Source organism: Ascaphus truei, chromosome 2 (genome assembly GCF_040206685.1).
Source record: "Ascaphus truei isolate aAscTru1 chromosome 2, aAscTru1.hap1, whole genome shotgun sequence".
In the NCBI taxonomy this organism is placed as follows: Eukaryota; Metazoa; Chordata; class Amphibia; order Anura; family Ascaphidae; genus Ascaphus; species Ascaphus truei.
Window position 1 is genome coordinate 131158525 of NC_134484.1, and position 72089 is coordinate 131230613.

Genomic DNA, 72089 nt, shown 5'->3' on the forward strand with positions numbered 1-72089 from the left:
ACCATATACTTGATTAAAAATGAGAATGGCATACAAAAGATCCTAGAAATCACTGTCCCACATGACCCAGTATATATATTGTTAGGCAAGCCAATAGCCAATATTCCCCGAAAAAAAGCTAGAGTACTAACCCAAATGTTAAATGCTACACGGTGTACAATTGCCAAAAATTGGAAACAACCTGCCCCCCCCCCATCCTTAAAACAAATAAACAATAAAATCTGGCATATAGTTTATATGGAAAAACTCTCATCCTATCTGAATGGCTCGACCTCACAATTCTCTGAGATTTGGGCTCCTTGGTTTCGCCATGCAGGTATATCCCCATATATAGATTAGAATACTTGGAACAGAGTGATAAATGTGACAGTTGAATTGTTGTGTACAATGCTATATTTTTACAAATGCTATCCCTTCCCCCCCACTCCCCTATCCCCCCTTTTATATGTTATATGTTTTGTTAATTTTTCTTTTGTATGAAAAATATGTTTAATAAAAATTTAAGTAAAAAAAAAAAAAAAAAATGAGAATGGCAGATGTCAACTTCCAAATTCTGAGAAAGATCAAGGAAGGATTCGGACAAATAGATGTCTGAGGAAAGCAGAGGAGACCAGAGAACCAAGGAGACGTGTCCACAGGAATCACCTAGACCAGCGTACTGGCATCCAGGCATTCGTTCAATCTACCAGGGGTCAAGGTACCCAACTGGTGGATCCAGAACGTTTCCCACATGCAGAGGACTTTGAAGCAATCGCCTCCCAAAGCACAAGGACAAATGCTCTCAAGTCCCATGATAGTCATGGACTTGGGATCCTGATTGTGTCTGGATTTAAAATGCCGAGAGACACAGTGGGAATTTAAACCTTTTATAACATTTCTCCTGTGCTCCAGGAAGCGAGTGCTGAGGGACCTGGTGGTGCGGCCAACATATTGCTGACCGCATCCACACTGTATGAGGTAAATTATATAAGTGTTTTGGTAATTAATAAAGCTGGTGATTAAATGTGTAGTCCCTCTGCTGGGGGAACAAAATTGGGATTTGATGAGGAGGTGTCTACAAGTTATACACCGACTACGTCCACATTAATGATTGCCCAAAAGACCCCCACGTTCCGGGGGTAGGATGATTTGACTGACCTGAGTTTAGTAGGAGCCAGAATGCTCTTGATGTTTCTGGCCTTCCTATAAACTATGGATGCTCTCTCTGGCAGGATGGACCCCAGATGGGGATCACACTTGAGGATGCTCCAATGGTTGTTGAGAATCCTATTGATAGATCTAAAAGACTGGTTATATGTTGTTATGAATCTCACAGTTGATGAATCACTCTTGGTGGATTCTCTTGGAGCATCATAACTCAAGCGTACACCTTTATCAGATTTAGATTTGTTCAATAGAACCGACCTGTCTAGAGAGCTAGCTTTGCTGAGGGAGTCGGAAACCAGATCATAACCCTTGGACAAGAATTTCTCTCCAAGTATATCAGACTTGCTTCGAAAATCAACATCCCGGGTACAGTTTCTACGTAATCTGTGAAACTGGCCTAGAGGAATGTTGTTGACCCATTGTTTGTGGTGGTTACTGGATGCATGAACGTAGCTATTCACAGACACAGACTTAAAATGCGTAGTTTTAATAATATTTGAGTCTGAATCTGAAGTAAGGACTAAGTCAAGAAAGACTGTAGACACAGCATCAATTTCAAAAGTAAATTTAAGTCCAAATTGATTACTGTTGAAGGAACTTAGAATACTAGAAAAAACCGACTCTTCACCATCCCAAATGATAATATCATCTATGAAGCGGCCATAGTATATATACTGTGTATATATATATATATATGTATGTATGTATGTATAGAAAAATATAAGAAAAAAAAAAAGCGCCAAATCCTAGTGCATTACTGTGCAAAATAGATATATTTAATTCCCAAAAATCTCAATAAAAATGAACTCACAAACATAAAACAATTAAAAGCATTGTATGAGTAATACTCATGCTCCTAGGACCAGGAAACGCTGCTTTGCTGCTGTAGTCCCTCCGTGACTCCACTGGAACAGATTGCTGCCTCCGTTGTTCACTGCCTGCAGGAACTGACGTATCAGGCACTCCACGATGGTCTCTCCCCCGGTATACACCAAACAGTTGATCTTTAGTTCCCACCGGGGACGGTTGAAGTCGCGGACCAGCGGGTAACGTCACGGGAACAGTTCTAATTACCGGACCGGTACAGATACTCAGCAGTTCAATGGCAAGCGTTGCAAAGTCCACTGCACACCTTCCCTACGCGTTTCATCTGATTTACAGACTTCTTCAGGGGATGAACTCTGGGTGTGTGGTGTCTCATATTATATACCTCCCAAATCCAATTAGCTTAATTAGTTAAAAGGCAAAAAACAATGTGTTGGCAATTTAAATTGTACGTGGAACCGATTGAATACACATGTGAACACCTAATGTTGCATCCACATCACTAAATACTTGCCAGCACAAAGAAATATATATACAATACTGATGAATACCAGTTATACTATAGAATTATTAAAACAAATATATAGTTGATGTCCTTGTCTATGTTATTTTGTTGTAATTATACGGACTACAAGGGTGTATCTAGAGATATCAAGAGAATATACTGTAGTTGCCAACACCTCAATATAAATGATATTTAGCAACAGTTTATACATTTTATATGTTAAACAAAAAATTAATATTATTATTCTTATAAAACAAAAATTATTTCATAATCAATGTCCTTATTTGTTTTAGTTAAACATATTGTAAGGGTACATCTCAAGATATCCTAAATGCCCCAATGAACAGAAGAGTTAGATATTTATTCAATACAATATAAAAGTGGCTTAAAGAGGGTAGATCAATTAATGAACAAAAAAGAGCATAATAGTCTCTTATATACCAATTGATTTTTATCTTGGTACATTATTTATATTTTACTTAGTATTATCATGGATAAAGATTGAAACCATAATCCCTTATGAGTGGTTTTACTCTTAATATTGCAGAACCATTTGTGATATTAATTGAGTGTTAGTCAGTGTCCCATAAAGATGGAGGTTAAAGTATCTTTGTGTTTATGTATATAAATCCAATTTGGACTATAAAATAGAACCAGCGTGGAAAAGAGCAGCATTAAACTCCATAAAGAATATAATATGGAGTTAAGAAATATAATAGGAAGTTTAGACCGGGCATGTATCCTAGGTCACTTGAATCGTCAGCCCAGTAAGTTTGCATGGTTCAGCTTACTCCCAACACTCCTCGATGGGAGGGGGGGGGGGGTGGGGGTGGGGGGGGGGGGGAAGGGGGGGGGGGAGTGGGGGAATAGAGGGGGGAGAGGGGGAAAAATGTGATGGTGAAAAAATAGAAATCTATGTGTATGTGATACGTGAAATAACAAATATAAATAAATATTAATAAAGTGTCCTAGTATGGCACTGTGTTATATGTATATGTATGTGCTATCAATAATATAAACCCTTAACTAAATATTTATGTGCTATCATAAATTCTTAACACCATAACGGGTGAATTTATATTAATAATCACCTATGTCAGGCGATCACGAAGGGAACATGTGACCATGTTCAACCCAGACCTCCGTGGTCACCAGACTTGTATTGGTACCTATCCTACAGTAACAAGGAGCAAAAAGAAAAAAGGCAAAGAAAAAGGCAAAGAAAAAACAGGAGAAAAATCCGTCCCAAAAAAATAGACAGAGGTCAGATTAGATGACTGTGCTGACATCAATACAATCATTTAGGCCTTCTGGACTCAATGTATTTAATTCGTAGATCCAGTATGTTTCTCTCAGATTGAGCAGTTTGTGCCTGTCTCCACTCAGAAGTGTAGAATTTATAGCCTCAACCCCCATGATTACTAATGAGGACGGATCTTTATTGTGCTTTAATTCGTAATGTCTGGATAAACTATGTGTTTTTAACCCATGAATTATATTACGTCGGTGTCTGGGTTGAACATGGTCACATGTTCCCTTCGTGATCGTCTGACATAGGTGATTATTAATATAAATTCACCCATTATGGTGTTAAGAATTTATGATAGCACATAAATATTTAGTTAAGGGTTTATATTATTGATAGCACATACATATACATATAACACAGTGCCATACTAGGACACTTTATTAATATTTATTTATATTTGTTATTTCACGTATCACATACACATAGATTTCTATTTTTTCACCATCACATTTTTCCCCCTCTCCCCCCTCTATTCCCCCACTCCCCCCCCCCCTTCCCCCCCCCCCCACCCCCACCCACCCCCCTCCCATCGAGGAGTGTTGGGAGTAAGCTGAACCATGCAAACTTACTGGGCTGACGATTCAAGTGACCTAGGATACATGCCCGGTCTAAACTTCCTATTATATTTCTTAACTCCATATTATATTCTTTATGGAGTTTAATGCTGCTCTTTTCCACGCTGGTTCTATTTTATAGTCCAAATTGGATTTATATACATAAACACAAAGATACTTTAACCTCCATCTTTATGGGACACTGACTAACACTCAATTAATATCACAAATGGTTCTGCAATATTAAGAGTAAAACCACTCATAAGGGATTATGGTTTCAATCTTTATCCATGATAATACTAAGTAAAATATAAATAATGTACCAAGATAAAAATCAATTGGTATATAAGAGACTATTATGCTCTTTTTTGTTCATTAATTGATCTACCCTCTTTAAGCCACTTTTATATTGTATTGAATAAATATCTAACTCTTCTGTTCATTGGGGCATTTAGGATATCTTGAGATGTACCCTTACAATATGTTTAACTAAAACAAATAAGGACATTGATTATGAAATAATTTTTGTTTTATAAGAATAATAATATTAATTTTTTGTTTAACATATAAAATGTATAAACTGTTGCTAAATATCATTTATATTGAGGTGTTGGCAACTACAGTATATTCTCTTGATATCTCTAGATACACCCTTGTAGTCCGTATAATTACAACAAAATAACATAGACAAGGACATCAACTATATATTTGTTTTAATAATTCTATAGTATAACTGGTATTCATCAGTATTGTATATATATTTCTTTGTGCTGGCAAGTATTTAGTGATGTGGATGCAACATTAGGTGTTCACATGTGTATTCAATCGGTTCCACGTACAATTTAAATTGCCAACACATTGTTTTTTGCCTTTTAACTAATTAAGCTAATTGGATTTGGGAGGTATATAATATGAGACACCACACACCCAGAGTTCATCCCCTGAAGAAGTCTGTAAATCAGATGAAACGCGTAGGGAAGGTGTGCAGTGGACTTTGCAACGCTTGCCATTGAACTGCTGAGTATCTGTACCGGTCCGGTAATTAGAACTGTTCCCGTGACGTTACCCGCTGGTCCGCGACTTCAACCGTCCCCGGTGGGAACTAAAGATCAACTGTTTGGTGTATACCGGGGGAGAGACCATCGTGGAGTGCCTGATACGTCAGTTCCTGCAGGCAGTGAACAACGGAGGCAGCAATCTGTTCCAGTGGAGTCACGGAGGGACTACAGCAGCAAAGCAGCGTTTCCTGGTCCTAGGAGCATGAGTATTACTCATACAATGCTTTTAATTGTTTTATGTTTGTGAGTTCATTTTTATTGAGATTTTTGGGAATTAAATATATCTATTTTGCACAGTAATGCACTAGGATTTGGCGCTTTTTTTTTCTTATATTTTTCTATGCAGGTGGAGAGGGAGGTCGTTGTGCCCTTTTAAGAAGCTGCCTGTTGGTCCTAATAGTGCCACTGTCACTCCCCAATTATTGGACTTATTTGTTGGACTCTAGAGGACTATCTGCATTGAGCAGATTAAGGCAAAGTTCACAGCACCACACACAAAAAATAATTTTTTTTGTATAATTGTATGTTTTTAGCTTTTTATTTTCTTATATTGGACATTCACAGTGCATTTTTGGTATATTAATTAATCTCATTATTTAGGATATATTGCATTGGTATATCATTATATTAATTCATTAATATTATGTTGATGTATCTATGATTTATTACCGGTTTAATTGATTTTATATATCCTATACTTCTGGCGTTCCACACACGAGCGCAGACCCCTATTGTATATGTATGTATGTATGTATGTATGTATGAACACAAAAAGGAAAAAAAGAGGGTTTGTTGAAAAATATGTGAAAGTACTAAATGGATTTTATTAGCAATACAAAACACAAAAATAATAATAAAATATACCTAAACACATACTAAATGAATACTGCTGAACCAAAGAATACACAATAAAAATGTAGAGACCCAAAATATGTAACATGCAAAATACATGGGTATGATAATGCAAATCCAGGGGAAAATAATTTCCCCTGGAAATGCAATGGAGATCGGCCGATCAGCAACACATGATAATACAAATGACTGAAAAAAAACCTATATCTACACAAACTCAAGTAAACACAGAAAAAAAGAGCACAATGAAAATATAATGAATGAATACCCTAGATGCTGTGTAGCCAGAAGGTGGTGGCTAACCCTGGCAGTTATAATAAAGAGCCAGAGAAAGATAGAAAATAAATGTCTAAAATATGCAGAGGTGGGATCCCCTCAAAGACTAAAATGTAAACAATGAGTCAGCAGAGAAAACAGGGGAGAAAAACATGAGAAAATAACTCCCTAATGCCACAGCTAGGTGTAACTGATATAAGCTGTGGCAGACAAAAATAATAGTGTCCCAAAGGCTACCGTGGAGCAAGGAAATGTCCAGATACTTGCTATGACGCTGCACAAGACATCCAGAGGAGAAGGGGAGTCCAAGGCAGAGGTAAGTAAAAGGCAATGCAAGCCTCCGGCATCCCGCTCACTGTTAGCATCAGGCAGCAATCATACAGCAGTCACAGAGACCGGACAAAACAGCATCAGCAGTAAAGCTCCAAACAAGGAGATGGTCAGCACGGTGCAACAGTGGGACACAGGAAACTGGGTGGTATAGATACACCAACGGCCGTTTCACCGTAAGGCTTCTTCCGGGAGCGAAACGGCCGTTGGAGTATCTATACCACTCACTCCCCTTCTCCTCTGGATGTCTGCCACAGCTTATATGGTTACCTGTGGATTGGTTCCAGTGCTACCGGGTCGCCTGGATTTCGGTGGGTGGGCATCTAATGGTGAGTAAACAAAAGAAAAGTTTATTATGTTTACTTTTACAGGTTTTTTGGATTTTTGATTCATGTCTTTTATTTTTTCTGTCCCATTTAATGCCCGTGAATGTATCTATGTATATACATACATTCACGGACACTGAATGGGTATATTCTATGTGATTTTTGTATGTAAATGCATTGTATTTTATGCTCTATTATTGCCCATTTATGTTATGTTTATCTATCTATATGGATGGACATACAGGGATAATAATTGATTGGTTTGCTAATGTTTATGTTCTTTTCATGTATGGCTAATGTATTTATCAGCTTTATTTTGTCATTGTTGTGAATAATGTAATTTGTATTTAGTCACAGGTTATTTGTAATGGCTTATTTCTGGTAGTTAGATTAGAATGAAGGTGGTTACTTTAAATTAGAATTCTTTTGGCAATGGTTTGGCTTTAGGAATTGAATATGGAATTGTATAATTGATTTGTATTGTATTGTAATTGTTTGAGGAAATGGATTAATTGATTGATGCTAATTGTATTGATGTTGCTTAGTTTCTATTTGATTTTCAGGATGGCATTGGTGTTTAGAGGACATTGTTCATGGTGTATTTTATTGTTACATATATTTTGCATAGTGTTACATGATGCACAGATTAATTGCATCATGTACACACTCAATGCAATTGTGTGACATTTCATATACATTTGTGTAGCTGCTGGTTTGTTGGTTTATATTTACAATTGCTGCAGGATTTATTTTAACATGTAATGTGGTGATTTTAAGATTAAGAATTCATGTTTTGATTTATGCATGTTTTATATGTTTCATAATGGGCAAATAATCTATTATCCATATCTGGATAATAGTTATTTTGCACATTATTGTTCTGTATGTGTTGGGGGGGGCACGAGGGTGGATGTATGTATTTAATGTATAGGTCTGGTTTATTTTTTTTACATACAAGGTTTGTTCCTTTGGGCTGCGAGAGACCTCTGGAGACCACATGAGGCATCCTCGGGTATCTCACGGGTACCAGGCTGCGTGGAAGAACCAGTGGTCCCACATCTGTGGGGGCACCGCGGACCCGTAGTGTGCGGGTAAGAATCAGTGGCCCCACATCTGTGAGGGCACAGCAGACCCGTAGTGCCCACCCGTGGGTCCCCAGACCCCCGTGGAAACCACCCGTGGCCCCTCAGACACCTGTGGGTCTGACCTGGGGCCCCCAGACATCCGCGGGCCTACCGTGTGGACCCAATTGTGGCCCACAGTGACCCGCGGAGATCACCTGGTGGGCCATGGTGCCTGGTGGGACCCACCAACAGGCTTCTAGAACCTGTATGAAACAAGTTGCTGGTAACCTGTAGGTCTGTGAGGTGACCCGTCAGGCCCACCGGGGACTCACGTGGGCCTGGGGTATGAACCCTCTATGTAAAAGAATAAATCATGTATTTATGGGGGGGCCTAGGGGGTGGGTTATGTATTTAATAAATAGAATGATGTTTATTGTGGGTCAGTGTATTGTTTTTATTCTGGGTACTGGGGGTGGGGGGAGGGGGTATCGGCCACAAGGGTATGTGGGTAGGCCTCCCGGCTGGGTAGTGGGTGAGGGTGGTTAGGCCTCACGGGTGGGGGGGTTAGTGGGGGAGGGTATGTAGGCCTCCCGAGTGGTGGGTGAGGGTGGGTTAACCCCTTAATGATTGTAGCGGTTAATAACCGCTATGGTGATTAAGGGGTTAGGGGACATTACATTGGCTATTGTGATTGTTGTGCATGTTTTGCAGCACCGGAGGGGCATGGGCAGGATGAAGATGAGGATAAAGACGGCCTTCATCATGGGTGCATGTAAAAGGTAAGTGTAATATGTTTTTACTGTATTTATTGTAATTTATATGTATTTAAAATGGGCAAATACAATATTATCCATATGTGGATAATAGTAATTTTGCCCATTACTGTATAGTATGTGTTAGGGGGTGTATTTAGTTATAAATATTTTTTATTATTTTTGGAGGCGCAACATTGGTACCGCAGGCCCGTGGGGACCCCCGGACTCCTGTGGGGACCCCTGCACTCCTGCGGGGATCCCCACTTGGTGAACCAGGGACCCCCACCCCCAGACCCCCGTGGGGTCAGCCGGTGACACCCACGCGACCCCCGAGCTTCTTCGGGGACCTCCGCGGGGTCAGCCGGGGACACCCGCCGGCCTGTTGTATGGGTTTTGCGCATGCAAAAATGAAAAGCAATAATTTTTTCTAAGTCCAGCTTTTTTTGCGTCTACTTTTACCTGACGTGTTCTGATCAACACACCTTTCACGTATGCTAAGGTTGCGTTGCTTAGTGCATCTCGCTTAAGGGCAGAATTTAACGCAAAAAGGGTTACTAACGAGCAAAGTTGGACTTAGAAAAAATTCCAGAAATAAGTCAGTTTTAGAGCGCAAAGTGCCTGTTTGCGTTGCTTAGTGCATCGGGTTGAGCTCAAAATTGACTTATCGGAGCTTAGTGTATGACCCCCTGTGAATGCCACAGACAATTCCCGCCAAAAAATGGGATTGCAACATGCAAGTTGTGCGCAAAGGTTTGCAAGACTGCTATCTGTTGTCATGAAAGCTTTGACCATGCTTTTTCCTGGACTGCCTCAGCCTTTCCGTTTCACTGAGGGGAGGAGCCAAACAAGTTAATTGCCATCACGTGTGGGATTGCGGAAGCAGCAACTGCACCCAATCTGAGGAACGTTCTTAGTGCAAACAACTCAGCACTAAGGCCAGTACTGTTGGTTACTCTGGTATTTCTCTCAAATTATGGCGCGGATATCTGCTCAATGATATGCTTTGCCAGAAGGACTCTTGGTGTTAAATATGCGTGGAGTGTAATTCCTACAATTAAGCTGTCCTCTGTGTGGGAAGACAGGAGATGAGATGCTGCCCACAGCTCGCTGTGATAAGTGCAATGCGACCTATTTCGGGATTGCAGTGGAGGCAAATTCGTCTGCCACTGAATCAGAGGAGTTAAAGGAGGTTGCTACCTTCCTTCAAGAAGTCAAGAAAACTGTGCTTCAATTTCCAAGGGCTGCCGCAGAGCCAATTGTGGAAGTTGTTCCAGAAACCGTTTTAACTGAAACTTCTGAGGTTCCAGTGACCTGTGAACCATTGTTATGCCTCTCCATGGACGTGGGGGGAGGATGCTTTTGCTGCCGTGGCCTAGGACAGTCATATGGACCCAGAGCTACAAAGTATTCAGGACTTACCTAATGTTATCATGAAGGAGGAGTATGAAGGGATAATTCCACCACCGGAGTGATTCATTTACTCTCTGCGGAATCTGCCTCCGATCCAGGGTTGCTCTTTCAAAGAACATGAAACAAACCTGCTGCAAACTCTAGGATTCAACTGATTGTGTAATATATATATGATTGATTCAAAACTAATGCAGCAACAAGGAGTGTTATAGGGTAGAAGGCACTATATATAAGAGGTGGTATTGGGGTAACTAACAGGGTATGTGCCCGCAAGTACCTGACAAAGGAAGCCTGAGATGAGAATTATAGTCTCCCCGACAAGTCAGCTGCAGTTCCCACTGGTAACCCGTGTCCAGTTAGTATGGTCGGTGTAGAGTATGCAATAATACTCATTAGAATTCACCGTTCCCGTTCCTCATGGCCACACAAATACACTGAAGATATGCTACGTCCCTTGACAGCATCTCTCCGATCCACGTAGACTCCATTTCAGAACAAGATCAGAAGAACAGCAATTCCTTGAAGAGGCAGAACTCACCAGCCAAAAATTGGATTAAAAAACTTTTATTTAAACTACAGTACATGAAAGAGTTTGACATCCACAGACAAAAGAGCTCCTGTGGATGTTAAACTCTTTCATGTAGTTTAAATAAAAGTTTTTTTATTCAATTTTTGGCTGGTGAGTTCTGCCTCTTCAAGGAATTGCTGTTCTTCTGATCTTTTTCTGAATTGCTCTTTCAAAGCTCGAATGATTCAGATCTTCGAGGATTCAGAGGACATATTTCCTGCTGAGCTGTCTCTCTTCTCCTTGGATGTGGAGTATTCTGTGTCTGCCGAGAGAAGTTAGGGTTTTCTGAGGACATTGATAAGCCCAGTATTACATTAGTGGGATAGAATTTTCCACGGGTATGTACCTCAACTCAATATGACCTATATGACCTATATGATTAGTGTGCGGGCAACCAAGTGGAACATTGGTGGGAGTCGGGAAAGCATATTGAGGAGCAAGAAAATATTATATTGCACAAAAGGCTGGACAATGTGGATGACCATATCTATTACACTCCAGGTGTAGTGTAGGACATTTCGGACTTAACAACTCCCATTGAGGAACCTTTATGCTGGGTTCTTCTGGGTGCAGCATACACACATAGCCTAATTACTGCTGCGGCTAAGCTTATTCTACAGCTTACCCGCAATGGTTTGGGGCTTTTTTTTTCAGCCGCCGAACTCAGCCGCATCTCGGCTGCGCGCCAGCCCATTCCCGTTCAGCGCTAATGGCGCTGAACAATGAAGCAGGCGTGCTGAACAATGGAGCAGGCGCGCTGAACAATGGAGCGCCTGCGGCGCCGAAACTAGCACCGACAGTAAGAAAAAAAAAACGCGTCTGCCCACACATTTGAAATACTCGCGGTGGCAGCCGCAGGAGAATAAAGGCGTCCGCCACTGTAGTTCTAGTAGAGCTGACCATGTCTTACTAACCAGGTTTAGAAAGACACATGGGTACGACTACCCTTATTGGTCTGAATCACTGAAGCATGTGGCTGAGTTGAATCGAAAAAAATGGCTGTATCAGGCACTTTTATGGTTACATTTTGAGCGGGTATACCTGCGTATGCTGAGGAGCATAGAGAGCACCTGATGCGTGAATGGCAAATAGGTAGGAATGGTTATATGGATCGACTGGAATATATCCCCGGCAGCTGTATCCTGTCAGGATCCGTGACCTCCAGACCTGCCACTGCCTTAGGAGCAGACATGCAATGTTCCAAGCAATAGGAACTCCAACGTAGAGGCGTGGACTCTGTCCAGTCAACGACTGGATTGTGGATCCGGAGCCACGGGAGTCCCAGAATAACGTCCGTGGAGGGAGTGTGGATAATATCCAGTGTTATGGTCTCGGAGTGGAAGTCACCGGTCGAGATCTTAAGGGGCACAGTTTGCAAGGAAATGAACGCGGGCTGCAAGGGTCATCCGTCGATGGCTTCAAGGGCTACCGGTCGATCTTTGGGTACCAACGGTATCCTATTCTTGATTGCGAACTCTTGGTCATCGAAGATTCCCCCTGACCCAGAATCCAGAAAGGCCCGTGTCTGTACTGTGAAGGTCTCACCGAATATGGAGATGGGTAGGTAAATCCTAGTAGAGGGTTGAGGAGGGGGAAAGGTTGCAGTACCCAGCGTGATCCTCCTTATACTCACTGGGCTTTGGCGTTTCCCGGTTTAAGCGGACAGTTGATCACCAGGTGTCCGTTATTGCCACAGTAGAGGCACAGCTCGATCGTCTTCTCCGTTGCCTCTCGATAGGCGAAAGACTAGTCCCTCCCAGCTGCATGGGTTCATCTAGAACGGGAGTTGTGGAGAGTAGAGGGCCTATGGTGGAAAAGGAGGACGATTGTATACCTCGAGGGTGTTTGTTTCTCTCCATCATTCTCTCTTGGAGACGCTGATCCATACGGATGTACAGGTTTATCAGATTTTCCAATCCAGCGGGGCGATCAAGAGAGGCCAGTTCGTCCTTCAGACGTTCGGACAGGCCCTGCCAGAAGACTGCAGATAGGGCCTCATCGTTCCAGATGGTCTCCGTAGCACCCGTCCGAAAATCCAGGGCATAGCGAGCCACAGTACGGTCTCCCTGGGAAATATTAAGCAGAGTAGATGCGGCGCTAACCTTACGTCCTGGGGTGTCAAACACCCTTCTGAACTCGGCGATGAAGAGGGCGAGGTTTGAAGTCAGACTGGGACGTTGCTCCCAGATAGGAGATGCCCAGGCTAGAGCGGCGTCAGTCAGCAAGGAGAGTATGTATGCGACCTTTGATCGTGAAGAAGGGAAGTGAGAGGGAAGCAGCTCAAATTGTATGGAGCACTGGTTCAGAAACCCCCGACAACCGTTGGGATCCCCTGCATACCGGTTGGGCGTTGGTAGTCTTGGCTCAGAGGTATGCGTCGTGAGTGCGGGAGTGGTTGCAAGTGGGGCGGTGTTGGTTGTAGATAAGGTCAGGCGTCTAACTTGCTCAGTAAGGGTATCCACGTCTTGTTTGAGTTGGAAGACTAGTTGTTCCTTAAGTGTGAACGATCCGGTAAGTTGCCGGAAGCATTCCTCATGTGTGTCTAGGCGTCGGGCCACCTCAGCGGCATCCATGTTTGTTGGGCTGAGCATATTGTCACGCTGCGCTCACCACAAACAGGATGGAAGACCGCGGGGCTGAGGTGGGGATAGAAAGACACCGACCCACAACCACGCAGTCCTGTCCGGAATGCGTAGTCCAAGTCGTACCGCGTCGTGGGGTTGGAGAGGTCAGGGTAGTCAGGGTACTTGCCGTGTTCCGGGGTTGGAGAGTAGAGGATGGTAGATTTCCGTAGCCAAGGTCCAGGGTAATAGAAGGTAGAATGGTCGAGGGCGAAGCCGGGGTCAAAGCGCTGGAGAGTGTAGGAATCCAAAGAAAAGCCAGGATCAGGACAGGAGAGAACAGACAGGTCAGACCAAGCAAAGTTCAAGCCAACTAAACAGCAGCGGTGAGCACAATGCATAAACAGGAGTTTATGCTCAGCAAGGAATGCCAGACAGGAGCAGGTATATAAGTGGGAAGGATCCAATTACCTTGCAGGGGTGTGATCCAGTCCTCCAATGGTGTCCGGGAGGCAGTAATCTGAAACAGCGTGCAGGTCAGGCTTTACTGGTAATTGCCTTGGTTGCCGACCAACCCGCGCGCGTGCGCGATGCGCGTCGCGGAGCGCTGACGTCACGCGGGCGTGCGGCCGAGTTCCCTCCCTGTGAGAGGCGCCGGCAGCTCCTTTCCGAGCGTGCGTGTACCGCCCTGGCCGTGCGTAGGTGCATGGGTCCGCCGTGTGACGCGTCAGCGGGGCGGTCTCTGACCGGAGTTGCGGCAGATGTGACACTCGGGCATACCAAGGCCAAAGCCCAGCTTTCCACTCACTCGAGATACATCTGCAGCTCGAATGAGAATGGGTGGAGGCCGAGACCCCCAAGTCACACTGTGATTGGAGCCCTTTCTCCAAGTTACTAATATCTCCTCAAGAAGATGCTTGAGATCAGCACTCTTCAGTCGCTTGATTAGGACTTTTCCCAAGCACAGTCTTTCTTCAGAATATTTGGTCAGGAGTTTTCCCATGCTTCGGGCAATCTTTTCTTCCCTGAGTTTAGGTCGACCACCTGCAGTGGGTTCTGTATCCATACACAGGGGGGTGGGGGTGTTCAAGGGGGGCAGAGTTTGTATCTCTTTTTTATTGAGCCCATGGCCTCTTTTTTTTGTCAACGAATGTTGTAGCTGTAGAGGTGTGCTCATCAAAACAGTTCTGCTTCGTTCTAGCCAAAGACTGAATCTTTCTAGCGGCTATTTTCATTGTCAGGACTCTGGCTTGGGCCATGGGGCCACAGTAGCATGACTGTATTGATATTGCGCTTCTCAGTCCTAATTCGGTTCTTCTTTCCTGAATTGTGTGGAAAGCTGATTGTAGTACTGAGATGGCATTGCGGGTGCGCTTATAGCAATGCACAGCTTGCTTGGTTGTGATGTAGAACCTATATCTGGTTTGAATCACACCACCAGTTTCCTTCATTTTTTGTAGCATCTTTGCTCTGAACTGTGATCGGGCTTGTCCGCCATCATGGCAAAACTAAGGCTGTGCTCCCCCTGCTCCAAGTGCGACATTACAAAATTGAATCACGCTACATTTGTAGCAGCATATGAGTTCTAATACCTGTACTTGCCCCTTCCCCCTTGACTTCCTTTAAAAGCAGACCACTTCCACTACCTGGTTAACAGCTTAATGTTCCTTTTGAAGCACACTTGAGACCTGTTAGATATTCTAATAGTTGGATTAGCTACATGTGTGAGCAGCGAGCAGTTGAAGCAAAAGTGATGTGAAAGTGATGCTAGTAAAATTGTTTGAAGATAACACACTCCAAATTTGTTTATAAAAATAGTCATTTTATGCACGTTAATGTTTTAGTGAATACAGTACATGTTTCCTGTGTGTGCGTGGATTGGTTCGAGAGCATGCGGTTAATAATAATAATAGCATGTTCTTGTATAGTGCTGCTAATTGTACGCAGCGCTTTACAGAGACATTTTGCAGGCACAGGTCCCTGCCCCATAGGGCTTACAATCTATGTTTTTGGTGCCTGAGGCACAGGGAGATAAACTGACTTGCCCAAGGTCACAAGGAGCCGACACCGGGAATTGAACCCTGCAGCAATCTCAGTGTCAGTCAGTCTTTACTCACTGAGCCACTCTTTCTCCGGGAGTCGGTGAGTGGGTCATCTAATGGTAAGTAAACAAAAGAAATGTATTTTATTTAAGTTTTACAGGTTTTGCTTCTTTTTTTTTTTAAATGTCTTGGTTTTTTTTAATGTCCATTTAATGCCCCTGTATTTATGTATGTCCCTATGGATATACATACATACAGGGATAATAAAAGCTTGTTTTGTATGTTTATTTTTTAATGTTATTACATTGTTTTTTATGCTCATTTATTGCCCCTGTATGTATGTATATATGTCTAGATGGACATACATACAGGGATAATAAAAGCTTGCTTTGCAAATGTTTGTTTGGCTTGTTTTGATGGCTTTTAAATGTAATTTGCTGCTTGGTGTACAAATGTGGGTGTAATGTAAATTTTATTTAAGTCGAGGTAATTTTTTAGGGTGGTTGCATTCGTTAATTTAAGTGGTTTATTTTTGGAAGTTAGATTTTGTTTGATGGTGGTTACTTTGAAATAGAATATTTTTCAGAATGGTTTGGATTTAAGATTTGAATAGTGAATTGTGTAATTGATTTTGATTGGATTGTAATTGATTTTAGATTGGATGAATTGATTGATTGTAATTTTTTTCTGTTTACTTGCTTTGTTTTTATTTAATGATTGTTTGGAATAGTTTCTATGATTTTGAGCATTGCTTGGCATAGTGTACATGATGCACGGATTATTTGCATCATGTACACATTGCAAAATTCAATGCTTTTATTGCCATTTGATAGATATTGATTTGGATAGGTGCTGTGTTTTCTTTGGTGATGAAATTTTTTTTTATTTTGCAATGTGCTATTTTTTTTAATTTGGCTGGGATGTTTTCATTTGGAGATGTGAGATTTTTATTTGTGCATGTAACTCCTTAACCATTTCTTTGTATATTGGTTAATCATGCATATATATATGCATACATTTTTTTTTTATATATATATATATATATATATATATATATATATATATATATTTTTTTTTTTGCATTCTGAAGCCACTCTACAAAGGAATGGGTGAAGGGTGGGTATCGGGGCAGGGTGGCTTAACCCCTTAATTACTTTAGCGGTTATTAACCGATAAGGTGATTAAGGGGTTAAGCATTTGCAATGTATTTTTGTGGCAATGGAGGACAGAGGGAGTTTGCTGGCGGGGGGGCTTTCATATTGCTGAGTTAAGTAGAACTGTATTTATTTTATTATGCTAGTTAATGTGTTTCATAATGGACAAATAATCTATTATCCATATCTGGATAATAGTTATTTTGCCCATTACTGTACTGTATGTGTTCGTTGGGGGGATGGGGGGCTTTTGATTTATTTAAATGTAGTTCCATGTTTAATTTTTTTGACATACAGGGTTGGTACCTTAGGTCTGTGGGGACCTCTGGAGACTACCTGAGGACCCCCTTACGCCCATGGGTACCACCTGCGGACCCAAAAATGGTTGAAACATACAGGTAGAATTGGGGGCCCCACAGCTGTGGGGGCCCTGCGGACACGCAGGGACCACCCGAGGGCCCCAGACACATGTGGGGCTTACCCGGCAACCCCCAGACACCGGTGGGTCCACCCGTGGACCCCATTTGGAGCACACGGTGACTCGCAGGGACCACTTGGAGGCCCACGGCGCCTGGCTGGGACGACCGAGAGGCCCCCAGACCCTGGAGTACTGGTACACTGTGGGGCCTGCGGACACCCTTCAGGACCACTGGGGACTCCCGTGGGCCTGGGGTATTAACCCTGTATGTCAAATAATAAATCATGTTTTATGGGGGGGGGCACAGGGTGTGGGTTATGTATTGTTTATTAAACATAGTAATGTTTCTTGTGGGGCTGTGTATTGTTTTTCTTGTGGGTAGTGGGGGTGTGGGAATGGGTTATTGTCCCCAAGGGTGGTTAGGCCTCCCTGGTGGGTAGTGGGTGAGGGTGTTAGGCCTCACGGGTGGGTAGTGGGGTGTGGGCTGTGTTTAGGCCTCCCGAGTGAGTGGTGGGTGAGGGTGGGTTAACCCCTTAATAAACACTAAGGTGATTAAGGGGTTAGGGGACATTATATTGTCTCTTTTTATTCTTCTGTATGTTTTCCAGCACTGGAGGGCATGGACGGTGATGAAGATGAGGATGGCCTTCATCGTGGGTGCCTGGCAAGGGTGAGTACAAAATGTATTTATTTTATTTATTGTGATTAATGTATTTTTAATGGGCAAATGCATTATTATCCATATGTGGATAATAGTAATTTTGCCCATTACTGTAGTGTATGTGTTAGGGGGCAGGGGGAGGGTGCGAGGGGGGGTATATTTTTTTCACAAATATTGTTTATTTTTTGGGGGCACACCATTGGTACTGCAGGCCCGCGGACACTCCAAGATGCCCGCAGACACCCCCGGTGACCCCCGGACACCCCTGCGGACACCTGTGGGGTCAGCTGGGGACACCCGCGGGCCTGTTGTATGAATGGTGTGCCTGCAAAAAGGTAAACAAAGAAAAATGTTCTAAGTCCAGCTTCTTTTGCGCCTGCCTTTAGCTGGTGCATTTTTCCAGCGCGTTTTTAAAGCACGATTCACTTAGCGCTGCTTAGTGAATCTCAAGTACTGGCAAAAATCAGCGCATTCGCCTAATCGTGCGCATTTTGCGCGAAGGGCAGAAAAAATGCCTTTTAAGGCCGTTAAAGCACTGTTATCACTGCTTAGTGAATCGCACTGCAGCCTATATCGGACATAAAGAGCACTTTGCGCTCTTAAAGCCACTTATTGGAGTTTAGCGAATTGGCCCCAGTGTACAAAACGAGTGCATAGGTACGACCAGGAAGACACATATTGACGAACATAAACCTTTGCTTTTATTCAGCCCGTAGATTCCAACATTACCGTTTTAAGGCAGCACACCAAACAAACATAACAGCCTATCACCCTGTAGGGGCTTACTTACGCTCCTATTCTGAAGGGCTGGGAGGCTAGGTCAGACCCCCTTATCAGTAGAGAGGTAATTTGCGTTTGGCTCAGGATACTTAAATTCCAGTACATACATTTGGTTGTTGTTCTCCTCACACCTAACAGTTACCCGTGACCTCTCTCTTTTTCGTAGTTGGCAAACCTGTAGTCGTGTGACTTTTCCCTTGCAAAGACTAGTAGAGAACTAGCGTTGAATTTTTAGGGGCATGATCACAGATACAGTTTTGACTCATTCTAGCTAAAAATGGAATCCTTATAGTGGCTATTTTCATAGTGAGGATTCTAGATTGGGCCATGTGGGCATGGTAGCATGACTGGATTTGTACTGTATTGTGCTTCACAGTCGTAATTCGGCTCATCTTTACTGAATTTTGTCAAAGGCCGATTGTAGCCGTGAGATAGCATTGTAGGTGTGTTTCTATCAATGCATAGCTTGCTTGGTTGTGACATAGAACCTATATCTTGATTGAATCATACAAGAAGTTTCCTTAATTTTCCTGTAGCATCTTTGCTGCAGACCCTTCCTAACATTTGACTGGAGTAAAACTACACATTGCCTTTAAATGTTCATAATTCTTTGTCGTTGCATTCTCCATATTGACTGGAGAAGGCAGGTTGCTTTATTCTGGTGATACAGCTGATGAGTTTTTGTTCCTTTGAAGGCAGCCTGTATGGTGAGCCCTGCTGAGCATTTGCACATATACCTTTCTCTCTCCAACCTTTCTTGGATGGCAGCTTAGCCATTTTTCTTGAGGGAAAAAACATCTCGGATTTTATCAAGCCTGTCGCATCAAACAATACTGTTTGAAGGCAGCACAAAAACAAAACAGCCTTTTCACCTGTGGGGGCTAAAACTTATTTTCTTTCAGTCTGATCTGAGAGAGTTCCAATCGCAGACTACATTTGCTCTTTTCCTGGTGAAGAGCGTCCTCTACTTCTTCCAGTGCTAACTGTACTTCCAATTTTTCTCATTGTAGTTCTTGCTTCTTCTTAACTTCTTTACTGGCTTATAAGCCAGATATGAAACCGTCTAAGCAGGTTTCTATTCTTTCTTTCCACTGTCTCTATAACCCTCAGGGCCGCCTCATAGTCTTCCTTCCATTTATACTCTTCTTAGTTGAGATTCCAGCTCTCCTGGCATGAGACAACTAGCTCTAGGTTGAGGGTGTAAAGCTCCTTCTGAGAAACTTCAAGATCCATACTAAGACTGCAGAAATAATTTTGAGAGACTCCGGGAGACTGTTAAATTCCTTTTGACAGATTTCCAGTTCTGTGCGGTGACTGCTGATAGCATAGGAGAGTGTGAACCTCATTCTGGAAGATCTCCAAGTCGGTCAAGAGACCGCTGACCTCCTGGCGAGAGACCTCCAGCTCTGTACTGAGAGCCTGAACCTGTTTCCAAAAGACCTCCTGCTCAGTACTTAAATTGTGAAACTCTTTCTGGTAGACTGCCAGCTCCGCACAGACTGCAAATCTGTTCCCGAGAGACTTTGAGCTTCATACTGAGAACTGCAGAACTCCTTTTGAGAGTGTTCCAGCTCTATACTGAGATGGAAGGCCTCCCTTTGAGCTTCCTCCTGCTTCTCGTCCATGACGGTAAGTTCAGCGTTCACTGTCTCCAAGCTGTCATTAGTTGCTGTTGTTTTTCGTCCATGGCAATGTTCAGCGTTCGCGGTCCCCAAAGCAAAATATGAGACCGAACATATACAAAATGTGCAAAAAAGAATTGCTAATGACTTTGCCACCTTCTTATCTTTGAATAGAGTGAAATGGTGTCCAACCTATTATACTAGTAGTATATTCCAAAACACATAAATATATCCTAACAGTGTAAACAATAACGCAACTTGAACTTGTTGTATACTATACAGGGACGGTATTTCTAAATATATGAGAGAGTGAGAGAGAGAGATGTTTTTTCGTCATGCCAATAAAGCTTATTTGATTTATTTGTGAGAACGAGAGAGAACGAAAGAGAACGACAGAGAAAGAAAGATGTGCCAGAGAGAGAGAGAGAGAGAGAGAGAGAGAGAGAGAAAGAGAGAGAGAGAGAGAGAGAGAGAGAGAGAGAGAGAGAGAGAGAGAGAGAGAGGTGTTACAGAGAGAAAGAGGTGTTACAGAGAGAGAGAGAGAGAGAGATGTGAGAGAGAAGAGACGTGACATAGAGATTCAATATATAGAATTCACAATGGGCTATTAAGCACCATTATGCTTATATTTACTCCAAAATACCGTATTGTTGATATAATTTCCATGTTTGTCAATGAATAGTTGGTTTGACTAAGCAATGTATTTCTTTATTATTTTAACTTTGTTTTTTAATATAAAGCCATCGCATTAAAGTTTTCTTAAATGCAGGATTGCACAATGGGTATATAAATGGGTTAATTGTGGAGTTGAAGAATAAAAGCCAGCTTGTAATATTAAACGCCATTACTGGTATGGACACCTCAGAAAATGCCTGGCTTATGATTGTAAGGAAAAAATGTGGAGCCCAAAATATGCAAAATGTAAAAACAAGAATTGCTAATGACTTTGCCACCTTCTTATCCTTGGATAGTGCTGAGTTTGGAATGGAGTCATGGGACGTGAGTCTATTACTTATTTCAGTAGTTTCAAGTACTTTTTCCCTCAAATGATTAGGACTGGTTTTGCAGATTGATAACAGGAGGTCTATAACACTTCGCTTGTTTTTATTGGACAGACACTTCGAGTCACGTTGTGCCATAGACGGTAAATAGTTTGAGATCACATTTGCAGAGTCTACAATAAAAATATCTTCCCTGTTATAGTTTGGTGATGAGTCGTTCAAGCTTGTGGAAATTGTCTGTGGTTTCATTTTAATGCGTTTCCTTATATTATAGTATATACTTAGGTTAAAAAAGGCTATTGCTGTCATTGGTGTGAAAAAGTCAAAAAAGGAAGAATAGAGTAGATAGCTACTGTAAGAGAAATCAGGAATGCATTCTCCATCAGGTACCAAGCTGTAGCCCACCACATATTCCCAAACAATTATTGCTGGGCTGAAATTCAGAAAGGCTATAACCCACACAGCTGCCATCTTCATAAAAGCCGGTTTCATTTTATTCTGCTGATCTCGATATCTAACCTATTCAAATAAGACAAGTATTATTTTTAATATGGTACACATATCTGAAATAACGTTTGATTAGTTTGAATTGATTTTTAGCACTGCTGAAAAAAAGTTGTCATGTGTTGTTAAGTCCCTTATTTTATGTTCAGTATATTACAAGTTGACCGTGAAAATATGGAGTAAACAGTCACTCACTTCTAGATTTAAAGAGATTGCTCTAGTGTCAGTCGGGAAGCAGGGTGAATAAAAGAAAATACCTAGCACATATCCACAAGTATGAATGGAAATCCCTCAGCACGGAGGAACAAAATTTATCACAATTACGTTGATGTCAGATGTGAATAAAATTGTTATTATTTTGGATTAGTGGTACATCAAGAGTGCAAACTATATATAAAATTGCACTCTTTATCAAATATTTGTATTTGCAAGATATACTATATATCAATACTTTGAGTGCAAGTTAAAGGGACTCCTTGGAAGGGATCTCTTTCCCTTCAATTTGTTGTCGGATATAACTATTGTGTTCCTATGCAACTTGGTCAATAACATTATATATTCAGGTATTGAGGTTGAGCAGTTCATCGTATATATAGTGAGCCCTGAAAACAGCCGTTTTGCTAGACTACTCAGACGTTTTACTTGGTGTTTGCTTATACTTCAGAAGCAACCAACTATTGTCAGCTCATAGTAGTATTATTGTAGAGCAGTATCATAATCAGTACCTCTTCTGGCTGTGATACATTATTGACTTATTATTGCTTCTACTTCCAAGCAATAAATAATTACCCTAATCGTCACATCTGCTGAACCATTGTGTTCTGTATACTTTAGCCTCCATACACTGTTCCTTTGATTTTATAAACTGTTCTTAATCATGTGTTAATACATCCTATAGATCATATGAAAGCTTATAAAAAAACTGTGAAAAACTTACCGCTTTGGTGACCGCTAGGAAACGATCGTAACTGATTAAAACAATGTTGTAGATTGTACACTGAAACAAGGTACAGTTTATTGATAGCCATATTTTGCAAACATTTTTTCCGAGGACCCATTCTCCATTGATAATATAATTTTCCAAGAAAAGTGGGAGAGTGAATGTACCTAAAAACAAAATATATATATAATTTATATTAAAACATTTTGTTTTAAATCTTTAATACTCTATGGTTAAATTTTAATGTAATGTATACCTGTTGCTGTATATGTGTAATGGTTATATAAAAATTATTCAAACATTTTGAATTCAATCCTGAATTTGTTTTGATGAGGCCCGGTATTTACATTTTGCATGATTTTTCTGTATTATATTTACAGTAGGTATTAGTGTATAATAAAGTGACATATAATCTAGTGGTCTAGTTCTTAAAAGGTTTCAATAGCATTAAAGAAGAAAGTCACACACATTGAAAATATTTAGTTAAATCCTAGATAACATTTGTTGGAGCCACACACTTAGAAAATACTTCATACTGTATATTGCTGGTCCTCCGAGACAGGACACTGTGGTAATCCTGCACCACATCATAACTATTGTAGGCACACACATATTTATTATACATTTCATATACAATATCAGTTCTTGGCACCATTTTCAAACAGATGAATGAAGAAACTGAAGTATAAAGTTAAGTGTGCTTCTTCCTCCAATACTAATTATTATTTGACATATAATTATTACAAATAATTTGAACTTTTAAAACCAAAGACGAACATGAAACCCAGACAGAGCTCAATGCACATCCAGCTAAACTTTATACACGGTACAGTGCCTAAATATACATGTATAGATGTCTATTAAATAAAATGGTCTTTTAGTTTAACAATTTGGCCAAAATTTGAAATATCCAATACAAAAAGTATCGTTTTTGATAACAGTGAAACGAACAACAAAAATTGTGCTCACAAGCTTACATCTTTGCACACTCAATTCAATGAGAGGCAAGAATATGTTTTACATTTTTGTCTGTTGCAAAAGATTGTGCAGAAAGGTTATGATTTGTATACCACCTAGGCATAGGTATATATATATATATGTGTAACGGCTGGACCCCCCTTGTCTGACCCACCCAATCTCACATTGGCCCGTGTGGTCTAACCGGTCCCCATTACAAGGTCGTGTATGGTGGTGCACCTGCTAGTAACAGGACTCCTGAGTCTCCCGCTTGCTGTTATAGAGGATATCATCAGGACAGGTATCTGAGGTAGTGGTTACGAGTCCAACTTACTTCACGTGCAGCGCCTCCACCTCATCAGGATCTATGCTTCCGCAGGGAGATTGTCCTGGTGAGGAACTCCTTCTCGATGGTGACTGCCACTGCAGAGTAATCTCACACTCACACAGCGGGAATATCTTTGAACACGACATCTTTATTGTAGGTTGGGATGTAGCAGACTGCCCCATGCAGCTGCCGGCTCTAGCCGCACATCTCTCCGTGCTGTCCCTTTGCCAGGTACGCCCTCCCGTATTGAAGTGGGATTCCCTTTCTCCTAGGGAGATCACCACTGCGCCAGGTCCCTGGACACAGGGTGGCTTAGACAGACTTGATTGGTCACTCTGCTACCGCTAGTTACAGCACTAGGGTCACAAAAGTATTCCTCCAATCCCTTATGCATGAGCATACATTTTACCAGCTGCTTCACACAACTGCTGACTAACACAACACTAACTGACAGTGTTGTGCCCTTTATACCTCAGTGGCAGGCGCAGCTCTGATGTCACTATCCAGGGATTCAGAGCATACAGCCACTCCCTTCCTTACACAGGGCACCACACCAGGGTGTGAGGGAAAACCTCAATAACTACTGTTGGCAGGCCTGTACTTACCAGGGCTTACTGCCAACAGGGAAGATGTACGCAGTCATTATTATGCATGGCTACATACTCCCGCTGGTTAATACCCACCGTCCCGGCTGGGACCTAAATTTGGTGTACCTTGCGCCAGGAAACACTGCAAAAGAACACACAAATAACATGGCAAACATTATCACATTGACATAATAATGCAAGCCCATCTCACTCACTGACCAGCAGGGAGCGCTAACGAAAAAGCAGACCACTCTAATTTGGCACTCAATAATAATGTCGAGGATCTGGCTTCTTCACCTCCCGCCCCGCGGCATCATGCACAGTCACGCTGTATTCCCGTGGTACCCCTCGCTCATTGCAATACACCACTTTGTGCATGTACACACTGCGTCCTATCTTCCAGACCCGCATAAGTTGGGACACCCTCTGCTCGGCCTGAATTCCTTTAATGGCTCCCCCTTTATCTACGATATAGTGCTGGATATCGTTTTTAAGCCATCTCTCCCTATTCTCCTCTATCTCTCTCATTAGAGGTTCCGGGACATACGGGTAATCAAGCCCATGCGACCTTCTGTATTTTGCCGCAACAGCCCGTTCAGCTCGGCAAGCCCTGGTCAACTTACTTTCGCCAGCCGCCCCGGGAAGCACCCATGACAGGGGCTCATCGGTCTCTACCGGGTCATCCAACCCTGCGGACCCCTTTGGGATAATAAGGCCTGCCTGGATGCGATCCCACCTTACCCTTAGGGCCCTAAGGTATGCCTCGTCATCAAAGTCACCGGCAGCCCACCAGTGATCAACCACCCCTCCCTTTCTAGGATAAATCGGGTGCGGTCGAACAAAGCGACATACCCCTCGTACAACGGGGCCCACCACCTAGTCTCCTTCCGTTCTTCGGAGCTAGGTTCTATAGACTCCTCTATTGACTCCTCATCAGGCCCACCCGAAGATACCCCGGACGTACCCTCAGATCGCCCCACCTGGCTCTTACTCTGTGACCAGTGTCCACCCTCAATACCCAGCGCGCTATAACTCTCGCTGGCCATCGACCCATGTCGAGTAATCCTCCCTCCACCCTCCGATCCACTATCGGACGTTCCCCAGTCCAGGCTTCCAGTCCGTTCCTGGATAGGACCCCGGGAATCCCTTGACACCCCCAAACTAGAAGTGGACCCACCTGACGAAGTGACAGGGACAGGAGCTTTAACTAGGGCCTTGGGACTTACTTTGGGAGTGGCCGGGGTTGGGGGACGGGACCGGACAGTAGGCATTGACAGGGTTACGACCTGCTCTCCAGCAATACCTGTCTTAACTTCGCCACAAAGTCCGTTCTTGACTCCAGCAGCTGGGCTTCTTGTTCTGCAACTTGAACGCCCGCTCTCCCTGGTAGTAGGGGATCGGCTTCTGCTGCTCGACCACAGAGGCGCTGTCATTTCCCATTCGATGCCGCTCTGCTCGTCCGGACTCTCCTCCGCACACGCACGTGCTGCGACGCCATCTTGGGTTGGATCCCCAATCGGGATCTCTTCCTCCACGAGGACATCCGGCAACGCCCGTCTGCTGCGCGATCCAGTCTGGCTCTGGACTCGCTCTTCCTTCTCCTCCACCCCCTGGGTCTGCGACAGGCACGGTGTCATCTTAGTACCTCGCAGGGTCGGGGTGGATCGACCTCCTTCCGATCCACTAGTCACCACGGCAGTGGGACTCCGGCGATCGGGTGGTCGCGGTACTGGAGACACTCGACTCCATGTCTCCACACCACGGGGAATGGCATCTCTCCAGGGCGTACCAATAGTATGGCAGTCCCTCTTTATGACTATCTTACTCGACAGCCTAGCACACTCCTCGTCCGAGGATTCCACTTGGCACTTCGGCCGAGGCATCCCAGTAGGGGACCGGCGATGGGCTCCTCGGTGATCACCTCTCCGATGGCTGGGTTTCTTCGTCGGGAGCACCGAACCTGACTCCGACTCCGCGGGACCTGCACTCTCATTCCACAATGCTCCCGGCTGCTCATCGATCGGCATCGGGACATTTCCTGCTACTCCCACCGCTTGTACCGGTACAAAAGTGGTCATGGGCCACATGTACTGCAGTCCACAGTGGGGGCATCGGGCCTCGCTGCCCACGGCTCCGCCCGGCAGTCTGCACTGCAGGCAAAGACACGCCACAGTCTCCACACCCTCCACACGGATGACCAGGAAGCCTCCTGGAGCCGAGTAGGGATGAGTAGAGATCAACGGACTCTGGTCCACTTTATCAGCAACTGCAGCCATATTCACCAGCGGAGGCACTCGTTTCAGAGGTCTGTACTGGTCAATGGCTCCTCGCAACTGAAGGGCATGGGCTGATTTAGCAACCCCTCCTCCTACTTTCTCTGTCGACATCCGGAGGAACTGCAAACCACTCCCACTGGTTGAAACTAGGGGGATGTCTCGTAGACTTGTAGGCTGACCCAGCACTGGGGCCGAGTGAGTCATAGTCCATGAGGGCGCGGCTCCAGCTTTCGCGCCAAACTCCCCATCGGGGTGGAGTTTTCTCGTTGGCGCCAATCCTGGCCAACAATTAGCAAACTGCAAAGTTGCAAGACTTTCTGCAGCTGGCCCACGCGGTGTCCCGGGAACGCGGGAACCGCCATTTTGGGTCGTATTATCTTTCTTCATCACATTTGAGGTAGCGTCTGGCTGTTTGTTAATTGGGGTATAACAAAGTCCATTTCGTTCCACCCATCGGATAACACTGTCATGCTCATTATTCTCAGGGGTATCATCCCGAGAACAAAAACATGATAAACACGGCGCAGCCACGGCTGTCACGCCATTCCACAACAAGCTCACAAAAGTCTCCTCTGTAGCTTGTTCTTTGTCCACGCACAGTTCATATGCGTGTTCTTCCTCTGACCGCAATCCTGGACCTTCTACTCTGTGCAGATCCTCCATTCTTGCGGTTCTCTCTCCCCGCCATCCTGGACCTTCTACTCTGTGCAGATCCTCCATTCTGACGGTTCTCTCTCCCTGCCATCCTGGACCTTCTGCTCTGTGCAGATCCTCCATTCCAACAGGTCTCTCTTGTTCGTTGAACACAGGGTTCTTGTACATGGAGCTCCGCTCTGCGGGGCAGCTACCACATCCGTACAATAAACATGCCTTGTGCACCACCTTATGTACCTAACGTAGATCTGACTCGTGTTTGCACTACCTCAGGCTAGGCTCACTCTTTCTGTGTCTACTGTAACACGTTCCTCCAGTCTGTGCTCCTTGGTCAAGTGATCTGGAATGGAGACTAGAGTACTCTGGCTGTTCCATGCAGTACTTTGGGCGTCGACCTACTGTTGGCTAGCCTAGTGCGGACCCTTCCAGAATTCCTGCCCTAAGTTACCAGTTTACCCCTTCAGGCGTCCCCCGCTAGCGCTACCTCAAGGTGACTAGAACAGCAATATCCCCCGGCTCCAGACTCACTAACCCCTTACGGATCCCAAGGCGTCTGTGCGGCCTGCAGCTCCAGCAGCTCCCCGACTACCCCTGGTTCCGTCCCACGCAGCACAAAGTGGCAGCAGACACTCTCTCTGTTTCCTAGCGTGTGCCTAGCAAAAGCCTGTCCTGTTAACAGGTCTCTCAGCAGCGCCTCCAAATGTAACGGCTGGACCCCCCTTGTCTGACCCACCCAATCTCACATTGGCCCGTGTGGTCTAACCGGTCCCCATTACAAGGTCGTGTGTGGTGGTGCACCTGCTAGTAACAGGACTCCTGAGTCTCCCGCTTGCTGTTATAGAGGATATCATCAGGACAGGTATCTGAGGTAGTGGTTACGAGTCCAACTTACTTCACGTGCAGCGCCTCCACCTCATCAGGATCTATGCATCCGCAGGGAGATTGTCCTGGTGAGGAACTCCTTCTCGATGGTGACTGCCACTGCAGAGTAATCTCACACTCACACAGCGGGAATATCTTTGAACACAACATCTTTATTGTAGGTTGGGATGTAGCAGACTGCCCCATGCAGCTGCCGGCTCTAGCCGCACATCTCTCCGTGCTGTCCCTTTGCCAGGTACGCCCTCCCGTATTGAAGTGGGATTCCCTTTCTCCTAGGGAGATCACCACTGCGCCAGGTCCCTGGACACAGTGTGGCTTAGACAGACTTGATTGGTCACTCTGCTACCGCTAGTTACAGCACTAGGGTCACAAAAGTATTCCTCCAATCCCTTATGCATGAGCATACATTTTACCAGCTGCTTCACACAACTGCTGACTAACACAACACTAACTGACAGTGTTGTGCCCTTTATACCTCAGTGGCAGGCGCAGCTCTGATGTCACTATCCAGGGACTCAGAGCATACAGCCACTCCCTTCCTTACACAGGGCACCACACCAGGGTGTGAGGGAAAACCTCCATAACTACTGTTGGCAGGCCTGTACTTACCAGGGCTTACTGCCAACAGGGAAGATGTACGCAGTCATTATTATGCATGGCTACATATGTATACACACACACGTGTATGTATATATTTGTGCGTATATATATATATATATATATATATATATATATATATATATATATATAGAACGAAAAGAAGACAACCATGCTGTCTTCTTTTCGTTCTACAGATTAAGAGGAAGGTGTTTTTTTCCTGAAGACTGGCAGCGGCACCCAACAGTTGTTGAAAGACACCTCCATACTTTTATTTTAGTTTTATATTTATTTTTATTATCTCTTGGGGCTTTTTAACCCCGTCCTTCCCCTTTCCTTCCCCATACCCTCCCCGTTCAGTGTTTATGTTGTTTGCATTTGTATGTATCATCCCTAGCAATTTTTTATACCAGTATCAGTGGTTTATATATGTGGACATTTACTCTGTGTGTTATCACCACCCTTGTGGTCTGTTATTCCGCTTAGCGCAGCAGCGTTTTTTCTTTGATATATATATATATATATATATATATATATATATATGCCATTGGTATGGAGATTTGCACTCACGTTTGTAAGAAGGCAGATGCTTGTCCCATATAGAGCATATAGACTTGTAGTAACCAGGAGAATGCTGATGACAAAAAGACAGCACACTGCAGCAGTAATACAAAAGATGTGTATTGTGAACACAGGGCCGCCAACGTTTCGGTCCTCGTAGAGGGACCTTCCTCAGGGCCTTGCACTTGTTGCACCGGGTATTTCCTCCTCTAGGATGTATGGAGATCTTTTCAATAGCACTGTATGTAAGGGTATGTAAGTATCAGAAATAAAGATGAACGTTTCCCAGTAGCGCGTCACTTTAATACATGCAAACAGGGATCAATTAAAACCCTTACATACAGTGCTATTGAAAAGATCTCCATACATCCTAGAGGAGGAAATAGGGAGGCACTATTAAACCGTCGAGAAATGTTCTGGATTTATGCCCTTGGGACAATGGCTCCATGGGGCATAAACCAGGACAGGGAATTGAAACACTTCCTAAATTAAAATAAACTAATGGTATAACCAAATATAATTTTTGAGTAGTTTGGGGTATTCAATTATCCCTGACCGGAGTGTTCAATAAATGTTTTTTGTGCCTCGAGCTAAATGTATTTACCCCCAAGTGTCTCGCAGTGATACAGTTCACAGTATGCACATGTACACATAAAAGAATATATATCCCAATAAGCAGAAAACTAGTCCAATATTCAGAGTACAGGAAAGATAAAGAGTTAATTAAAACTCGTATGATGATAATAATTTTAAAGCCAACAATATATGTCTTTATCATAAGATATGATATCATATGGTACCTGAATAGCTCCACGGCGGATATAAGATTCGCAATATAGTATTTTTAACTTTTTTTATGTATTGTTTATTGTTGTGTTTGATATGTATGTGATTTACTTATTGGTGATGTTCACATGATTTTGTTTTTCTCCCCCTTGTCTCATTCACTGTCTTATTCCTTTTCCTTCCCCCCCCCCCCCCCCCATCCCTCATGGGGTCACCTTATGTCATGTCATTTTTCTGCAACATTAGAACAATAGAGTGAAATGAGGTGAATTATGTTTCCTTATACATCTTTTATGGTTGCTTAGATATGATTTGGGACACATGAGGAGGTTGCATATGATCTATTCAGACAGTAATTCATTATGATCGATCGGGGTTGCGCTGAGACACGCAGCGTTATGACGTAGGCAGTGTTCTATTGCGGTCACCCAGCAACCCACATCGTGTGTTTACGAGAGGCAATAGCACATGGCTAATTTATATTCACTGCACTTTCCCACACGCTGGACGGGGTTACGCTGATACACGCAATGTCATGACGTAGGCAGTGTTTACTGCAGTCACTTAGCAACCCACAGCGTGCGTGTGTTGATAGTAGAGAACAGTACTTGTGTAAACAGGTGAACAAAAAGGCGCAAACAGCTTAATAAGAAGTGAATAAATAATAATGGTGTAAATGATAAAATTAAATAGATGTGATGACCAAAAAAACCCCCAGCTCAAACCTCACTGGTGGGACCTGTTTCACGGGTTCCAAAGTTTAGAAGTATCTCAGAACATCCAGGGGGAGCATATAGTGGGTTGAGAAAACAAAACAAGATACACAAATATAAGTGCAGACGTAATGCAATCAGTGAATAAATGTGGCAGTGTCTTGGCTCATATAGCTGTTCTACTCACAGGACTAAAGTGTATATATAAGCAGTTGGCAAATAGGGTTGCCACCCTTGATGGTATAAAGGCACCGGACCCCCTATCGATACTCCGTCAGCATATACCGCATGTATAAAGAGAGAGAAAAAATGTGCTAATATAATAAAAGCATTGGTCACAAATTGTGAGTAGAGATGTCCCGAGCAGCTCACCGCCACCCTGGGTCATCAGGCTTAATGCCACGGCACTGTATCCACGATCGGAGCCTCCCTCTGTGCGCCCGTCTGATCCTCTGACGTCACGGCTGCAGGTTTGGTTCAGCTACGGGTCATCTCCAAGACCAAAATAGGTCTGCTGGTTTCCTCTACGCGTTTCGCCCAGCTACCAGAAACTGTTCTCGGCTTCGTCAGGAGTGTATCTTGTTTTGTTTTCTCAACCCACTATATGCTCCCCCTGGATGTTCTGAGATACTTCTAAACTTTGGAACCCGTGAAACAGGTCCCACCAGTGAGGTTTGAGCTGGGGGGTTTTTTGGTCATCACATCTATTTAATTTTATCATTTACACCATTATTATTTATTCACTTCTTATGGTTGCTTAGATATGATTTGGGACACATGAGGAGGTTGCATATGATCTATTCAGACAGTAATTCATTATGATCGATCGGGGTTGCGCTGAGACATGCAGCGTTATGACGTAGGCAGTGTTCTATTGCGGTCACCCAGCAACCCACATCGTGTGTTTACGAGAGGCAATAGCACATGGCTAATTTATATTCACTGCACTTTCCCACACGCTGGACGGGGTTACGCTGATACACGCAATGTCATGACGTAGGCAGTGTTTACTGCGGTCACTTAGCAACCCACAGCGTGCGTGTGTTGATAGTAGAGAACAGTACTTGTGTAAACAGGTGAACAAAAAGGCGCAAACAGCTTAATAAGAAGTGAATAAATAATAATGGTGTAAATGATAAAATTAAATAGATGTGATGACCAAAAAAACCCCCAGCTCAAACCTCACTGGTGGGACCTGTTTCACGGGTTCCAAAGTTTAGAAGTATCTCAGAACATCCAGGGGGAGCATATAGTGGGTTGAGAAAACAAAACAAGATACACTCCTGACGAAGCCGAGAACAGTTTCTGGTAGCTGGGCGAAACGCGTAGAGGAAACCAGCAGACCTATTTTGGTCTTGGAGACGACCCGTAGCTGAACCAAACCTGCAGCCGTGACGTCAGAGGATCAGACGGGCGCACAGAGGGAGGCTCCGATCGTGGATACAGTGCCGTGGCATTAAGCCTGATGACCCAGGGTGGCGGTGAGCTGCTCGGGACATCTCTACTCACAATTTGTGACCAATGCTTTTATTATATTAGCACATTTTTTCTCTCTCTTTATACATGCGGTATATGCTGACGGAGTATCGATAGGGGGTCCGGTGCCTTTATACCATCAAGGGTGGCAACCCTATTTGCCAACTGCTTATATATACACTTTAGTCCTGTGAGTAGAACAGCTATATGAGCCAAGACACTGCCACATTTATTCACTGATTGCATTACGTCTGCACTTATATTTGTGTATCTTGTTTTGTTTTCTCAATCCACTATATGCTCCCCCTGGATGTTCTGAGATAGTAGAGAACAGCACATGGCTAATTAATATTCACTGCACCCTCCAACACGCGCGCATACACAGCTGTTAGGTATAGACTAGTTATCGATTTCTCGCGCCAAAACACACAGCGCAATGACGCAAGGGGGAGGGGTTTTACACTATAAGACAGGGGGTAATGGAGACGCGAATCAGCTCTATGATTAAGGACCACGCAGGTCCGAAACGCGTCAGAGTGTGTCCCCCATACCATATGTTTTTTCAATAAAATTTCATTTTTAATCTACACCTTGCTGGTCTCTCATCTCTACAAGCTGTGCACCGCTGGAATCTTCGGATCCTTCCTACTGTAATAATATTTGAGTTTGAATCTGAAGTAAGGACTAAGTCAAGAAAGACTGTAGACACAGCATCAATTTCAAAAGTAAATTTAAGTCCAAATTGATTACTGTTGAAGGAACTTAGAATACTTGAAAAAACCGACTCTTCACCATCCCAAATGATAATAATATCATCTATGAAGCGGCCATAGTATATATATATATATATATATATATATATATATATATATATATATATATATATGTATGTATGTATGTATGTATGTATGAACACAAAAAGGAAAAAAGAGGGTTTGTTGAAAGCACACGAAAAATATGTGAAAGTACTAAATGGATTTTATTAGCAATACAAAACACAAAAATAATATTAAAATATACCTAAACACATACTAAATGAATACTGCTGAACCAAAGAATACACAATAAAAATGTAGGGACCCAAAATATGTAACATGCAAAATACATGAGTATGATAATGCAAATCCAGGGGGAAATAATTTCCCCTGGAAATGCAATGGAGATCGGCCGATCAGCAACACATGATAATACAAATGACTGAAAAAAAACCTATATCTACACAAACTCAAGTAAACACAGAAAAAAAGAGCACAATGAAAATATAATGAATGAATACCCTAGATGCTGTGTAGCCAGAAGGTGGTGGCTAACCCCTAGCAGTTACAATAAAGAGCCAAAGAAAGACAGAAAATAAATGTCTAAAATATGATGAGGTGGGGTCCCCTCAAAGACTAAAATGTAAACAATGAGTCAGCAGAGAAAACAGGGGAGAAAAACATGAGAAAATAACTCCCTAATGCCACAGCTAGGTGTAACTGATATAAGCTGTGGCAGACAAAAATAATAGTGTCCCAAAGGCTACCGTGGAGCAAGGAAATGTCCAGATACTTGCTATGACGCTGCACAAGACATCCAGAGGAGAAGGGGAGTCCAAGGCAGAGGTAAGTAAAAGGCAATGCAAGCCCCGGCATCCCGCTCACTGTTAGCATCAGGCAGCAATCATACAGCAGTCACAGAGACCAGACAAAACAGCATCAGCAGTAAAGCTCCAAACAGGAGATGGTCAGCATGGTGCAGCGGTTGGACACGGAAAGTGAGTGGTATAGATACTCCAACGGCCGTTTCGCCGCAAGGCTTCTTCCGGGAGCGAAACGGCCGTTGGAGTATCTATACCACTCACTCCCCTTCTCCTCTGGATGTCTGCCACAGCTTATATCAGTTACACCTAGCTGTGGCATTAGGGAGTTATTTTCTCATGTTTTTCTCCCCTGTTTTCTCTGTTGACTCATTGTTTACATTTTAGTCTTTGACCGGACCCCAACACTGCATATTGTAGACATTTATTTTCTGTCTTTCTCTGGCTCTTTATTATAACTGCCAGGGTTTAGCCACCACCTTTTGGCTACACAGCATCTAGGGTATTCATTCATTATATTTTAATTGTTGCTCTTTTTTCTGTGTTTACTTGGGTTTGTGTAGATATTGTTTTTTTCCAGTCATTTGTATTATCATGTGTTGCTGATCGGCCGATCTCCATTGCATTTCCAGGGGAAATTATTTTCCCCTGGATTTGCATTATCATACCCATGTATTTTGCATGTTACATATTTTGGGTCCCTACATTTTTATTGTGTATTCTTTCGTTCAGCAGTGTTCATTTAGTATGTGTTTAGGTATATTTTAATATTATTTTTGTGTTTTGTATTGCTAATAAAATCCATTTTGTACTTTCACAGATTTTTCGTGTGCTTTCAACAAACCCTCTTTTTTTTCTTTTTGTGTTCATATATCATATTGGGTTGTTAGTATGGCCAGAGGGTAAATTTAACCCCTACATCTGGCCTAGTGATTTATTTTGATTTATAGGGGATGGTTTTGATTGCGGCACCAACTCTGTGTGTTTGATATATATATATATATATATATATATATATATATATATATATATATATATATATATATATATATATATATATATATATATATATATATACAGTATATATATATATATATACTGTACACACACACACACTTGCACGTCCCGGGCGAGTGGATTTAACATCATGGTGAGCTCCTATTGGCCCAAGCAGCACAGGTGTGGTACTAGGTGACGAGTAGATTTTTTTGTTCGGCAAGTAGATTTTTTGGTGATTTGTCGACCAATATATATATATATATATATATATATATATATATATATATATATATATATAGGCAATACGATACCGTGTTCACGAATATCAAAGGCAGCACTCCAAAGGTTGGTCAAAAAATATATTGAAATTAACAAGACATCATTCCAACGTTTCGTCCGAGTGCGGGACCTTTATCAAGGTGACCACATCACCTTGATAAAGGTCCCGCATGCGGACAGAAACGTTGGAATGATGTCTTGTTAATTACAATATACTTTTTGACCAACCTTTGGAGTGCTGCCTATGACATTCGTCAACACAGTATCGTATTGCCTATTTCACTGTATAGGATTTGCACCCACCCTATTGACTGACGTGACGGAGTGCCTACTGTTCTTTGCTATATATATATATATATATATATATATATATATATATATATATATATACATACATATATATATATATATATAAATATATATATATATATATATATATATACACAGAAAGATTTTACCAGATGGGGGTCCGGGAGACAGCACACAGCCAAGGAAATCCAGAGATATTGTATTCAAGACAAATACATGGCACTGCATCCAACGTTTCGGTCATCAAAATATGACCTTCCTCAGGGACGACCCTGAGGAAGGTCACACTTTAATGACCGAAACGTTGGATGCAGTGCCATGTATTTGTCTTGAATACAATATCTTTGGATTTCCCTGGCTGTGTGCTGTCTCGTTTTTCCCGGACCCCCATCTGGTAAAATCTTTCTGTGTATGTGCATATATGGGACAAGCATCAGTGAATTATTTGTTTACAGTGTGCCAACTGCCCTCTGTTCTTGTATATATATATATATATATATAGTTTTTATTTTACGCATACAGTAAGCACACTCAATTCCATGCAGATCACAAATGTATCTATTACAAAAAGTTTGGACCAAACCTGTAGGTTGCTTACCACAGAGTAGTGGTCGGGTTTAATAAATTGTGCCCATGATATTATTGCAGTTTCTTCTGCTTTTTTGTAATGATGGGAGAAGAGTGTAATGGAATTTCAATAGTGAAGGACTTTGGTCATGGAAGTGGGAGTCACAGAAACATAATTTACTGCGCTTGTGAGATTTAAAGAACGTGTACAAATCAAAATGTAAAGCATGTATAAGTACACATTAGAAGGCATAAAATGTGTTCTGAAATCATGATATTTGTGTCCCCACTTTACTGTATTTTTGGAAATCATGAGGTAGTTATATTTGATTTGTGATGCCAGTGCACTGATATTAATTACTAATGCTCCTTATTCTCCTTGTTCATTGTCATCATGCATATCTCAGTGACTGTAAATTGAATGGGACCATCTCACTTTGTAAAGGGATTTTCAACACTAGAATTTTGAAGTTAGTATATTTGAGTAGCAGTTCAAATGAGTTAAATGACCAGCCTTTACACAAGCTGAGTAATAGTATAAAGCAATTGTCAGAAAATCCCAATAATAGCCATTCTTAAGAGAGCACACAAAATTGTTCTTATATCAATATTGTTGCAAAATTCAAATGTACTGTTGGATGATTATGTAATGCAAAATATTTTTAGACAGGCAATGTGGAACAGTCCCTTAATTAAACTGGAATTACAGCGTAATCCTGCAACATTTGTTATAATTTGGTTTGAAACTGCATTGGTATATCCCTGCTACTCTGTCACAATTTTTGTTTTTATATACATTGTAACATTGTGATACCTGTACTGATTACCTGTGAAGAAGTCACTGATCGCAAGATTTAGAAGAAAGTAATTGCTTGTAGTTCTAAGGTTTTTGTCTGTCACAAAACCCAAGATGACAAGAGCATTTCCTGCCCCAGTCACACTGATCATACAAGACATCAGCACAGCTTGGATGATTTTAACATCTTCTGGGATCCCCTGACTTTGATTTGAAACACTGGTTATGTTAAAAAGCAGGTGATCAGTGTAAGACACAGAGGCATTTCTATAGTAGATACGCATGGCGACCAATTATAATGCCGATGCCAACAGTATTTGATCTTCGTTTCTTGATATCCCTGCAAAACACAACATATTTTTTTTATTAGGTAAACTTTAACTGATTAGCGTTTATATACACACATCACATAGACTTGAAGTGTTAGAAAATTACAACATATACTTATTATTATTCTAATCTTTAAATATTTGCTGCTCAAATAAAATAAAATAAATATCCCACCTTATAATTTGAGGTCACCATGCAGACAGAATATAGCAGACTATGCTTCTTCATAAAGCTCTTCTATATCTGGTTATACTGTATATGTATGTTTTTGGTTTCTCTAAGGACCTTTTCTACAGAGAATAGAACAGAATGATCAAACCAAGTGTGCGATTGTTAACTGTCTAAATGATGTAAGGTACTGTCTAAATGATGTAAGGTACTTACTTGGAATACACAAAGGAGAAAGGAAACTTTAATTAATTAAAAAAAAAATAAGGAAGATCTCTGTATAGGATTTTGGTGCCCTATGGCAACAATTGTATAGCAATAGATATCTCTATATTTCTGATAACAGAATCCATAAACAGAAAAAGTAACATGATTAAGGCAAAGTGTGACTGATAGAGTTTTATTTTTTTGGTCAAATTTATTGTGCTTTTTTCTCTATTTACCCCGTAGCAGCTGTTCAATAGACTTCAATGGGAATTTCCATCCAGAAACCATCTCACCTAAAATGTGATGTCACAGGTCTTATATAAAGCCTGTCCCATCTCATTTTAGCTTAAAAAGATGATGAGAGAGGCGCATGTGCAACGGGAGCGGAGATGGAGGCATAATTTGAATGCTCCGCTACCCGCCGGCAAAATAAACAATAAAACGGAATTTATACAAACTCAACTTAATAAAAAATATAACCAACAGCCCAGTAGAATACACAGCCCATGCTGAGATGGCGACAACATGGCAAAAAATTAAACAAAAGGTGGATGTTCGCTCGTATTTCACGGGGGCAGGCAAAGTACGGGAGGAGGAGAATATGGCGGTCTCAGACACGGACTCCGCGCCGGAGATGGAGGGGGCCCAGCAGAGCAACCAGGGACCATCAAAAGGGAGATAACCCAGCTCCTGGTGGACCTCAAGTCCTTCTTTAGGGGGAAGTTGAAAACTTACGAGGGACATTCTGAGTATCGGCACCCGCACCAACGAATTAGAGGAAAAGATGGAGGCAAATACGAGGTGCCAGCTGGAGGCCAGCACTAGGATGGGGGCGCTTGAAAAAAGAGTGGCAGAGCTGGAGGAACGACATGAAGATAGCAAGAACTGGGACCGGCGCAACAACCTGCGCATAAGGGGGATCCCAGAAGAAATCCAGGACCCGGAGGAATTGATCAGTCGGTGGATGAACTCCATAATGCAGGGCAAGACAGACGCAGAACTGGTCATGGACCGATGCCATCGAGCCCTGAGGTGCCGGCCGATGCCCAACAACCCCCACACGACGTGATCCTCCGTCTCCACCAGTATAAAACTGAGGAGGAGATCTGTAAGATAACAAGAGCAACCCTCTGGTGTCCTTTGAGGGGGTAAATATGCCCATTTTCCAGGACATCTCCCCAATAACCCTGGCTAGACGGAGAACCCTGCAGCCTATTACCAAATTGCTGAGGTATAAGGACATTAGGTACAGGTGGGCCTTTCCGTTCGCCCTAGTGGTGGTGAGAAATGACCGGTCCCATGCTCTTAAACACCTCTCGGAGAGGACAACATTTCTTTAAAAGCTGGGAATATCTGAGAAAATTACTTACCTTAAGGGCCTGGAGATGCGTCCTTCCCAATCAACAGAATGGGAAACAGTGAGCACGCCGGCCACGAGGTGGAAGGAGAAGGCGGGGGAGCGGGCCCCGAGTGCCAAATAAGCCTTAAAGGGCCAGTACTGTCGATCCGCTGTACAAAGTTTGAGGGATGTTTAACCCTCGATGTTGGGGAGGAAGAGACGGAGGAGAGGCTACGGCAAGCATTCCATCCCCCTGCTGGACGAGGAGGGGCTCTGCGAGGCGGGGAGGCGCCGACATAGATTGCGAGTATGCAACAAGCAATGGGCACCAAAATTGCAACGAGGCACCCACTCCGGGAAGATGAGAAGGCGCAGAGAAAATCATGGCGAGGCTGTTTTGATGCGAAGCAGCGGAGTGTCTGCTGAACCTGCCTCTATCTATGCCCATTGCTGCTCGAAGACAGACTCCCCGGGTGACGTCAGGGGGAGGAGCCTCACGGAGTTCCGGCAAGTACGAGATGACGCGGGCAACGCGACGGCAGTCTCCCGGAAGTGGAGCGGTAGAAGGGGAGGGCTCTCTCCGGCAGGGGTGCGTGAATTCCGCCTACGGGAGAGGAAGAGCGGGGGAGTTGGGGAACTGAGGGGGGGGACGGCACCCGGACAACGAAGGCCCGAAAAGAACATCTCACACGGAGGGTCCCACGCAGAAGGATTGAGAGAGGAGTTCGGTCAGGTGGAGGAGGGAGGGTTTTTCTATACCAAATAGAGAAGAAGAGAGAAGAGAGGATGGGGCTAGGAAGGGGATGAGAGAAGAGGCAAAGGAGCAGGGTTAGAGAGGGAGAAACCAGCAAAGAGAGGGAGAGTCAAACATCACTATAGGGAGAGGAGCATAGTATACTCCAAAGTAGTTAAGTAAGTTCTAGAATATATAAGTAGTTAACGCAGTATAGTTAGAATGGTTAGCCAGTTGAGTTAGGAATTTTAGATAACAAAATTAGTTAGAATAGTACAGTTATAGAGTTGCCGGTGGGTGGGGGAGTGCCTTCATTCTCACCCATAAGCATGTGCTGGTGGGGCAGGGCGGCGGGTATATCCTGCAGTCCAGTCAAAGACCCGGGGAACCGTGGACGGCAATTGGCCCATGGGCCTGGACTGGCAGGAGCGAGGTTCCAGGACAGGGCCGGTACGCCCGGGCATCAAACCTCAGGTCTAGAGAGACCAGAGCGGGTTATTGTGTATGTATCAATGTTGTTTGTTTTTCTTGTCTTTCCCCTATGTGTATCCCGTTCCCCACTCCAGTGTTCTCCAGAGGAGACAGAGGAGGTGAAGAGGCAACAAGGAGACAGCTCAGATGGTCCTGGTGCCACGCATGGCCACACAGTCCGGGTAGGATATGGTTACACAGCTTACACAGAGGTCCACTACACTCAGACGTATGGCATTAACGTTTATTTCCCAAAATGTTAAAGGGTTTAACAGCCCACAGAAACGAAGAGTCACCTTCACAGAATTCAGGCAGAGGGGGGCAGACGTCCTCTTCCTCCAAGAGACACATTTTAGCTAAAGGAATAGCCCGGGTTATTTAGACAAAAAGTATAGGCAGTTCTACCTCGCCTCGGCCAAAGAAAAAAAGAAAGGGGTTGCTATCCTATTTAATAACAGACTCCCCTTTCAGATAGAGAAGGTGAAGCGAGACGCGGGGGGTAGATTCCTGATTCTAGTGGGGTTGTTGCAGAGTGACGTTAGCATGTGTGTATGCTCCATGCGAGAATGAGCCCCAGTTCTTCGCCTCGTTTTTTCTTACGCTCCAGCGTTGGGCAGAGGGTAATCTATTCTTAGCGGGAGATTTCAACAAAGTTATTGACCCTCGGATAGATAGATCGCCAGCGCAGAAGAGGGACAGAAGGGTGAGTGCTTTGGCTCTGCTGGAAGAGCTTAGCAGAGGGTGCCTCGTAGACATCTGGAGGGAACAACACCCTGGCAAGCGTAGCTACACATTCTACTCACACCCTCATGACAGTTACAGCAGGAATGACCACTTCTTTGTATCAAGCAGAATGGTTCCAAAGATTTCCGACACCAAAATACATGACATTTCATGGTCGGACCATGCATCAATAGAGCTAAGATGCACACAAATTAGACCGGTTAGCCCGGGATTAAACTGGAAACTTAATGAATCTCTGATTAAGATACCGGACCTAGCGCAGTCGGTCAAGGAGGAGATAAGGCAGTTTTTCCAAATTAACATTGGCCATGTATAATCCCAAACTACGCTGTGGGAGGCTCACAAAGCCACTGTGCGAGGAGTATTGATAAGTATGGCAGCTAGGAGGAAGAAACAAAGGGACTCCAAATTGGCACAGCTATATAAGAGGTTACATGAGCTCTCTACACTCCATAGCCGATCAGGTAGAGGGGACACTTTAAAGGAGCTGAAGGATGTAAGGATTGAGCTTAACCTCCTCCTCACCTCCCGAGCCGAGAGACTTGAGTTGGACACGGAGGAAATTCTTTGAGAAGGCCAACAAGCTGGACACCATGCTAGCCAACAGACTTCGAAATAGGCAACCAAATTACAACATACATGCAATTAGGACAAAAACAGGAGAAACATCCTCAAACCCCAAACATATAGTGGAAGAGTTCAAAAACTATTATGAACAGTTATACAATGGGGAGAAGATGACTCATAACCCAAAGACGAGCGGTACGTTGCGGGCGTTCCTGACGGACACGGCACTACCAAGGTTGGATAGGTTGGAGCGCGAAGCACTCCAGAAGGATTTCACTTTGGAGGAATTATCAGAGGTTGTCATAAACCTAAAGTCCTCTAAAGCCTCTGGACCGGATGGGTTCTCCAACTTATATTACAAGAAATTCATTGGAATCTTGGCCCCGCACATGCTCAGGTTATTTAATGGGGTCGTAGCGGGGGAGCCCTTCACGGAACAGATGCTCCAGGCGTTAATCTCCTTGATTCATAAGAAGGATAATGATCCCACAAATTGCAAAAGTTACAGGCCGATATCGCTGATCAATTCGGATGTTAAAATGTACTCTAAATTACTGGCCAATAGATTGAGTGCTGTCCTGCCCAGGCTTATTCACCCGGATCAGGTTGGCTTTATTAGAGATAGGCAAATCCCCAACAATACCAGAAGGATTGTAGATATAATCGACTTTGTTAATGCCAACAAGATCCTGGGCCTAGTGTTAAGCCTAGACGCGGAGAAAACCTTCGACAGGATAGACTGGCCGTAACTGGAGGCCACGCTTGGGGCGTTTTGGGTTCGGGGGTAAAATTCTAAGGGCAATAAAAGCATTATACACAGCTCCAGCGGCAAGGGTGATCCACCAATGGCTTCCCCTCAGAGCTGTTTAAAATTAAAAGTGGTACAAGACAAGGATGTCCGCTATCGCCCTTGTTGTTCGCCTTATGCATGGAACCACTAGCGGCACAGATATGTAGCAACCCAGATATAACGGGAATCCAAATCCGCACACAAGAACATAAAGGGGCTTTCTACGCGGATGACATTATCCTGACGATTAGAAAGCCGCTTACCTCGCTACCCAACCTGTTCGACTTACTGGGGAGATTTAATAGGATCTCTGGTTTCAAGATAAATCAGGCAAAATCAGAGGCACTAAGCCTAAACATCCCAAAAGAATTAGAGAAATTAATAGAAATTAACTTCAAGTTTAAGTGGCAGCCTAAAACTATAAAATACCTGGTGGTGAATCTCACAAAGCAGATGGCCTCTTTATACCAAGCAAATTATCCCAGTCTGTTGAGGGCCTTAAAGAGGGAACCCGGGGACTGGTCCGCATACAGAATCTCTTGGATTGGCAGAATTTATAGTGTGAAGATGAACCTTCTACCCGCCTATTGTATCTGTTCCAAACCCTTCCAATACCCGTGGTGAGATCTGAGATTAAAGAGTTGCAAAACTCAATATCGAAGTTTATCTGGAGAAACAAATGACCACGGGTAAAAGCGAAAATTATGCAAAGACCTAGAGAAGCTGGGGGCTTGGCGGTGCCTTGCTTGCTGTCTTATTATAAAGCGGCGCAATTGTGCCAAATTACACAATGGCACAGGGACCCGGAGCTGAGAAGGTGGGTGGCATTGGAGAGGGAGATGTGTGCCCCACTGGAGCTCAGGGATTTAATTTGGTACCCAAAATCTAGACTAAAGGACTTAAAGGAGCCGCTGACCTCGGTGCTCAACTTGATATCGGTTTGGGAGGCGGCCAAAATTAATCGCTCGTTGACCTCAAAAAACACTCTGATGGCCCCTTTGTACGGTAATACAGATTTTGCTCCACGGTTAGAGGGCAAGAATTTCACTCTTTGGCAGCAAAGGGGGATTAGGAGGTTGAAAGACTTAGAGGGGAGAAATACGCAGGGACTGATTTCTGCTTTGTACAGAGATGTGGTCGAAGCGGACAGGGACGGTACACATAGACCCAGATTCATGACACAGTGGGAGACAGATTTGACAGGGCCACTAGAAGACGAGGACTGGACAGACATTTTCAAAGCAGCTGCCAGTAGCTTGATCTGCACGACATTAAAGGAGAACTCATATAAAGTATTGATGAGGCGGTACCTCACTCCAGTTAGATTGGCTAAATTTATCCCAGGGTCTTCACCACTCTGTCCCAGGCAGTGCGGGGAAAGGGGGGAACTGGTACACATGCTGTGGTCCTGGCCACGAATCGTACAGTTTGGAGTCAAATCAGAGATTGGGTACAGAGGATCTTGGGCCTCCCAATTCAGCTAGACCCGTGGCTGTTCCTGTTAGGCAAACCTACAAAAGAAGTATCAAGAACGGGGAACAAATTAATTGCACATTTTGCAGCGGCTATGAGGTGCGAGACCGCAGCATTGTGGAATCAGAATGCAATTCCATCAATAGAAAAAATTCGGAACAGGATTTGGTTTGTATGCCAGATGGAAAAGTTGACGAGTCTGGTTAACGACACTGGCCCAAATTTCCAAAAGGTCTGGCTGCCCTGGTTGGCACAGACGGATATTCAGGGGGTGAGCAATGCCACTGTCTGGCTATGATAGGATCAGGTGAGTTCTCCTGTAATGGGCAGTGAGGGACGGAGACTGAGTAACCAGAGGACGATAGTGGGCCCCACCCATGAGGACACTGAAGAAGGCAGGCACCCCCGTGCCAGTGGCTAAGGAGATAGAGCAAAGAGTGATCTCAGGCCACCATTACACGATAGGAGAGTCTCGGTGATCCCCCCCTCTCCAATGCCCCCCTCCCCCAATTCCTCTTCCTGTTGTCTATCCCTTCCCCTGTCTGTTAGGTGTTTTATGTCCAGATTTGTTATTTACGGCGCTTTTGATATGATTGTACGCGATGTATTCAAAACCCAATAAAATGGAAGTTATAAAAAGTAAAAAAAAGATGACGAGACAATATCTACCTATGGATTACAATGAATTACAAATAAAGAAGATTGAAGAAAAGAAGAACAGAAGAACACAATTTACCTGAAGCTGAGGATTGTGTCGCGGATGGTGAGCTTCCTGATACATTGGGAATCAGAGGGTGAAGACATCTAAAAGTAAGAAAAACATTGAATGTATGTAATTTATGTTTTTCAGGTTTTTTATCGTATTTTTTATTTATTTTTGCTTGGCCATTAACTGCCAATTTATTAATCTGTGCCCCTTTAGTGTATAGATAAATACAGTGACAAGCAATGCATTTTTAGGCAAATATTTGTTGCTTTTAATTCATTGTAATGTTTTGTATTTGTGTTTCTTGTTTTGAGTTAATTGTTATGTATTTGTAGGGTTTGATTTGTTTATTTGTTGTGTTTTTTATACTTTTGATTTCTTTTATTGTTCTGGTGTTTAGGCGTTTGATTTCTTTTATTGTTGTGTTGTTTAGATGAATGGTTTCTTTACTTTTTGTGTTGTTTAGATGCCTGTTTTTTTTATTGTTGTGTTGTTTAAGTGCTGCTGTATTTTTTAGGTTGCCCATTGAATGCTGTAGTCTTTTCAGGCCCCTATTATATGGGCATGATGTACCACTGTGCCAATCAATAGGTAGAGGGTGGGGGTAGTTGCCCCAGAGTGGGTGGTTAGGCTGCCCAGGTGGGTAGTGGGGGAGGGGGGTTAACCCCTTAATTACTTTAGTGGTTACTACCCCAAATGTATTATGTGATTAGTGGTCATTAGATTGTATTTGTGATTGTTGTGTTCCTGCCAATGGAGGACAAGGACAGGGAGGAAGACCAGGACGGGCTTCATCCTGGCAGGGGTAAGTAGAAGTTTTATTTACTTTATGCTGGCTGGATAATATTTTATTTTGAATCGGCAAATGCACTATTATCCATATCTGGAACCAGTAGACAGGCCTCTGCCATGGAAGGACTGCAGGCCTCAGGAAACAGGGAGCTGAAGTAAACACTGGAGAGTCCTCCGCTTCAGGACAGGAACCAGGACATGAACTAGGAACATGGAACATGGAACAGGAACATGGAAACTTAACGAGAGATAGCAAGCCAAGGGCTTGTGGCAAAACACATGTAACATCCAGGAAGGATTATGCTCGGCAGAGAAGCATTGTGGGAAAGCTGTATTTAACGGTCAGTGAACCAATAGCAGAAGGGGCGTGTGACAGCATTGCTCTAATGAGTGAACCCAGGCTGGGGCTGCAGAAACAGCTGCAGTAGATATCCGGGGGAGTGTTCCAGGACTGCACAGGTCTGTAAGGCAAGGTAAGCGAAAACTGAGGTGTGGATTCCTTACAGTATTGTATTGTAATGTTTATTGTAGCGCGGGTGGCTGAAGGTGTATTTGGCCCGTTGTTTGTTTATGCCTACCAGGTGGGTATCAAGAGGGGTTAACCCCTTCATTAACTTAGCATTAGTAACGGATAAGGTAATGAAGGGGTTAACTCCTCCCGCAACCCCCCGCAAGGCCTATACACCCATCGCAGGCCAAATGTCACCTTCCCCACCCCCGCTACCCACAATAAACCGGGCACTGGTAGTTAAACCCTTCATTGCTTTAGCGGTTAGCCGCTAAGGTAATGAAGATGCCTGTAAATGTATTTTTATTGCATCGGATGGAAGCTGGGGGTCTCCGGAGCTGATATTAATGGGTATCAGCTCCGGAGACTCCCGGCATCAATCCGATACAGGAAAAATGCATTATTTTTTCTAAGTCCTGCTTTCAGATCCCATCTTGCCACCCTAGCACTGGCGAGATGAATCTTTGATAAACTCACAATTACAGAGCTCCGATTATCTAATTGGAGTTACTAGAATAGCGTGATTTCAGAAACAATGTGAGTTGGAGCTGATTTGCAGCTCCCACTCAGCGAGTTTGGGCAGGAGCGAGAAATCTTGGGAAAAAGCCTTCCCCGTATGATTTGGCCAACTCAACGAGGCTTTCTGAATAGCTACCTAGCAAAATTTTGCAAGAACTGCTCAAACTCCTCTGAGTTGGTTATCAAAGCTACTATAATAGGCTATTTTAGGTTGTTTTGTTGCTATTTGAATGAACTATAGATATTATTTTTTAGAGAACTTTAAAAGCGTTGTATGCTATTTTTCTAGGACACTTTGTTGCTACTTAGTTTTGTTTTTGTAGCACCCATACTGATTTTTCCATAGTCAGTACTGAAATCTGCAGGCAGTGTAGGGGTTAATCCTCACGGGCCCCATTTATTATATAGTTGTTACAATTATGTTGCATTTTAAAGGATAGTGTATGGTACTGACTGTTTTTAAAAGCTGCTAGAATGGTCACATGAAATGGTGTGATCCTTCTGCAACATGTACAGTATGTCCATCTTTACTCTTCTCAGTAACTGGGGTGGGGTTTTACACCTACCTAGGTTATATAAGGGGCAAGCATGTGTTTTTCCCTCAGATTCCAGGAGGTTTTGAGGAGGGTTCTCACTTGTAAATAAGTGTAAAGTAGTACTCATTTTATTGTTTTGTAGGTACGGAAGCATTGATAGGTTTCCCTAGGATAAGAGGAACCTGGCAGTACAGGCTCCCAAAAGGTGAGGCTGTAACCATTGCAGAATATATCCATCTGTAACTGAAGCAATGTGCCTCTCAATGAAGTGAAACACGGGTAAACAAAGGTTAACCCACCAGGTGCTCCAGAAGTAAATAGTCACTGAGTGTAGATAGTTCATAGAATATAAAGTAGGTCACGGCAAAACTTCCAAATAAATGATGTAAAGTCTCTATCAGCAACTGGCTCTGCAATGAGCACAAATAGTATTGAGTTAGAGGGACTCACGGTTTTGAAGTTTGCGATGCGGAGCCTCATTGATCCTTCTGCTAATCGTGGCACCGCCAACCCTCTAGCAACTTGTGGCGTCGCACGGGGCGGTCACATGACCAGCGGTGATGACGTAATCAGGAGTGACACACAGCAACCCGGCATGCAATCTGGAGAGTTAAGCAAGACAGGAACTCCTCCCACAGGAGGCAGGAAACGGTGCACAGCCGTAGAGAAACGGAGGACGGCTTCAGATGGTGACTAAAAAGACTTTATTGTAACAGAGTATACAGCTGACGGATCCTCTGACGCGTTTCAGCCCTCAGGCCGTTGTCAAAGGCCTGAGGGCTGAAACGCGTCAGAGGATCCGTCAGCTGTATACTCTGTTACAATAAAGTCTTTTTAGTCACCATCTGAAGCCGTCCTCCGTTTCTCTACAGCTGTGCACCGTTTCCTGCCTCCTGTGGGAGGAGTTCCTGTCTTGCCTCTCAATGAATGCTGTAAGCATGCATGTGAAGAAGATCTGTTGTTAATAAACCAAGTTTAAAGTTCCTGGTGCCTTGTTCTATTATTTATACTCCTCATCAAGAGCCAGCACGGATGCTCAGCCCTGAGAATATTAAGGTAACCACTGAGTAACCCACCCACACCTTTCTATCAAGCACAAATCCCGCTTTAAAGGGACAGAGACACAATTGGAACTATGTTTATTTTTTTGGGTGTGACCCCCTTCTCCTTTAGCCTGGGGGAATAGGGGTGTTACATTTTGTCAGCTAACGTGGGGCTCGAGAAGATAAGTATTTTTGTGCATGGGCATTAGGAGTGAAGTATTTTTGCGTATATGCTCGTGTTTGGAATTTTTGGAGCATCCCCCAAGTTTTTGCAACATTTAAAGTTATGGATTTTGTGTGTTTCCCCACTGTGGAAATGTTCTTGTTTTGTTGCTTGCCTGTGGGTTCAATTCTGCAGTTTAATCATACTGTTGCAAAAGACTGTGAATGCCACAGACAATTCCCGCCAAAAATGGGATTGCAACATGCAAGTTGCGTGCAAAGGTTTGCAAGACTGCTATCTGTTGTCGTGAAAGCTTTGTCCACGCTTTTGCCTGGACTGCCTCAGCCTTTCCGTTTCACTGAGGGGAGGAGCCAAACAAGTTAATTGCCATCACGTGTGGGATTGCGAAAGCAGCAACTGCACCCAATCTGAGGAACGTTCTTAGTGCAAACAACTCAGCACTAAGGCCAGTACTGATGGTATACTTTGGGATTTCACTCAAATTATGGCGCGGATATCTGCTCAATGAAATGCTTTGCCAGGAGGACTCTTGGTGTTAAATATGCGTGGAGTGTAATTCCTACAATTAAGCTGTCCTCTGTGTGGGAAGACAGGAGATGAGATGCTGCCCACAGCTCGCTGTGATAAGTGCAATGCGACCTATTTCGGGATTGCAGTGGAGGCAAATTCGTCTGCCACTGAATCAGAGGAGTTAAAGGAGGTTGCTACCTTCCTTCAAGAAGTCAAGAAAACTGTGCTTCAATTTCCAAGGGCTGCCGCAGAGCCAATTGTGGAAGTTGTTCCAGAAACCGTTTTAACTGAAACTTCTGAGGTTCCAGTGACCTGTGAACCATTGTTATGCCTCTCCATGGACGTAGGGGGAGGGTGCTTTTGCTGCCGTGGCCTAGGACAGTGATATGGACCCAGAGCTACAAAGTATTCGCGACTTACCTAATGTTATCCTAAAGGAGGAGTATGAAGGGATAATTCCACCAACGGAGTGATTCATTTACTCTCTGCGGAATCTGCCTCCGATCCAGGGTTGCTCTTTCAAAGAACATGAAACAAACCTGCTGCAAGCTCTAGGGTCCAACTGATTGTGTAATATATACTGTATGATTGATTCAAAACGAATGCAGCAACAAGGAGTGTTATAGGGTAGAAGGCACTATATATAAGAGGTGGTATTGGTGTAACTAACAGGGTATGTGTCCGCAAGTACCTGACAAAGGAAGCCTGAGATGAGAATTATAGTCTCCCCGGCAAGTCAGCTGCAATTCCCACTGGTAACCCGTGTCCAGTTAGTATGGTCGGTGTAGAGTATGCAATAATACTCACTAGAATTCACAGTTCCCGTTCCTCATGGCTACACAAATACACTGAAGATATGCTACGTCCCTTGACAGCATCTCTCCGATCCACGTAGACTCCATTTCAGAACAAGATCAGAAGAACAGCAATTCCTTGAAGAGGCAGAACTCACCAGCCAAAAATTGGATTAAAAAAACTTTTATTTGAACTACAGTACATGAAAGAGTTTGACATCCACAGACAAAAGAGCTCCTGTGGATGTTAAACTCGTTCATGTAGTTTAAATAAAAGTTTTTTTATTCAATTTTTGGCTGGTGAGTTCTGCTTCTTCACGGAATTGCTGTTCTTCTGATCTTTTTCTGAATTGCTCTTTCAAAGCTGGAATGATTCAGATCTTCGATGATTCAGAGGACATATTTCCTGCTGAGCTGTCTCTCTTCTCCTTGGATGTAGAGTATTGTTTGTCTGCCTAGAGAAGTTTGCCGACTATACCCCTACGAAACCTACGAGATGGTACAGTACCTGATGTTCCGATTCTCATCTCACTGAGGTTCCTGTTGTTCCGGTACCTGCTGCTCCTATTTCTCCAATTGTGGAGGCTGCTGTCATTCTGTTTTCTCTGATAACGGAGTGCAGCCCACAGGATTGTGAGGTGCTGGGGTTCCTGTTTCTGCCCTAGGTAATGGATACTTAGGGGCACGAAGTTCTTCTGTAAAGGTGCCAGTGGATGTCTCTGTTGAGACCGCGCCACTGATGTCACCTGCTATTGCTACTATGGAGGTTGCGGAGGATGCCGTGTCTGTGCTACTTCTCAGAGCGGATCGCATACTAGTAATGGAGAAGGTAAGCTGCTCAGCCCTCGCGCAGCGTCCGCTCCCATAGCTGCAATTTCTTCAAAGTGTGGATTCCAGCTAGGGTTTTCTGAGGACATTGATAAGCCCAGTATTAAATTAGTGGGATAGAATGTTCCAGGGGTATGTACCTCAACTCAATATGACCTATATGACCTATATGATTAGTGTGAGGGGCAACCAAGTGGAACATTGGTGGGAGTCGGGAAAGCTTATCGAGGAGCAAAGAAAAGAAAGAAAGCTCCCTAATAGCCGCACAAGAGAACACCTATACCTATATTAAAAATTACTATTTATTAATAAATGATTAAAATATATTTATTGCAGCAAAAAACTAACGTGAACCAAAGTGATAAATTAAAAACGAAGGAGGTAACTGTATGCCTAGTTCAAACTAACAGTGTATGCTAGGAATAACTATTTTAGAATGTCCCACTGCTATATGATTATATATATATATTATATTATGGTAGTTATACCAAAACAGTTCTATATAGTTTGAGGACTACACCTAAATGGAGAGTATAGCTTAATATAGTGTGTGTGCTCAGAATAATATAGTATATTTGTTGAGCCAGCTAATGCTAATATACGGATATATACACACACATATGTACCAGACCAACAGGTTCAAAGGTAAATGAACCTAGAGGTCTGTTATGTTTAGCAAAACAGCTATTTCAAGATCACAAAGTATTTGTCTTGTACTCGGAACCATGACAAATAGGAGAGTAGTCAGAGTGTTGTGCTTCCTTTAGAAGGCTCCGAAACACTCTAACTGAGAAAAGGCAACAGACCTCTCCGATATAGCCAGCGCACTAGGTGGTGACGCTTAGCCTGCCCAACATATGTTTCACCGTTGTGGCTTCATCGGGGGCAATTACAGAGTGATTCTCTCAGATCTTTATACACTTAATTCTTACCCCATTGGTTGATTAATGTCAGACAGTGATAGGGCTTCTGCATACAAATCCCTCCCACACTTCAAATTGGGTTACATAATGGTAGGGGTCCCTAATTGGCTGTGACTCATCACATGGCTAATGATACATCCCATTGGTGGGTGGTGGTCATGTGATCTTGGCCCCAGTTTATCCTGCCCCTTTATTTGATTATGGGGGAGGAGAGTAGGGGAGGGGAGGTTCATGAAGTCCCATATGTTTTATGGCCGGGAGTAGCGTCGCGTCATCAGAATGCAACCTCCCTCATTGGCAGCAAACAGCATAATGCCAGTAACCTCAGTATAGAGCCAGCCGCGCATCCAATTGGTTATTCACAGTCACTTGACTGTTCGGCATCTTAGCCCTGCCTTTTGGTTTGGTTTGCAAGGGATGGTTGTCATAGCTCCCAAGAATGCCATGCGCTGAATGGCCTGAAGTTGCATCGCTTCATCAAGGCGCGACATACCTATTGATAGCATGGGGAGATCACTGCGAGCAATATTCCCAATGTAGCTGAAGAAAATGTTTTAAACACTCGTAAATGCCTACCATATAGCATGCTGACAATAAAAACACTATTCATTGTGATTGCTTGCTATTGTTGGATGCTTATGGTGTCACATCAGAGTCTTCTTAGTCCTGACTAGGTAAGTCTAATTAAAGGACATATTAGTGATTGCTTGATGTTTGTATTTGCCTGTGTTTGTAAATAAACATTCTTAATCAGCTGTGTGCTTATTATTGACCATTTCTAGAGTCTGACATTAAATTTCAAAGGTAACTAGATTATTCATCAAGATTGATCATTATATTGTCATGGAGTGTAGGAGTGAATACCCCAGACGGAGAATTACAATTTGTTCAGAGGAACAGGATTGGAGAGTGATGCACCTATTTAAAATGATGCACCTATTTAAAATGAGTATCACATGCAACAAAAAGTTTATCAGAAAGATTGTTTGCAGGAAGGGGGTATTTTTACAGGAAGGGGGTGAAGAGGAACCCCTCATTCAGACCTAATGGTGATAGGGTGGATAATTGATATATCCAACGGGACTCTTGCTGTAAAAGAATTTTGTCCCAGTCTCCCCCTCTTGTATTGGCTTTGAGGCAAAAAATGCCTTGAAAGCGTAGGGAATTGATGTCTCCCCCATGATGTCCCCTAACATGGCATGACACAGGTGTGTCTAACTCATTTCTGATAGAACCAATGTGTTCCAATATGCGTCTGCGGAACTGGCGGCCCGTCTTCCCTACATACTGTATCCCGAATTTACACGTAATTAGGTATACTACTTGTATGGTTTTGCAGTTTATGCAATTTTTGCAATTTATGGCACATCCTTTTGGAGGACAAAGACCTTCGTGAAGTACTAAAACCATATCCAACAATGGTACCCAAAAGATCAAAGAACTTGAATGACACGTTGGTCCACAGCCATTTCCAAACTAAATCCCAATTTCAAACATGGCTTCCACCAAAAACACAGGGCACCTACAAGTGCGGAACATGCAAAGCATGTACCTATATCCACACCAGTAAATGTTTTAAAAGTACCAACAACAACAAAACATTTCAGATGAAGAGTTTCATAAATTGCAAAACCATACAAGAAGTATACCTAATTACGTGTACATTCGGGATACAGTATGTAGGGAAGACGGGCCGCCAGTTCCGCAGACGCATATTGGAACACATTGGTTCTATCAGAAATGAGTTAGACACACCTGTGTCATGCCATGTTAGGGGACATCATGGGGGAGACATCAATTCCCTACGCTTTCAAGGCATTTTTTGCCTCAAAGCCAATACAAGAGGGGGAGACTGGGACAAAATTCTTTTACAGCAGGAGTCCCGTTGGATAAATCAATTAACCACCCTATCACCATTAGGTCTGAATGAGGGGTTCCTCTTCACCGCCTTCCTGTAAAAATACCCCCTTCCTGCAAACAATCTTTCTGATAAACTTTTTGTTGCATGTGATACTCATTTTAAATAGGTGCATCGTTTTAAATAGGTGCATCACTCTCCAACCCTGTTCCTCTGAACAAATTGTAATTCTCCGTCTGGGGTATTCACTCCTACACTCCATGACAATATAATGATCAATCTTGATGAATAATCTAGTTACCTTTGAAATTTAATGTCAGACTCTAGAAATGGTCAATAATAAGCACACTGCTGATTAAGAATGTTTATTTACAAACACAGGCAAATACAAACATCAAGAAATCACTAATATGTCCTTTAATTAGACTTACCTAGTCAGGACTAAGAAGACTCTGATGTGACACCATAAGCATCCAGCAATAGCAAGCAATCACAATGAATAATGTTTTTATTGTCAGCATGCTATATGGTAGCCATTTCCGAGTGTTTAAAACATTTTCTTCAGCTACATTGGGAATATTGCTCGCAGTGATCTCCCCCATGCTATCAATAGGTATGTCGCGCCTTGATGACGCGACGCAACTCAGGCCATTCAGCGCATGGCATTCTTGGGAGCTATGACAACCATCCCTTGCAAACCAAACCAAAAGGCAGGGCTAAGATGCCAAACAGTCATGTGACTGTGAATAACCAATCAGATGCGCGGCTGGCTCTGTACTGAGGTTACTGGCATTATGCTGTTTGCTGCCAATGAGGGAGGTCGCATTCTGATGACGCGACGCTACTCCCGGCCATAAAACATATGGGACTTCATGCACCTCCCCTCCCCTACTCTCCTCCCCCATAATCAAATAAAGGGGCAGGATAATCTGGGGCCAAGATCACATGACCACCACCCACCAATGGGATGTATCATTAGCCATGTGATGAGTCACAGCCAATTAGGGACCCCTACCATTATGTAACCCAATTTGAAGTGTGGGAGGGATTTGTATGCAGAAGCCCTATCACTGTCTGACATTAATCAACCAATGGGGTAAGAATTAAGTGTATAAAGATCTGAGAGAATCACTCTGTAATTGCCCCCGATGAAGCCACAACGGTGAAACATATGTTGGGCAGGCTAAGCGTCACCACCTAGTGCGCTGGCTATATCGGAGAGGTCTGTTGCCTTTTCTCAGTTAGAGTGTTTCGGAGCCTTCTAAAGGAAGCACAACACTCTGACTACTCTCCTATTTGTCATGGTTCCGAGTACAAGACACATACTTTGTGATCTTGAAATAGCTGTTTTGCTAAACATAACAGACCTCTAGGTTCATTTACCTTTGAAAAAATAAAAATAAAAACCGGGCGCTTCTCAAACTAGGTGAATAGTGAATAATTATATAATATAAGTGACAGTGATGTTCAATTTACAATGGATATAACAAACTGTGTTTAGTGACCTTCACCAATATAAGATAAATATGAATAATAATGTGTAATACGGAAATAAAAAAGCAGCTCTACACCCTTGAGGCGGACTGTCCAGGTCCAGATGGGTCTTGTGCAGGTTTTCAAATTTGAGCGGAGCGCTGTGTGACTCGTGAACATGAAAAAGAAAATAAATATAATAGTGCAGATGGTACAACAATGGTGGTCTGAATGTATTTACTCTCTGCAATAGTTGTACTCACAGATGACAATGTCAGAGTTAGGCGTATCAGAGACCCTTCTCTCTCTGATGGGAGCCCTTTAATGGATTCCCCCTCAGAGTGGTGTCTTGATACAGGAAGCTTATGGTGTAGGTAGTCAAATTTTCTCCCAGGGGTATTTTGAATAACAATTGTGTTCGAGGGAGAGGACAGCTGTAGTTGGAGAATGCCGGTATCTCCAGGAGCGGCGGAGCCCTTCCGCATACGTCACGAGTACCCGCGTCACGTCCTGTGTCGTCTTGGGTCAGGGCGGAACAAGCTGCCTAGTGTGTCCGTCTCCTAATGGTTTGCCAGCACTTGTCTCCAATGATCTCCCCAGCTCAATCACCTCCCGCAGCGGATCGATTCTACGCGTTTCGCTGTGGCTTCTTCAGGAATCCATTAAAGGGCTCCCATCAGAGAGAGAAGGGTCTCTGATACACCTAACTCTGACATTGTCATCTGTGAGTACAACTATTGCAGAGAGTAAATACATTCAGACCACCATTGTTGTACCATCTGCACTATTATATTTATTTTCTTTTTCATGTTCACGAGTCACACAGCGCTCATTTACCTTTGAACCTGTTGGTCTGGTACATATGTGTGTGTATATATCCTTATACTCGCATTAGCTGGCTCAACAAATATACTATATTATTCTGAGCACACACACTATATTAAGCTATACTCTCCATTTAGGTGTAGTCCTCAAACTATATAGAACTGTATTGGTATAACTACCACTGTTAGTATAATCATATAGCTGTGGGACATTCTAAAATAGTTATTCCTAGCATACACTGTTAGTTTGAACTAGGCATACAGTTACCTCCTCCGTTTTTAATTTATCACTTTGGTTCACGTTAGTTTTTTGCTGCAATAAATATATTTTAATCATTTATTAATAAATAGTAATTTTTAATATAGGTATAGGTGTTCTCTTGTGCGGCTATTAGGGAGCTTTCTTTCTTTTCTTTGCTTATTATTAACCCCATCCCTGCCAGCACCACCTCCGCACTCTTATTGCAGTTTTTTGTTCCGTCACCACACATTCACAATTTATTGGTTCCCCATATCTCCATTGGTGTAGTGCAAGGCGCACAACTTGACCTTTTTAGGCCATTCTATCTTCCTCTGTGTAAGCTTATCGAGGAGCAAGAAAATATTATATTGCACAAAAGGCTGGACAATGTGGATGACCGTATCTATTACACTCAAGGTGTAGTGGAGGACATTTCGGACTTAACAACTCCCATTGAGGAACCTTTATGCTGGGTTCTTCTGGGTGCAGCATACACACGTAGCCTAATTAGGTCTAGTAGAGCTGACCATGTCTTACTAACCAGGTTTAGAAAGACACATGGGTACGACTACCCTTATTGGCCTGAACCACTGAAGCATGTGGCTGAGGTGAATCGAAAGGAATTGCTGTATCAGGCACTTTTATGGCTACATTTTGAGCGGGTATACCTGCGCATGCTGAGGAGCATAGAGAGCACTTGATGCGTGAATGGCAAATAGGTAGGAATGTTTATATGGATCGACTGGAATATGTTTGTGTGCTTGGAAAGAAAAGATGCTATTATGTAACTGTCCCTGATAGTCAATAAAGTTTAGTGAGAAAACCTGATCCTGCTCACTATTATTAAAAAGTCTTTAAATGTTTCCTGTTTAGTAGACTGCATGTTTGTATTTGTCATCAGAGTTGTATAGTTCCTCATAAGGTAAGAGATGTGTGCAGAAGTATGCAAATGGAGACAGTTTAGGGTGAAATTAACATATGGCTTTATTTAGCATGCCCCTTTAAACAGCACAGCAAACAAAAATATACAAACCAAACACCTATCCCTTTGTAAGGGCTAACTTACTTCCCCAGTCGCTCTCTACAAGGCTAGGGGGGAAAAGCCACGTACCCATCTATCACCCAAAGTCTCAGCAGTACCTTAAAGCAGGTATCCCTTCAGGTCAGTGATGTCCAGGTGTCTTGGTGTTCTTGAGGGTCCAGGCTCTGACAGATTCCTGGTTCCTCTGTATCCAGGAAAAGAGTCTGTCCCCTTGTTTCTTGCTGTCAACACACAGTCCTCCAGTATATTCAAGTCTCCTCTCCCCATGTCAGCACCCTTATTTTCTGAGGAAAATCTCTTTCTCTGTTTCTCACTTCATGCTTCTTCTCAAAGTCCTAATTAGGCAGATAGAGCCCGGTCAATTGCCTGGCTGCACTTAACCAGCTCCCTGTTGGATTTAGAGGCAGTTTCTTCAACAGGAATAGTCCCTGTTACCTACCTTCCCTGTTTGTGGGAAGCTCGGGCATACCAAGGCCGAAGCCCAGCTTTCCACTCACTCGAGATACATCTGCAGCTCGAATGAGAATGGATGGAGGACGAGAACCCCAAGTCACACTGTGATTGGAGCCCTTTCTCCAAGTTACTAATATCTCCACAAGAAGATGCTTGAGATCAGCACTCTTCAGTCAATTGATTAGGACTTTTCCCAAGCACAGTCTTTCTTCAGAATATTTGGTCAGGAGTTTTCCCATGCTTCTGGCAATCTTTTCTTCCCTGAGTATAGGTCGACCACCTGCATTGGGTTCTGTATCCATACTCAGGGGGGTGAGGGGGGGGGGGGTTGTTCAAGGTTGGCAGAGTTTGTATCTCTTTTTATTGAGCCCATGGCCTCTTTTATTTGTCAACGAATGATGTAGCTGTAGAGGTGAGCTCATCAAAACAGTTCTGCTTCGTTCTAGCCAAAGACTGAATCTTTCTAGCAGCTATTTTCATTGTCAGGACTCTGGCATGGGCCATGGGGCCACAGTAGCATGACTGTATTGATATTGCGCTTCTCAGTCCTAATTCGGTTCTTCTTTCCCGAATTGTGTGGAAAGCTGATCGTAGTACTGAGATGGCATTGCGGGTGTGCTTATACTGTAGCAATGCACAGCTTGCTTGGTTGTGATGTGGAACCTATATCTGGTTTGAATCACACCAGCAGTTTCCTTCATTTTTTGTAGCATCTTTGCTCTGGACTGTGATTGGGCTTGTCCGCCATCATGGCAAAACTAAGGCTGTGCTCCCCCTGCTCCAAGTGCGACATTACAAAATTGAATCACGCTACATCTGTAGCACCAAATGAGTTCTCATACCTGTACTAGCCCCTTCCCCCTTGACTTGCTTTAAAAGCAGACCACTTCCACTACCTGGTTAACAGCTTAATATTCCTTTTGAAGCACACTTTAGACCTGTTAGATATTCTAATAGTTGGATTAGCTACATGTGTGAGCAGCGAGCAGCTCAAGCAAAAGTGATGTGAAAGTGATGCTAGTAAAATTGTTTGAAGATAACACACTCCAAATTTGTTTATAAAAATAGTCATTTTATGCACGTTAATGTTTTAGTGAATACATGTTTCCTGTGTGTGCGTGGATTGGTTCCAGAGCATGCGGTTCCCCGGGAGTCGGTGAGTGGGTCATCTAATGGTAAGTAAACAAAATAAATTTATTTTATTTTAGTTTTACAGGTTTTGCTTTTTTTTTTAAAGGTTTTTTTTTTTTTTTAAATGTCCATTTAATGCCCCTGTATTTATGTATGTCCCTATGGATATACATACATACAGGGATAATAAAGCTTGTTTTGTATGTTTATTTTTAATTTTATTAAATTGTTTTTTATGCTCATTTATTGCCCCTGTATGTATGTATATATGTCTAGATGGACATACATACAGGGATAATAAAAGCTTGTTTTGAAAATGTTTGTTTGGCTTGTTTTGATGGCTTTTAAATGTAATTTGCTGCTTGGTGTACAAATGTGGGTGTAATGTAAATTTTATTTAAGTCGAGGTAATTTTTTAGGGTGGTTGCAATAGTTTATTTAAGTGGTTTATTTTTGGAAGTTAGATTTTGTTTGGTGGTTACTTTGAAATAGAATATTTTTCAGAATGGTTTGGATTTAAGATTTGAATAGTGAATTGTGTAATTGATTTTGATTGGATTATACTTGATTTTAGATTGGATGAATTGATTGATTGTAATTTTTTTCTGTTTACTTGCTTTGTTTTTATTTAATGATTGTTTGGAATAGTTTCTTTGATTTTGAGCATTGCTTGGCATAGTGTACATGATGCACAGATTATTTGCATCATGTACACATTGCAAAATTCAATGCTTTTATTGCCATTTGATAGATATTGATTTGGATAGGTGCTGTGTTTTTTTTGGAGATGAGAATTTTTTTTATTTTGCAATGTGCAATTCTTTTTAAAATTTGGCTGGGATGTTTTCATTTGGAGATGTGAGATTTTTATTTGTGCATGTATATCCTTAACCATTTCTTTGTAAATTGGTTAATCATGCATATATATATATATATATCTATATATATATATATATAGATATATATATATATCTATATAGATATATATATATCTATATATATATATAGGAGAAACAAGAGAAAAAGCGCCCGATCCATGTGTAAAATCTGGTAATAAAATTTTAATAAAAAATCACAGACAAGAGCACACTCACAATTTGTCAATGCAAAATAAGGCCGAGTCCATAGAAGGACAGGCCGCGCGAAGGAGGGCTGACGCTCAGCGCTGAGCCCCTGCATCCTCCATGTGGATGTCTTTAGAAGGGGCTCACGCGAGCGTCAGCAGGCGAGCGGAGCAGACAGGATTTTCAGCCGATGGAACTTCTGTTCCAGACGGCGCTGAGGATGTCACGTGGGCGGCCAGCAACCAATCACAGGTAAGTGAAGCTGAGAAATGGCAACATGTAAGTTAAATTTGTTTTATTCTTTTTCTGTGTGCTTTTTGCCTTGATTTCTGCTGTGCCTTGTGTGCTGTGACTTGTGTGCTTGTGTGCTGTGACTTGTGTTCTTGTGTGCTGTGAATTGTGTGCTTGTGTGCTGTGAATTCTGTGCTTGTGTGCTGTGAATTGTGTGCTTGTGTGCTGTGAATTGTGTGCTGACTTGTGTGCTGTGAACTGTGTGTTGACTTGTGTGCTGTGGCTTGTGTGCTTGTGTGCTGTGAATTGTGTGCTTGTGTGCTGTGAATTGTGTGCTGACTTGTGTGCTGTGAACTGTGTGTTGACTTTTGTGCTGTGGCTTGTGTGCTTGTGTGCTGTGAATTGTGTGCTTGTGTGCTTTGAATTGTGTGCTGACTTGTGTGCTGTGATTTGTTTTTTGTGATGGATCTAGCACTTATTGAGGATTTGATCAATGAGGTCTCCCTCAGAGATCCATTGTGGAACCAACGTTCCAGAACTTATCACGACAGAAATGTCCACGATAAGCTCTGGAAAGAGATAGCGCAGCTACTGAACACATCACGTAAGTATTTGTCCCCCCTTTTATGCTTATACATGTGTACTTGCCTTTCCCTCCAAAAGCATACCCATACGCCTGTATACGTGTATTTTACCCCCAGGTATGCGTATACATGCGTATTTGCCTTTCCCTCCAAAAGCATACCCATACGCCTGTATACGTGTATTTTACCCCCAGGTATGCGTATACATGCGTATTTGCCTTTCCCTCCAAAAGCATACCCATACGCCTGTATACGTGTATTTTACCCCCAGGTATGCGTATACATGTGTACTTGCCTTTCCCTCCAAAAGCATACCCATACGCCTGTATACGTGTATTTTACCCCCAGGTATGCGTATACATGCGTATTTGCCTTTCCCTCCAAAAGCATACCCATACGCCTGTATACGTGTATTTTACCCCCAGGTATGCGTATACATGCGTATTTGCCTTTCCCTCCAAAAGCATACCCATACGCCTGTATACGTGTATTTTACCCCCAGGTATGCGTATACATGCGTATTTGCCTTTCCCTCCAAAAGCATACCCATACGCCTTTATACGTGTCATAAATCGCTAGTATCCATAGTATTAAAAATGCATGTTATTACAATTAAATTTTCTATTAAAATGTATTTATTTTTATGTTATTTTTTTTTCCTAGCAACAATTGCAAAGGCGAAGTGGAAGAACCTTCGGGATGGCTACCGGCGGGAGCTGAAAAAGTGCAACCCACCGCGTTCAGGGGACCCTGGACCAAGCATCAGGGAAGGACCTTCCACGTGGCCATATTTTGAGCTGATGAGCTTTCTAAAAGAACAGATGCTGCCAGCCAAAACGTCTTCGAATTTGGAAGATCCCGAAAGCCAGGAAGAGACCTTTGTGGAGTTGTCGTTCGTTGAAGATGACCCGAGCTCGGAGCCTGTTGCTTCTGTTTCCATGCTGGAACCTGCACCGAAAAAGCAGCGTCCCAGCACAGACTTGAAGCGGAAGATGCGCCAAGTCGAAGAAAATAAATTCGGCTTAATGCAAGCAATGATGACAAGCAACGAAGAACTGGAGTTTTTTAAAAGTCTGGTTCCTTATATTCTGCCCTTGGACAAATTGACAAAGCTTCGTCTGCGTCAAAATATTCAAGAACTTGTTTTTGATGCGGTGGCGGATTTTGAGGCGAATAAGTAGACATTTATTTCCAAAAAAAAAGTTTACAGTTTGAAATAAAGTTTAAAAAATAGTTATGTAAACTATGTTGTTGAATAAATATTTATACTTCTTCATTTAACTTTTTTGTCGGTGTATTTTCCATGTAGGGATTTAGATTAGACACTTTTTAATAAATTAATAAAAAATGTAAAAAGGTTATATTTAAAACATATTTTCTGACTGTCTCACATGCTTCCTATCACAAAAAAGTGTGCGTACGCACACACTCACTGATACTGTGTGCACGCACAGTCTCACACACTGTGTGTGTACGCACAGACACACACACTGTGCACGCACAGACTCACACACAGTGTACGCACAGACTCACACACACTGTGTGCACGCACAGACTCACACACACTGTGTGCACGCACAGACTCACACACACTGTGTGCACGCACAGACTCACACAGTGTGTGTACGCACAGACACACACACTGTGTGCACGCACAGACTCACACAGTGTGTGTACGCACAGACACACACACTGTGCACGCACAGACTCACACACAGTGTACGCACAGACTCACACACACTGTGTGCACGCACAGACTCACACACACTGTGTGCACGCACAGACTCACACAGTGTGTGCACGCACAGACTCACACACTGTGTGTGCACGCACAGACTCACACACACTGTACGCACAGTCTCACACACTGTGTGTGCACGCAGACTCACACACACTGTGCACGCACAGACTCACACAGTGTGTGCACGCACAGACTCACACACACTGTGTACACGCACAGACTCACACACTGTGTACGCACAGACTCACACACAGTGTGTGCACGCAGAGACTCACACACACTGTACGCAATCTCACACACTGTGTGTGCACGCACAGACTCACACACTGCACGCACACACTCACACACAGTGTACGCACAGACTCACACACACTGTACGCACAGTCTCACACTGTGTGTGCATGCACAGACTCACACACTGTGTGTGCACGCACAGACTCACACAGTGTGTGTACGCACAGACTCACACAGTGTGTGCATGCACAGACTCACTCACACTGTGCACGCACAGACACACACACTGTGCACGCACAGACTCACACAGTGTGTGTACGCACAGACTCACACAGTGTGTGCACGCACAGACTCACACACACTGTGCACGCACACTCACACACACTGTGCACGCACAGACTCACACAGTGTGTGCACGCACAGACTCACACACACTGTGCACGCACAGACTCACACACACTGTGTGTACGCACAGACTGACTGACACTGTGTGTACGCAGACTGACTGACACTGTGTGCACGCACAGACTCACTTCCAATGTTCCAAACTCGCGAACTGGCACGCTGAACCAATGACCCAATTCATGTAGGATCTAAAAAAGTTTTATTGATAATTTTTTGTAATAGAAAGAACAAACATTATTATCCAAATAATAAACTTTATTACTGTTACATGTTTTATAGCTCTTCTGGTGAAATTTTTACATATCATTTTGCCATGGTACAGCTCCCTCCGCATTGAAATAATCTCTAAATGTATCTCGAATGCATTTAGCAATTTTGCCTGGTGCACTGTTAGCTTTATTTCTGCGGAATGAAGTAGGAAGTACTGCTGTACTATCATTCATTACACCCTCATTTGCTCCTTCCAAATCGATTACCACATTATGTAGTATAGCTACACATTTCACTATACTTTTTGCATTTGGCACCGAAGTTTCTATCGCTTTCAATAGTATGTGCCATTTTGCTGACATTATACCAAATGCGCACTCTACACACCGCCTGGCCCTCGACAGTCTGTAATTAAAGATGTCACCCTCTTTTGTTAATCCTTTCCTACAATAAGGCTTCATTAAGTATTTCAGCAATGGGTAGGCCTCATCTGCTAGTAGGACATGTGGTAATTTATCTCTGGAACTGGATGGCAAAGCTTTCGCGTCAGGAAGCACCAATTTATTTTGTTCAATTAACTTATATAGTGATGATGCTCTAAATACTCCACCATCACTTTGTTTGCCATACGCGCCCACATCAATGGCTAGAAAACGACATTTCGCATCAGCAACTGCTTGTAAAACAATGGAGTGAAAATGTTTGTAGTTATAAAACATTGAACCTGAATTTGTAGGGTGTTTGATTCTTATATGTTTTCCATCTTCACAGCCCACACAATTTGGAAAATTCCATTTCAACTCAAATTCTTTAGAAACCTTTTCAAGCAAATCAACATTTGGAAATGGCATATGGTCTGGCTGCAATGCATGATATATTCCGGTACATGTGGCATGTACAATTGACGCAACGGTGCTTTTCCCCATCTTGAATGAAAACGACAAGGAACGGAACGATGCCCTAGTCGACAGAAATCTGGAAAATATAAAATAAAACAGTGCAAGAGTTATTACACATTGTGACAAACCATTGTATGCATCTCTCTCGGTCTCTCTCGGTCTGTCTCGGTCTTGGTGTCTAGGTCGGTCTCTTTTGTTCTCGGTGTCTCGGTCTCTCTCTTTCCTTCTCGTTATCTCGGTCTCTCGCGATAGAGATATATAGAAATAAATGTACACAAAAACACACACACACAAATAATTACCGCAAAGTGATCATCAATCTTTCTTCGGCACGAATAACTTTGCAGAAATTTGTCTGTAATGGAGTTATAGCTTCCTCAATATGTTTCAAGATGTAGTCGAAAGTTTTTATTGACATTCTCATATATTCGTAGAATTTTTGATCGTGTGCACGTAGAAATGGGTATAATGTGGCAAATTCACCAAGTGTCGCACGCTGCCGATTAATTTCATGTACGTTTGTTGTTCTGCCACCCCAAAAAGCAGTTTTCAAATAGACACTCTCCATTAGGAAAAAAATACACATCTCCTTTGACAAAGACATGCTTAATGTCGATTTTTGGTTTGAGATATATGCTTTCCTCAGATAATCTCTTTTGCTGTTTGCTTGCCCTTTTTTCTTCAAATCTCCAAAATCTTCACTGCACTGTGTGCCTGGCCTCGCACCCTGCCTTAATACAAGGGGGGGGGGTGTGTTAAATCGAGCTACTTCATGCACAGGGTCAGGACAAAACAAACAGACACTGGGAGGACACTGGGAGGACACTGGGAGCGCACTGGGAGCGCACTGGGAGCACACTGGGAGGACACTGGGAGCGCACTGGGAGCGCACTGGGAGCGCACTGGGAGCGCACTGGGAGGACACTGGGAGCGCACTGGGAGCGCACTGGGAGGACACTGGGAGGACACTGGTATGACACTGGGAGCACACTGGGAGGACACTGGGAGCGCACTGGGAGCGCACTGGGAGGACACTGGGAGCGCACTGGGAGCACACTGGGAGCGCACTGGGAGCGCACTGGGAGCACAATGGGAGCGCACTGGGAGCGCACTGGGAGCACACTGGGAGGACACTGGGAGGACACTGGGAGCACACTGGGAGGACACTGGGAGGACACTGGGAGACACTGGGAGGACACTGGGAGGACACTGGGAGCGCACTGGGAGACACTGGGAGGACACTGGGAGGACACTGGGAGGACACTGGGAGCGCACTGGGAGACACTGGGAGACACTGGGAGGACACTGGAAGACACTGGGAGGACACTGGGAGCGCACTGGGAGACACTGGTATGACACTGGGAGCGCACTGGGAGACACTGGGAGACACTGGGAGCGCACTGGGAGGACACTGGGAGGACACTGGGAGCACACTGGGAGCGCACTGGGAGGACACTGGGAGACACTGGGAGCGCACTGGGAGGACACTGGGAGACACTGGGAGGACACTGGGAGGACACTGGGAGCGCACTGGGAGACACTGGGAGGACACTGGGAGGACACTGGGAGGACACTGGGAGCGCACTGGGAGACACTGGGAGACACTGGGAGGACACTGGGAGGACACTGGAAGACACTGGGAGGACACTGGGAGCGCACTGGGAGACACTGGTATGACACTGGGAGCGCACTGGGAGACACTGGGAGACACTGGGAGCGCACTGGGAGGACACTGGGAGGACACTGGGAGCACACTGGGAGCGCACTGGGAGACACTGGGAGCGCACTGGGAGGACACTGGGAGACACTGGAAGCGCACTGGACACTGATTTCACCCACCCTCAATGTTTTCCCTCCTCGAGCCCTGAGGTTGGCGCCTTCACGGTCACTTCGGCGCTTCCATGTCACGTGAGCACGTTGTTCCGCTGCACGGCGCATGACGTGGACGTCGGGACTTCGACCCCGACTTGACCCCGTAAATCTGCCTACCATCAGCACGCTGGCTCGCCTGCAAGGCCATGCAATCGCGGAGACTGCAGCAGGCGAGCATCAGCGTCAGCGCGCCTCCGCGCTGTTCATGCCTCTATGGCCCGGGCCTAAGCATTGTATGGGTAAACCCATGCGCCAACAAGTACCTGCTCGCCGAATGTTTTCTTCAGTACATCAGAATCAGCAAAATTCAAGTAAAATACGCCCAATATTGCCCTAAAATATTTTACTTGAATTTTACAATTGGATGGAAACTCCTTTAAATAGTAGCCCAATTAGAATGCACGTTATCCCCTGATGAAATCCGTAAATCGGAAGAAACGCGTAGGGCACGTGGTTTCAAGGAGCTACGTTTGGTGAAATAGCTCGTGCGTCTGCTGCCAGGAGAGGGAGGAAGTTCCCTGAGCCACACACAGCATCTAATGCTGGAACAACAGACTGTATACCTGAATTTCCGGAGGGACATCTGACTGTGATGCACCGGTAGCAGTGAAGTCTGATGTACTGAAGAAAACATTCGGCGAGCAGCTACTTGTTGGGGCATGGGTTTACCCATACAATGCTTATTTTGCATTGACAAATTGTGAGTGTGCATTTGTCTTGTGATTTTTTATTAAAATTTTGTTACCAGATCTTACACATGGATCGGGCGCTTTTTCTCTTGTTTCTCCAATAGAATTTGCTGGGAGGTTGGTAGCCCCAAGGGAGAAGCAGCCCGGACTTTGTAATCTCCATACAAAATCATCAACTTTTTTTGTGGAAAATACATATATTTTTTTAGTTCATTTTGTACACGGTTTTTTTATTTTTTATTTTTTTAACATTTTCATTTTTTGGTTAATACATTTCACTTAATCATATTATATTTTGATAATCATATTTTTCAGTTTTTTTTGCAATAAGTTCATCATTCATCATTTTTTATTCAATATATTTTTTAACACATAACAATTATACATATATAATTTTTACTTTTTTTTATATTTTACACACACTCACCATCAATACTTATGACCACCATCTGAGTTCCTATATGTATTTTATAATAATACATCTTTACAATTGTTTTATACGGGTCATCTGTGCTAACATTTGTTGCGGTCTGTTTGTTGTCAGGAGTCTACTGTGGGGCTAGTACACACCCAGGCACTGTTGAATCTTTCAATTACTATATATATATATACAGCTAAACCCCGTTATAACGCGGTCCTCGGGGTCCACCCCGAGACCACCGCGTTACTAACGGGGTCGCGCTAATTTAAAAAAAAAAAATGGCCGCCGCATCAGTGCATACAGTATTTACCCCGCGGTCCTGGCTTCCCCCTGTCACCGCGTGACAGGAGATGGGAGGGGGGATTCCCCTCCGGCTTCAGCTTCCCCTGTCACCGCGGGACAGGAGATGGGAGGGGGGATGCCCCTCCGGCTTCCGCTTCCCCTGTCACTGCGTGATGGGAGGGGGGATTCCCCTCCGGTTCCGGCTTCCCCTGCCACCGCGGTACAGGAGATGGGAGGGGGGATGCCCCTCCGGCTTCCGCTTCCCCTGTCACCGCGTGACAGGAGATGGGAGGGGGGATTCCCCTCCGGTCCGGCTCCCCCCCACCGCAGCACAGGGCCCTCGCGCCGCAATACAGGGCCCCCTGGCCCTGCCGTAGCGCAGAGTCGTCCTGCCCTCCCCCCATGCCCCCCCGCGCTGCACCGGGCCATCCCACCAGCCCCCGCAGCATCGGGGGCCCCCGCAGCAGCCATCATCCCCCTCCACCGCAGCACCACCCCCACCGGCACGCCCCCCCCCCCCCCACCCTGCAGCCACATGCCTCAAAAATCATCCCCAAGGTAAGGTAAGGCTGATTTATGTATATGTGTAGTGTGTGTGTGTGTGTGTGTGTGTGTGTGTGTGTGTGTGTGTGTGTGTGTGTGTGTGTGTGTGTGTGTGTGTGTGTGTGTCAGTGTGAGCAGTGTGTGTGCAGTGTGCAGTGTGAGCAATGAGCAGTGTGTCAGTGTGTGCAGTGTGAGCAATGACCAGTGTGTCAGTGTGTGCAGTGTGAGCAATGAGCAGTGTGTGTGCAGTGTGAGCAGTGTGTCAGTGTGTGCAGTGTGTGTGCAGTGTGAGCAATGAGCAGTGTGTCAGTGTGTTCAGTGTGAGCAATGAGCAGTGTGTGTGCAGTGTGCAGTGTGTGTCAGTGTGAGCAGTGTGTGTGCAGTGTGAGCAATGAGCAGTGTGTCAGTGTGTGCAGTGTGAGCAATGAGCAGTGTGTGTGCAGTGTGCAGTGTGTGTCTGTGTGAGCAGTGTGTGTGCAGTGTGAGCAATGAGCAGTGTGTCAGTGTGTGCAGTGTGAGCAATGAGCAGTGTGTGTGCAGTGTGCAGTGTGTCAGTGTGAGCAGTGTGTGTGCAGTGTGAGCAATGAGCAGTGTGTCAGTGTGAGCAGTGTGAGCAATGAGCAGTGTGTGTGCAGTGTGCAGTGTGTGTCAGTGTGAGCAGTGTGTGTGCAGTGTGAGCAATGAGCAGTGTGTCAGTGTGTGCAGTGTGAGCAATGAGCAGTGTGTGTGCAGTGTGCAGTGTGTGTCAGTGTGAGCAGTGTGTGTGCAGTGTGAGCAATGAGCAGTGTGTCAGTGTGTGCAGTGTGAGCAATGAGCCGTGTGTATGCAGTGTGCAGTGTGTGTCAGTGTGAGCAGTGTGTGTGCAGTGTGAGCAATGAGCAGTGTGTGTGCAGTGTGCAGTGTGCAGTGTGTCAGTGTGTGCAGTGTGAGCAATGAGCAGTGTGTGTGCAGTGTGCAGTGTGTGTGCAGTGTGTGTGCAGTGTGTCAGTGTGTGTGCAGTGTGCAGTGTGTGTGCAGTGTGTGTGCAGTGTGTGTGCAGTGTGTCAGTGTGTGCAATGAGCAGTGTGCAGTGTGTGTGCAGTGTGAGCAATGAGCAGTGTGTGTGCAGTGAGTGTGTGCAGTGTGTGCAGTGTGAGCAATGAGCAGTGTGTGCAGTGTGCAGTGTGTGTGTAGTGTGTCAGTGTGTGCAGTGTGAGCAATGAGCAGTGTGTGTGCAGTGTGCAGTGTGTGTGCAGTGTGTGTGCAGTGTGTGTGCAGTGTGTCAGTGTGTGCAATGAGCAGTGTGTGTGCAGTGTGCAGTGTGTGTGCAGTGAGTGTGTGCAGTGTGTGCAGTGTGCAAAAAAAAAAACCGCGTTATAACCGAATCGCGGTATAGCGAGGCGCGTTATAACGGGGTTTAGCTGTATATATATTTTTTTTTTTGCATGCTGATGCCACTCTACAAAGTAATGGGTGAAAGGTGGGTATCAGGGCAGGGTGGCTTAACCCCTTAATTACTTTAGCGGTTATTAACCGATAAGGTGATTAAGGGGTTAAGTATTTGCAATGTATTTTTGTGGCAACGGAGGACAGAGGGGTTTGCTGGCGGGGGGATTCATATTGCTGAGTTAAGTAGAACTGTATTTATTTTATTATGCTAGTTAATGTGTTTCATAATGGACAAATAATCTATTATCCATATCTGGATAATAGTTATTTTGCCCATTACTGTACTGTATGTGTTCGTTGGGGGATGTTTTTTTTAAATTTATTTAAATGTAGTTCCATGTTTTATTTTTTTGACATACAGGGTTGGTACCATAGGTCTGCGGGAACCTCTGGAGACCACCTGAGGATCCCCTTACACCCATGGGTACCACATGTGGACCCAAAAATGGGGGACACATAATGGGAAGAATCGGGGGCCCCACAGCTGTGGGGGCCCTGCGGACCCGCATGGACCACCCGAGGGCCCCAGACACCTGTGGGGCTTACCAGGGGCCCCCCAGACACCTGCGGGCCCACCCGTGGACCCCATTTGGAGCCCACGGTGACTCGCGGGGACCACTTGGAGGCCCACGGCGCCTGGCTGGGATGACCCAGAGGCCCCCAGACCCTGGAGTACTGGTACACTGTGGGCCTGCGGACACCCTTCAGGACCACTGGGGACTCCCGTGGGCCTGGGGTATTAACCCTGTATGTCAAATAATAAATCATGTTTTATGGGGGGGCACAGGGGTGGGTAATGTATTGTTTATTAAACATAGTAATGTTTCTTGTGGGGCGGTGTATTGTTTTTCTTGTGGGTAGTGGGGGTGTGGGAAGGGGTTATTGTCCCCAAGGGTGGTTAGGCCTCATGGGTGGGTAGTGGGGGAGGGTGTTTAGGCCTCCCGAGTGAGTGGTGGGTGAGGGTGGGTTAACGCCTTAATAACCACTAAGGTGATTAAGGGGTTAGGGGACATTATATTGTCTCTTTTTATTCTTCTGTATGTTTTTCAGCACCAGAGGGCATGGACGATGATGAAGATGAGGATGGCCTTCATCGTGGGTGCCTGGCAAGGGTGAGTACAAAATGTATTTATTTTATTTATTGTGATTAATGTATTTTTAATGGGCAAATGCATTATTATCCATATGTGGATAATAGTAATTTTGCCCATTACTGTAGTGTATGTGTTAGGGGGCAGGGGGAGGATGCGAGGGGGATATATTTTTTTTCACAAATATTGTTTATTTTTTGGGGGCACACCATTGGTACCGCAGGCCCGTGGACACCCCCAGACGCCTGCAGACACCCCCGGTGACCCCCGGACACCCCAGCGGACACCAGTAGGGTCAGCGGGGGACACACGCGGGCCTGTTGTATGAATGGTATGCCTGCAAAAAGGTAAACAAAGAAAAATGTTCTAAGTCCAGCTTCTTTTGCGCCTGCCTTTAGCTGGTGCGTTTTTCCGGCATGTTTTTAAAGCACGATTCACTTAGCGCTGCTTAGTGAATCTCAAGTACTGGCAAAAATCAGCGCATTCGCCTAATCGTGCGCATTTTGCGCGAAGGGCAGAAAAAATGCCTTTTAAGGCCGATAAAGCACTGTTATCACTGCTTAGTGAATCGCACTGCAGCCTTTATCGGACTTAAAGGGCACTTTGCGCTCTTAAAGCCACTTATTGGAGTTTAGCGAATTGGCCCCAGTGTACAAAACGAGTGCATAGGTATGACCAGGAAGACATATATTGACGAACATAAACCTTTGCTTTTGTTCAGCCCGTAGATTCCAACATTACCGTTTTAAGGCAGCACACAAAACAAACAAAACAGCCTATCACCCTGTAGGGGCTTACTTACGCTCCTATTCTGAAGGGCTGGGAGGCTAGGTCAGACCCCCTTATCAGTAGAGAGGTAATTTACGTTTGGCTCAGGATACTTAAATTCCAGTACATACATTTGGTTGTTGTTCTCCTCACACCTAACAGTTACCCGTCACCTCTCTCTTTTTCGTAGTTGGCAAACCTGTAGTCGTGTGACTTTTCCCTTGCAAAGACTAGTAGAGAACTAGCGTTGAATTTTTAGGGGCATGATTACAGATACAGTTTTGACTCATTCTAGCTAAAAATGGAATCCTTATAGTGGCTATTTTCATAGTGAGGATTCTAGATTGGGCCATGTGGGCATGGTAGCATGACTGGATTTGTACTGTATTGTGCTTCACAGTCGTAATTCGGCTCTTCTTTACTGAATTTTGTCAAAGGCCGATTGTAGCCGTGAGATAGCATTGTAGGTGTGTTTCTATCAACGCACAGCTTGCTTGGTTGTGACATAGAATCTATATCTTGATTGAATCATACAAGAAGTTTCCTTAATTTTCCTGTAGCATCTTTGCTGCAGACCCTTCCTAACATTTGACTGGAGTAAAACTACACATTGCCTTTAAATGTTCATAATTCTTTGTCGTTGCATTCTCCATATTGACTGGAGAAGGCAGGTTGCTTTATTCTGGCGATACAGCTGATGAGTTTTTGTTCCTTTGAAGGCAGCCTGTATGGTGAGCCCTGCTGAGCATTTGCACATATACCTTTCTCTCTCCAACCTTTCTTAGATGGCAGCTAAGCCAATTTTCCTGAGGGAAAATAAATCTTGGATTTTATTAAGCCTGTAGCATCATACAATACTGTTTTAAGGCAGCACAAAAACAAAACAGCCTTTTCACCTGTGGGGGCTAAAACTTATTTTCTTTCAGTCTGATCTGAGAGAGTTCCAATCGCTGACTAGAATTGCTCTTTTCCTGGTGAAGAGCGTCCTCTACTTCTTCCAGTGCTAACTGTACTTCCAATTTTTCTCATTGTAGTTCTTGCTTCTTCTTAACTTCTTTACTGGCTTATAAGCCAGATATGAAACCGTCTAAGCAGGTTTCTATTCTTTCTTTCCACTGTCTCTATAACCCTCAGGGCCGCCTCATAGTCTTCCTTCCATTTATACACTTCTTAGTTGACATTCCAGCTCTCCTGGCATGAGACATCAAGCTCTAAGTTGAGGGTGTAAAGCTCCTTCAGAGAAACTTCAAGATCCATACTAAGACTGCAGAAATAATTTTGAGAGACTCCGGGAGACTATGAAATTCCTTTTGACAGATTTCCAGTTCTGTGCGGTGACTGCTGATAGTATAGGAGAGTGTGAACCTCATTCTGGAAGATCTCAAAGTCTGTCAAGAGACCGCTGACCTCCTGGCGTGAGACCTCCAGCTCTGTAC

General features: G+C 43.8%; 1 protein-coding gene across 1 annotated transcript; it reads right to left on the reverse strand.

Moving 5' to 3' along the window:
* Positions 1-19869: 19869 nt before the first annotated feature.
* Positions 19870-37557, reverse strand: LOC142488136 (muscarinic acetylcholine receptor M5-like). The gene is made up of 5 exons (XM_075588507.1): positions 37509-37557; positions 37036-37344; positions 22659-22828; positions 21162-21736; positions 19870-20101 (listed from the first exon to the last, which is right to left on the reverse strand). The coding sequence occupies exons 2-5, from the start codon at positions 37286-37288 to the stop codon at positions 19870-19872; spliced, it is 1230 nt and encodes a 409-aa protein (XP_075444622.1). The 5' UTR covers positions 37289-37344; positions 37509-37557.
* Between the last annotated feature and the right edge of the window lie 34532 nt (positions 37558-72089).

Coding starts and splice junctions, on each gene's coding strand:
- LOC142488136 (XM_075588507.1), bottom strand. CDS start 37,288: ATGCGTATCTACTATAGAAATGCCTCTGTGTCTTACACTGATCACCTG. Junction 22,829..37,035: donor GATCAGTGACTTCTTCACAG/GTAATCAGTACA, acceptor TTTTGTTTTTAG/GTACATTCACTCTCCCACTT. Junction 21,737..22,658: donor TCCTAGCGGTCACCAAAGCG/GTAAGTTTTTCA, acceptor TTATTTGAATAG/GTTAGATATCGAGATCAGCA.